General features: G+C 51.3%; 2 pseudogenes; both read left to right on the top strand.

Moving 5' to 3' along the window:
• The first annotated feature begins 30,321 nt into the window (after positions 1 to 30,321).
• Positions 30,322 to 48,739, top strand: LOC125345140 (annotated as a pseudogene).
• Positions 48,740 to 49,035: 296 nt separating this feature from the next.
• LOC125345139 lies at positions 49,036 to 56,078 on the top strand (annotated as a pseudogene).
• Positions 56,079 to 59,510: the final 3,432 nt, after the last annotated feature.

The raw sequence follows: 59,510 nt of genomic DNA, 5'->3' as shown, positions 1-59,510 counted from the left end.
TAGTTAGCATCAAAGAACTGAAACAACTAAATGTAACAGGAGAGTTGAGCCATGTGCCAGGCCTGAAGACAACTAGCTAGGGAGGGCCCTTGGGAGGCAAGTTTAATGTCAACATGTACAGAATATTGGGTGACTTTATCAAGCAAGTACTGGTTTTCTTAGGTTTAGTATTATACATTGTAATTTTGTTAGACTGCATCATTTTTTTTTTTTTGCTAGTCCTGGGGCTTGAACTCAGGGCCTGAACACTGTCCCTAAGCTTCTGTGTGCTCCAAGCTAGCACTCTACCACTTGAACCACAGCACCACTTCTAGCTTTTTCTGCTTATGTGATGCTGAGGAATTGAACCTGAGGCTTCATGCATGCTAGGCAAGCACTCTACCATTAAGCCACATTTGCAGCCCCAGACCACATCGTTTTTGTGAGATACATGTTAAAATATTTTGAGAAGTGCTATGATCTCTGCAACTAACTGCCAGCTGGCTCAGCAAGAAGCCCATACATATGTGGACACGTGAGCTTATATGCTTACATGCAAGGGAGAAAAAACACACACTGTGTGTGCATGTATGTCTACGTGCATGGAGAACAATAAAATGCCAGAGTGACAAATGCCGACAATTCTTCATTCTACATGAAGAACGTACAGCTGTTTGTTATACTTTAGGTCTGTAGAGACCTACATTTGGAGGCAGTTAAAAAACAAAAAGCTTATTGAAAAAAAGAAAATTTTTAAAAAGCTCTTTGAAGAAAAGAAAAAGAAAAAGACCTGTATTCTGAGGAACAAACTTTGAGGAATACGGATGTGAATGTTTTAATTACATGTATATTTTCATTTTATTTATTTATTTTTTACTGTGATGGGGTTCGGCTCAGAACCTCACACCCACTAGGTATATGTTCTACCACTGAGCTATACCCCAGTCCTACATATGTGCTTCACACTAGAAACAGACCAAACCCAGAATTTGAGAGCCCTTCCTTCACCCTGCATTTCTTGTCATGCACATCCTGAGACTTCTAGGAGAGTGTTGGCGGTATGTTACCAGCCAGACTCTCCCGTGTCTGCACGTGCTCTGCACATGCTCACGGGACTTCCCTTTGCTGTGGAGTCAGTTCACACTGGAACAGCGTGTGTTCCTGCGGGCTCCAGTGAACAGTTAGTTTACGCCTTGCTGTCCAAGACTTTAACACATTTGAAGCTGCCCTTTCACAGTTTCTGTTATTCTCTGTCTCATCATGAAACACTTCTGTTTTGGGCTAAGGATGAATAAAGCCTTAGATTAGTGCAGGTAGATAGCAAACAAACTTTGAATACCATGGGTATTTTATGATAACCTCATTTCCTCAGCTACAAGACAGCTAGTTTCCTCCACATTTAAGCAATTTCAGTTTTCATAGGCCACACATCTATCCACATAACATGCTTGTGCTTTCTTTTGATGTTTATTAAAATATATTGATGGCAGTTTGCCTCTCCAAGGCAAACAAAAATAAAATTGCATTCTGAAACCGCTGATCCTAGTGCCTTAGCAAAATTAGTCATTGTTATGGAGCATGAGTAGAAGAAGCCAGCTCTGTGGTGGCTCTCAGGGAAAACTGGTAGTCATTGCTCTATTCAAAATCTGTGTGGGAACCGAGTTGCTGGTGGCTCACACCTGTAATCTTAGCTACTGAGGTTGAGATCTGAGAATTGTTGTTCAAAGCCAGCCCGAGGCCAGAAAGTCTATGAGACTTATCTCTAATTAACCATCAAGAAGCCAGCTGTGGCTCAAGTGGTAGAGCACTAGTCTTGAGCACAAAAGTTCAGGGACAGTGCCTAAGCTCTGAGTTCAAACCCCAGGTCTGGTGCACACCAAAAAAAAGCTACCCAAACCCAATACTTGTGGTGGGGCAAATTTAAGATGGACACATAAATGAACATCTTTATCCTTTTGTGAATAGATAAAAAATGGGATTATTGACACCTCTCTTTTTTATTTAGGACCTTCTAGGAAAGGACATTCTGGAATTCTGCCATCCTGTAGATCAGAGTCATCTGCGTGAGAGCTTCCAGCAGGTACTGACTGATGGTGGCTCATAGGTAGCTGTGCCAGGCATGTGTGTGCATGGCTAGAGAGACCTGATTGCCTCCCTAGATCACACAGCAAGGTGGTAACAGGGTGAGGACTGGAGGGTCTAGGATCCCTGGTATCGCCACCACCACCACATCAAGCAACACTGCCACATGCCCCTTCATCCAGCAGCATGTGAGACTATAAACAGTCAGTGCTGTCAGGACCTAGTTGGTTTAGAAAATAAAAAGAAGGAACCTGATCCCACTTGGTGGCCAGTCAGCAACTCTTGCTCTGTGAGCAGGGGCCTCATTTCTCTGGTCAGAGAGAAGCCCAGGCAGGGATGCCCAAGAGCAAGGTCCCAGCCTGGTTCCAGCTGGCAGCAGCCATGCAGCCTCAGGGACATTGTGGAGCAAGCCTGGCCTGGCCATGGCCAGAGGATATCATGTTGCTTGGGCTCTGGCCATCAGCAGGCAAGGTGGGGGACCAGTGTTGATAAAAAGGATTTGGCTTGGGGGTTGGGGATATGGCCTAGTGGCAAGAGAGCTTGCCTCGTATACATGAGGCCCTGGGTTCGATTCCCCAGCCACCACATATACAGAAAACGGCCAGGAGTGGCACTGTGGCTCAAGTGGCAGAGTGCTAGCCTTGAGCAAAAGGAAGCCAGGGACAGTGCTCAGGCCCTGAGTCCAAGGCTCAGGACTGGCCAAAAAAAAAAAAAAAAGGAAGTGGCTTGTTCTTACAAGAGCATGGAGAGGGCTGTGTCCAGTAAGAGTCAGCTCTTGACCCTGGAGTGGAGCAAAGGCACTTAGTTGCCTGGGCGAGAGACCTTGGAACACAAGTGAGTTGTGAGGAAGTTGAATTTGGTGCAGTGACCTTATGCCAGACCCGAGTCCGGGAAACGTGTGTTTTTGCAATTCCCTCTCTGGATCAGTTTACTGAGAAGTCAAACGGAAGAGCTGAGCCGAGGAAAACTTAGGGCAAGCTCTGTTCCCACCCCTCTCCTTTTGGCTCAGATACCTTCCATGTGACAGTGGTGGTGGTGGTGGTGGTGATGATGCGGATGATCTGGGAGGTGAATCTGCTTTCTTGAACAGTGTTTTCTGTGCAGGATGCCTCAAATGCATGCCCGGTCTCAAAGGGGAGGAAAAAGGAGGCACTGCCCCCAGTTAGGCTCGTTCCCTGGCTCCCCTCTTACAATCTTTGGCTGCAGCGTCCTGCTGGCCTTCACAGCCACACTGCCTGCCCTGGGCCTCCTCTCCCTCCAGGCAGACGCCATCCTCACCTCCTTCCCACCCTGACTTCCAAATGTTTTCCCAGGTGGTGAAGCTGAAAGGGCAAGTGCTGTCGGTCATGTACCAGTTCCGCACCAATAACCGGGAGTGGATGTTGATCCGCACCAGCAGCTTCACCTTCCAGAACCCTTACTCTGACGAGATTGAGTACATCATCTGCACCAACACCACTGTCAAGTATGTGCAGCCTGTTCCCTTTGCCAGCCCCGCCCTCCAGTGGCCCTGCCCTCTGCTGGCCCCTCCTTCCCCTGTCCCCGCCCTCCACTGACCCCACCCTCCATTGGCCCTGCCCTCTGCTGGCCCCACCCTTTCCCCCCCTAATGTCCCTGCCCTCTACTAGGCCTGCCCTCTGCCCAGTCCGCCCTCTGCTGGCTGCTCCCTACACTGCCCCCGCCCTGCAATGTCCCTGCCTTCCACTGGCCCTGCCCTCTGCTGGCTCCTCCCTTTTCTGGCCCCGCCTTCCTCTAGCCCTGCCCTCTGCTGGCTCCTCCTTCTGCTGGCCCTGCCCTCCACTAGCTCCTCCATCTGATGGCCCCGCCCTCCTCTGACCATACACTCCATGGGCCTTGCTCTCTAATGGCCCTTGTCTCTGATGGCTCCTCCTTCTAGTGGCCCAGCCCTCTGCTGGCCACTCCTTCCACTGGCAATTTTGTATCCTTGCTATATCCAAAGCTGTGGGTTTTGTTTGGTGGCCCTCCCAGGCCCCATCTGCGGCCGAATATCCCTATAGGACTAAGGAGCATGAGGAGATGGAGTTCCCCATGGGGAGAAGTGCTACTCTCTGTTTCTCCTTATTTCCCTTCAGAGTTGTAAGAGCCCAAAGTACAGAGTGCCACTCTGACAACTAGGCGCTGGTTCAGCATGTCAGTTGCTTTGAGACTTTATGTTTGCACAGCCTGGCTCCTGTGCTTTTTTCATATTCCACATCTGTTTAGGGGCGTGATCCACCGTCATGTCCTTGCATCTGCTGGAACCAAAATCCTTGTTCTTGTGATGGCATTGTTCCAAAGTGGTCTCAGGTTCTCATAGGACAAGTGCCTAATGTGCTGGAACGTCTATCTTTTTTTTTTTTTTTTTTGCCCAGTCCTGGGCTTTGGACTCAGGGCCTGAGCACTGTCCCTAGCTTCCTTTTGCTCAAGGCTAGCACTCTGCCACTTGAGCCACAGCGCCACTTCTGGCCATTTTCTGTATATGTGGTGCTGGGGAATCGAACCCAGGGCCTCATGTATACGAGGCAAGCTCTCTTGCCACTAGGCCATATCCCCAGCCCTCTTTTTTTTTTCTTTCTTTCTTTCTTTCTTTCTTTCTCTTGTGCTTCATCTCAGGGTTTTGTGTGTTTTCACTCACCTCCTCTTGCAGCTTTTTGCAGGTTAATTAGAGATAGGAGTCTCACAGACTTTTCTGCTTGAGCTGGGCTGGCTTTCTTTCTTTCTTTCTTTTTTTTTTTTTTTTTTGCCCGTCCTGGACCTTGAACTCAGGGCCTGAGCACTGTCCCTGGCTTCTGTTTTTTGCTCAAGGCTAGCACTCTGCCACTTGAGCCACAGTGCCACTATATGTGGTGCTGGAGAATTGAACCCAGGGCTTCATGTATAGGAAGCAAGCCATATCCCCAGTCCTTTCTTCTTTTTTTTTTTTTTAACTGTATTTTTTTTTCTTTTCTTTTTTGGTACTGGGGATGGAACCCAGAATGTTGCACTTGCTAGGCAAGTGCGTTGCTACTGAGCTACATCCCAGCCCCTGGGCTGGCTTTCAACCTCAGATCTTTCAATTCTCAGAACTCAGCCTTCTGAGTATCTAAGATTACAGGCATGAGCCACTAACACCCAGCATGTATGTGTTTTCTTAACGCTCAACAATGCCCTAAGTCACATTTGAGTCTTTTCAAACTGTTCAATCATTACCTGTTCTTAGTAATAATTTCTTGGTAATCTGTTAGTAGTAGGCAGAAGGCAGACTGAAAAGGTTGGGTGCAAAGAAGGTAGAATTGCTTTCCAGGTCCTGGCAGAGCTTAGAGGAAACACCATGTTCCACTACTTAGGGAAGCAACACCAGAGACAGCCCTAAAATGGGGCCTGGAGGCAAAGTGACACGTCTTCCTGGTAAAACTAGTCCCTGCTGTGATTTTCATTTTCTGAAAACTGGAGTTATGAGGGTATTACAGATGAGAATCAGTAAGGGGCTGAGAGACCACTGAGTCACAAGCCCTACACTTGGGAGTCGTTCCAGCCTCTCCTTCACCTACACAAAAAGATAACCTGGCATAAAATCAGAATGGTCAGCACCACTTCGATCACCACACAGAAAGTTACCTGGTACAGAGCCAGAGCTGCCAGTATCACCTCCTTGTGACATCCCCCATCTGCCTTCTCCATCATGCCCTAATGGAGGCCTTGCTATCACACAGGCTCCTAAGTAGTTCCCCTATCTTTCATCAGGCCCCCGTTGAACCAGCCAAAAGTCCCCAGGAGCATTTTCTCTGAAACAGCCCCAGGACCATGCCATGCCTGCCCTTGATCAAATCAGTCCCAGACCTCTCAAGTGAATGAAGTCACCCAGAGTCCTTCACAATAGGCAGATATAGCTCAGCCTGCAGTGGTGTTACTGTCTGCTCTCTGGTCAGCAAGGCTTTCTGAGCCCCAGATGTCTCTGCTGACCAAATCCAGGTTACTCCCTGGGGTACAACTATAACTGCTTCTGAATGCCCCCTAATGGCTTTTGTTACTCAGAGTGAGTAAAAACCTTTATCCAGGGAGCATCAGGGGTGACTGACAGCGTCTGCTTAGCACTCTGTATCTCACCGGCAGGAAGCTGAGCCGGATGCACTGGTTTCTATTCAGAAACCATCATCCCCCACTAATGGAGCACAGCACTCTGCTGCGGTGGGACCATGGCTGCCTTCAGTTCTTTCTCTCTGGAATGTGCATGCATATCAGGGTTTATTTTTCTGCTAGTTACAGGAAATGTGTGAAAATCTCTTCTCAGGATGGGGAAGCCTGGAGTCAGCATTTCATCCACATGCACTCAGCTACAGAATTGGAAACCCAAAGGCTGTGGGAGAGAGATGCCTACCTCCAGACCCAGAGAAGTATGGTTGAGGTGCTGGGGATTGGTCATCCATACCTAAGACCTTAATTTCTATTTCCCATAAGAAGCTGTACCTAGTCTAGAAGCCCAGAGAAGCAGACATGGAAGGGGCCTCCCAGCCTAATGCCAAGGCCATGACGTAGCCATGCAAATGAGAAGCATGCACATTTCCTCCCTGAAGCACCAAGGTGTCCTAGACAAGGGAAAGCGATAGCCTGTGCCCCACTCATCTCAGGGCATGGTCCCACACAGTGGTCCTGTCTACTCTCTTAAGTTCTGGACTTGGTCTGGGCTCTGCTAGCCCAGGAAGGAATGGTGGTGGTTAGTTCCTGGGAAAATTCTCTGAGAAAGGGGCGGGTGGGCGGGTACAAGAGAGCCCATGTCCTCCTGCTAAAAGAGTGAGTTCAGTGCTCCAGTCCTACAAAAGGGGGAAAAAATAGAAGGAGCAGCTTCTTTTCCCACTGTGGTATATCTCAAGATGCTGCCTGGCTGAGCCCAAAGCAGTGAAGTGAGAGATGCTGAGGAACAACGCTCAGGACATCTGAGGTTCTCTAAGAACAGAAGGGAAGGTACAAGGTCTACAGACAGAAGGGATTGGAAGTCAGTGCCTCGTGTGCCATGGCTAGCTGTGTCAGCCTGGTAACTCCTTTAAACTCTTAGAGCCTCAGTGGCTTTATCTGTTAGAATATTACAGAGATATAGAAGCTCTGCACATGAAATAAGATGCCATGCCCGAGATATAAGCAAAAAAATAAAGCAATAAATTAGGATCAAGAAGTGATAGAGATGGGCTGGGGATATGGCCTAGTGGCAAGAGTGCTTGCCTTGTATACATGAGGCCCTGGGTTCAATTCCCCAGCACCACATATACAGAAAACGGCCAGAAGTGGCGCTATGGCTCAAGTGGCAGAGTGCTAGCAAAAAGAAGCCAAGGACAGTGCTCGGGCCCCAAATCCCAAGTCCCAATGCTGGCAAAAAAGAAAAAGAAATGCAGTCATTACCTGATTATATAACTGCAAACCCCATGTATATCACCATTACAATAACAATCAATAAAAAAATATATTAAAAGAGTATGAGGTTTCATAGAATTTACTTGTGACTTCCAGACCATGTGGGAGGAGCGGAAACAGGGTGAAGAGAAGTTAAGATTCAAAGTTCTGAGAAAAACAAGGGAGCACACAACCTTCTGAGTAGTTAAGATGACAGACATCAGCCTCCGGTGTCTGGCTTCAAGCTGTCTGTCTCTGGAGGTCCTGTCAAGTCACAGGCCACAGGCCTTGTCGTGCTGTCATCAATGAGGCCAGCATGACCCAAGAGGGTGTTCCATGTCCTAAACACACTGTGGGTCCTGCCTTTGCCTTGAAAAGTGATTCTCACCACAGAGGTGACCATCAGGCATGGAGCCATCACCACGCCCTGCGCGGGCAGTGCATGTGCAGTTGGCCAAGGTGACTGCTCAGCAATACCCAGGACCCATCAGCCAGAACATTCACTGCCTTGTCAGGGCCTCAGTGCTGGTGGATTGGGGATGGAAAGGAACATGGCGTCCTCCTGGTTTCCCTGAGCCTCACCTGCCACTGGCCTGGCATGACAGTGCCTCTGTGGACCACTGGTGAACAGAGATAGGGGAACTGGACATCTCACTGACCTAGGGGCAAGGACACAGACGCTGCAGCCAGCAGGGATGGCAGCAACCTCAGGCCGGATTCCCAGAGTGTCAGTTTCCTTGGCTAGGTGTGGGCTCCTCTAAGGCCCTGATGGCACATGAGCGTTTGTGGTGCTGAGGTAAAGCAGGGAGGACAGGATGTCAACAAGGCTGTAACTGGCAGGTGTCCTGGCCCATGAGTGAATAAAGGAGAGTAGGGATGGTCCCTGGTGTGAAGTGCAGGCCCTTCTGTCTGACTGCCACCCATGTGCTGGAACAGAAGGATGACCTCTAGTCCTAAAGCCATACCAGTCTTGAGTGTCAGTGTGACTCCAGGAGGGTTGTGTGTGAAGATGTGTGCAGACTGTGCAAAGGCAGCTTGACCACATTTGGGTGCTGTTGGTGTGCAAGCTGTCTTCTGTCTTCCTGCAGGTGAGAGGCCATCTCCACACACCAGGTCCACCCTGTGCATGTGCAAGCAGGAGGCTACCCATCCGTTCCCACACTTGAGCTAGGGAGGACGGCTGTCCCTGTGATCTCTCTTAGGGTCTCTACCGTAAAGGACAAGCAAACATCAGGGAAGGCGAGAAAACCACAGCAGGAGGAGAGCAGAAGGAGTTGAATGTATGGAAGGAGGCCTGGATGGCTGGAGACACGTTGGAGGAGGGTGCACAAGACAAGACTCAGGGCCTGGGAATGGCACTCACTGCCCATGCCGAGCCAGTCTCTCCCCAAAGCGGCACTGACAACCAGCCGCACACGGAGCAAGGGCTAGCTCCTGGGATCCAGGACCACTGCAGGCTCCAGCCAGGCCTCGTGCTTCTGGTCTCCAAGAGGAGGTGGCTATGGGCTCCATTGAGACAGACGCTGGGCAGTGGCAGTACCCTGTTGAACTGAGCCTCTATTTAGTGTTTTTCTGTCTGGTGGATGAGCCCTGGGGGCTCTTGAACCCTGAGGCCTCCAAAACAGCAGCCCACACTATCTCAGATGAGTCCTTGGCAGCATCAGGGATGGGAGGTGGGACAGACAGGAAGGAGAGAGGAAGAAGAGAGACAGCCACCACAAGTCCCAAGTTCTCTGGCCTGGAACTTGGTGGTCATTCCCCCGTCCCATTCCTTAGCAGTCAGGTGTGGAGAGCAGACTATGTGGAGGGGAGGGCCCTAGGGGCTTGGGCACCAAGAAGCTCCTGTGAGTGTGTCCTCTAGCTCAGTGGCCACATGCAGAGCCGAGCCACAGGGCTCAATTCTGGGAGTCGTGGGAGGAAACAGGCAGGTCTGTGGCACAAGGGCCTGGTGTCTGAGTCTCAGCCATTCCCATCTGCCTAGGATCCCCAAGAATGCCTACAAAGGATTTCAAGCAGCATTTTCTAGATGGCACAGCAGAAGCCTAGGGCTTGCTCAAGTTGCATTTAGGTTTTTTTGCTAGTCCTGGGGCTTGAACTCAGGCCTGAGCAGTCCCCGAGCTTTGTGCTCAAGGTTAGCACTCTGCCACTTGATCCACCCGCTACTTCTCGCCTTTTCTAAATATGTGGTGCTGAGAAATCGAACCCAGGGCTTCATGTATACGAGGCAAGCACTCTTGCCACTAGGTTATATTCCCAGCCAACGCCTTTAGTTTTTCTTTTTTTTTTTTAAAGTCTAATTGTTAGATCAGCCAACTTATTTTCTTTTAAGCCGTTTATGTCAAAGCAGCTTGTTTTTTTTTCTGTTTTGTTTTGTTTTTGTTGCCAGCCGTGGGGCTTCATTTTGCTCAAGGCTAGCACTCGACCTCTTGAGCCACAGTGCCACTTCTGGCTTTTTTCTATATATGTGGTGCTGAGGAATCGAAACCAGGGCTTCATGTATAGGGGGCAAACACTTTACCACTAGGCCATATTCCCAGGACCACACATTTAGTTTTGTGTGCCGGCTCAGCATGAAATTGTTCCCTGCCAAGGGAGAGCCTGAGTGACATGGGCCATTTCCTGTTCTTGGTGAGATGGGGACTTAGGAACCCCAACATCTGATGTTCTGGCAAGAAGTAGCTGGAATGGGATCCCCAGGGATCAGGGCCAAGTGGCCTTGGAGCCTCTGAGAAATACAATGTCACCTTCAGGGTCCCATCTGGGTGGGGAGAGACAGTGTGCTTAGGACACCACATGGATCGATCTCCCTGAAGGTGGACACCACTGCCACGGGCTAGGTTGGGACACTGAGCTGGAGGTGGGGTCATCCTGACCAGTGGGGGTCTGGGCTAGACCCATCCAAGGCATGAACAGGGAGGGCACTCTGCAGAGGTGAGGTCAGAAAGGCTCAACTGATGAGCTGTGGAGCGATGACCTCACAATGGCTCAGAGAATCTAGAGCCCTGGTGCTTCCGGGCACCAACAGTCCATACAAGCCACAGACCGTGCACTTGTATGGATAGTGACTATCGCAAAATGTTTGGTTGTTGTTGTCAAATTTGTCAAGGCTCAGGCCTGAATGAAAGGCGGAGAGGCTGCTTGGTGCACATCTGTCCATGCTGGCTGCGCCCTGGCCTCTGCCGTCGCTTCCAGAGATTGTTCCGGAGGACAACACAGGTGACATGGGGCAGTGAAGGGCCGGAAACTGGTGGGCTCCCTCATAGGCTCTCCCTGCCGTGTGTGTGTGTGTGTGTGTGTGTGTGTGTGTGTGTGTGTTCCTTCTTTTGTGTGGGGTCTTTTGTCTGCAGATACCTGAGTCAAGTGAGTGGTGATGAGTCTTCTGGTCGTATTATCCATCACACTTGACCTGTCCCTCCTTGGTTGTCCTCTAGAATGAAGATGGCTTGGCCCCAGGCATGGAGGTGGCCTGCGGGTCCGAGTTCTTCAAGGCAGGCACACCGGAGGAGCATGTAGAGCGCTTGGTGCTTGCCCAGTTGATCCAGGACTCCATCTTTATCTACAACTTTTTAGACACCTACAGGATGTTTCAGGACACCCAGGAGGTCCTGGATCTACTTTTCCAAAGGTGAGTGCCAACTGGAATGGGATGGGGTTCCTTAGCTGCACTGGGAGCCTTGGGAATGCAGTGTGGTGGGTGGAGTGTGCCTAGAAACTCACTCTCTGGCAGTTGTCTTTGCCTGGGCAATGGAGCAGGGAAGTCCTTGGAGAGGCCAGGCCTGGCTGGCAGCTTCCATTGTCCCGTGTGGGGCTGCGGGCTCTTCCCTTTGACTCTGTTTGTTTGAGGCCACCCACAAAGCAGTGTCTCTCATTAGTAAGAAGGAAAGTGATGCTGGCTGGGCGAGGGTGTCAACCTAGATGTAGACAGAGCAGGCAGTCTAGGGCAGAGGCAAGACACCTGGATTCGTCAGTTGATCAGGGCAGGAGCTGCTTGTCCGCATGCAGAGCAGAAATAACAAGTAGCAGGAATGGTAGGGCCATGTTGCAGGCAATGAGCTAAGAGATGGGAAAAGAGCAGGATATGCCAGCTGTCCTGGGCTGGCCAGTGATGCTTAAATTCCTCCACAGGTTCAAGACTTGTGAAGCCCCCATGGGCTCCTCAGGACAGATGGTTGCCCTTCCCCACTGCAGCCAGGAGGTCATTCCTCGGGACCAGCTCTGCTAGTGAGTGGGGCCAGGGAAGGCCCATGCCTCCACAGTGCTGACAAATGTGTGTGTGTGTGTGTGTGTGTGTGTGTGTGTGTGTGTGTGTGTGTGTGTTTTGCAGGGTGAGGCTTGGCTAACCGAGGAGCCCTTGCTCTTGTACTTGTCACCAGAGACTTGGGTTGCGGGCTCCATCTGTGGGAGGAGGAAGACTCTAGGAGCTGGGTACTAGTATAGAATACCAGTGGAGGCTGAGGCTCAGCACAGAGCCCTGTGAGAATCCATCCTCAGCACAGCCCATGTCATCCAGGCTTGCCCAGCTCTCCTTAAGGTCCAGCTTAGGTCAAGGGACATATGTCCTTGGACAGGTCCCCGGACACGCTGTTAGGAGTCTGGATGACAGCTCAGGGCCACCCTGAGGCACATCAGCAAGTAGAAGGTGTGGAGTGTGTAGACAGCCCATGTGGGTTGCTGGGGAAGGAGGCAGGAGTTTCCAAGGAAGTGTGCCAGAACCCTGTGCGTGCCAGGCAAGACAGCAAGCCTTCTTGGAGTGTAGCGTATAGATGCCCAGGGGAGAGAGCAAGAAGGTGGTGCAACTTGCAGACGCGGACAGAGCTGTTTCCAGCTGTGGGTCTTGCAGCGCTCCTTGCAGCTTGTCTGCAGGCCTGGCCTGGGATGGCTTGGCACTGGTGGCACAGCTCAAAGGTGCTGGGGTTGGCAAATACTGGTCTCTGCCAGGCCTTTGAGCAACTTCTGGGGATAAAGAAGACCACGGGAGGTGCTGGCCTTTCTTGAGACTCTGCTTGCCACCCATGTGCCTCCAGTGCCATCTCGGGCCTCATAAACACCTGGCTGGACCGCCGTCCCCAGGACTTCTTAGAAGCTGCCCAGCATCCGTGCCTCCAGCGCCTCTTGGTTCATCTTCGGCTCCATATGTGTGGCTCCGAGGTGGAGCGCGGTGTCTCCCATCTCCTGGCGCAGTTGGGGATCCAGGAATCCATCCAGGGCGAGTCCATGGGTGCGGAGCCTGCTTCAGAGCTGTGGGTGGATGATTCAGGGCAACCCAGGGAGCAGGCTCCCAATGGAGCCCTGGGACCGGAGCAAGACAAGCATGGGCCCAGCTTGAGCTCTAGGATATGGGGAAGATGCCATGCTGGGAAACCCAAGGGTGGCGGGTGTTGTGGGACTCCTCAAAGACTGGGCTGCAAAGCAGTCGTGGAGGAGATCTTGTGTCCTCCTGCAGCTCCAGCAGCAGCCCCACTGGTGACTGTGACACCGACTCCCGAGCTGGATTGCGCTCCATGTCTAAAGGTGGCCCCCTGCACGCTGGGTGGAGCACCGACCCCTGCCCAAGCGGAGGCCCCTTCAGCCTTGAATCCGGCTTGCAGGCCTCTGGGAGCCCAACCAGCATGTGTGGATGAAGAGCCTCAGGCCACGCCAGCTTTGCTGCCACGGCCTGAAGGGGCAGGAGCAGCCCGTGGGGAAGCGTCATCATCCCCCACTGGGGCTTCGGAGCTTAGTGGCCAGGGACCAGCGGCGGCCAGTGCTGAGCTGGAGCCCTCCTGCTCTGGGGCTCCTGGGTTGAGTGTAGGAGAAGCAACAGTGGGCGCTGGGGAGATGCAGCCCTGCTCCAGCTTGTCGCCTGTGCTTGGGGCCCAGCCTGCAGCAGAAGCCATCGCTGAGGCAGAGCCAGCATCCACCTTGGCTCCCCTTCTAGGCGATAGTTCTTCAACCTTCAGTCCTGAGTTGGAGCTGCTTCTGTCCTTCTCTCTCTTGCTCTTTGTCCTGGGAGCTACAGTTGGGCTGCTCTCTGGATTAGTAGTACTAACTCTGCTGCTCTGTGCCATGAGAGCTGTAGGCTCTTGTGTCCCATCGGAGCCAGCTTCCCCCATGGCTCGGGGCCCCGGTGCTGATGGAGCTCCAGCATGGAGTGCTGCCAACAGGGAGCCGTGTGCCAGCTGGGCTCGCGTGCTCTCTTGCAGCCAGCCGACCTTTAGTGCTGAGCTGCTTGTGTTCCTGATCCTGGCCCTGGCTCTACTTCTCTCCGGAGGACCCGATCGGCTGCTCTCAGCTGTGGGAGTACTCATGCTGCTGCTCCATGCTTTCAGAGCACTCAATTCTTGTGCCAAATCAGAGTCACCTGCCAGCTTGACTCTGGTGCACAGTGCTCAAGGAGCAATGGGAAGTAGCGATGACAAGGAGCCCAGTTTTCCCTTGTCTCCTCGTCTCAGTCTCAAAGAACCAGACTCCAGTGCAGAACTGGAGGTGCTTCTCACCCTAGTTCTGTTGTTCTACCTTCTTGGAGCACCAGCTGTGGTGCTCTTTCTGGTTGGAATACCGGCCATGGTTCTTGCCGTGGTCAGAGGTATAGCATGTCATGCAGACTTGGAGCCATCGGCCACCTGGGCTCAGGTGAACAGTGTAGATGGAGCTCCACCCTCCAGGCCTGCCGCGGAGCCACGATCTAGCTCAGCTCCAGGATTCAGTGTCAGAGACGCAGCCCCCAGTGCAGAGCTGGACGTGTGTCTGCCCCTGGCTGCGATGGTGTCTCTGGTGCAAACACCAGTTCTGGCATTGTGTGTTGGAGCAGCACTATATATTGTGCTCCTCCTCGTAGGAGCCCCAATTTCCCACACACCGTCATGGAGTGCTCGGATGGGGCCAGATTCCACCATGGTTTCAGATCTCAGGCGTGAGGACACAGCAGCCTCCGGGGATGAGAGGGAATGCCCGAGAAGCTCGACTCCGGTGTTGGGCCTGCTTTCAACAGCAGCAGGCGATGCCTGTGCTCCAGGGCTTGCTCAGGACAGTGCAGCTGCCTGGAAACCTCAGCAGGAGTCCCATAACTGCCTGGCCATGGTGAAGGAGCAGGCTCCCTCCGCTTCTGGCCATTCGGAGCTGGATTTGGCAGCAGCTCCTGCCCAAGAACCTTGCCACCCTCCTGTGGTGAGCAGAGAGACTGGGCGCGGCCAGAAGCCGACTCCTGCCCTGATTGCAGTTCCCCACGTGATTTCGAAACAGCTCACCAGGATGGATGTGGTGAGGGGCTGTGCAGGGCTGCATGTGGGGGGTTGGGTTCCCTGTGCCCTCTGCTGCCCAGGCCCACGCTTCCTTTCCCTGGAGCCCACGGATTCTTGCCCCAGCCCCAGCCCCAGCACACCTGGCACCTGTCTTTGTAGGACCATTTGGTTAAGTGCAATCCCAAAGAGGTGAGCCCTGCTCCCCTGTCAGGAACTGTGTGGAATCAAGTGGCAGAGCAGAAAGAGAGGCAGGCAGGATAGAGCTCAGCCTAAATTACCAGGAGCCGGTGGTCTCCTCACTCCCTCAGAAGGCACCTGAAGTTAACCTGATGGAAACTAAGACGAGGGATGGGAAAGCATGCTAGTTTTTGTGGTAGGACTTAGAGAAGTGGTTTTGGACACATGTGCTGGCTGGGCCTGGGCGAATGAAGTTTTTCAGGGGTCAGAAAGGCATTTGGGAGAACTGAGCGCACTTGGTCAAGCACGCTGTCTCCTTCCCACCTTAGTTCCCTTGGAGTCCCTGTGGGGCTTGGTGTGCTGGGCAGTCAGCCCAGCAGATCCAGAGAATCCCAGAGGCTGGGGTGTCCTACTTCCTGCTCTGAGTTCCAGAGCCATGTCTCTCTCTCTCTCTCTCTCTCTCTCTCTCTCTCTCTCTCTCTCTCTCTCTCTCTCTCTCTCTCTGTCTGTTCTCTGTGTGTGTGTGTGTGTGTGTGTCTTTATGTGGGGACAGGGATCCCTGGCCTTGGCCTAGGCACTGTGCTGTGTGACAGGGTCTTGTAACCTTTGCCTTTCTCCCCAGGAGCTCTTTGTGAAGGCAGAGCCCAATCAGTGCCTGGGGTCCATGTGGTCCCAGAGATACAACAAGGGCAAGCCACATGTGTCCCCTAGCATCCGGATCATCGTGATACACTTTAACAAGGTCGTGTCCATGGTTACAACCCTCTGTCTTGGGGACCTCAGCATGAGCGCCTCAGTCAGGGCACATCTGCTGGAATTTTGGATCCAGGTGGCTGAGGTAAGGGATGAGATGTACAGCCTCTGGCCTCTCGCTGTCCCTTCCAGTCTCTCTTTCCTGTGCATCTTAGAATTGTGCTCAGGTGCTCTGTGGAGCACAGTCCCATCTTGCCAGGCCCATGCTTTGCAGGGCCAGCCAGTCCAAGGCGACCCGTGGTGGGCTCTTCCCTCTAACCGGCTCCTCATCCTGTGGGGACCCCAAAAGCGGCCTGGGCTGCCCTAGCTCCCTGCCAAACCCTGCCACTCCAAGCAGCCCTCTCGTCCTGGGTAAGTGGTGGCGGCAGTGCCATGAGAAGCTCACACAATCTTCCTCCTCAGGGTTGCCGCGTCCTGAGGAATTTCTCCTCACTGCATGCCATCATGTCTGCCCTGCAGAGCAGAGCCATCTTTCGTCTGCAAAAGTCATGGCAACAGGTCTCCAGGTGGGTACCTATTCAACCAGGAAATGCCCTGAGGGTAGACAGGGTAGACAGCACCCTCACTGAGCTGGAGCACCAAAGTCCAGGCCAGGGAATGTGAATGGCACACTTGCTCTGTAGGCACAGCTTAGGCAGTCCTTGGCAGGCTCGGCCAGTGAATACAGGAACACACACACCCTCGAGTATATCCACTGACACACACAACACACACACACACCGTTATCAAGTTTTCTGAGGTGGCCACACATCTGTGTCTTGTTGAAATGAAAGCAGCACTGACTAGTGGAAGTGGGATAGCACAGCTTTCTGCCAGGAACAAGAAACTGCTCATGGCCACGGGTCCGGACACTCAGGGAAAGGCTTTTGGACACTCTTGTGCTGCCCCATGGGAGACCTACTGCCAATACAAAATGGAGTCCAACTGCCTCCCACACCATTCCAACTGTCACCTTCACTCTGTCACTCCTGCAGGAAGAACTTGCTTACATTCCAAAAACTGGCCAAGATCACCTCTCCTGAAAACAACTACTCTAAGAGTAGAGAGCTGCTACTGAAGGTATGCTATGAGGAGGGGAAGGCAGAGGGCAGAGCTGGAGAGGGCACTCATGTTGAAGGGGTGTGGCCACATGGTTGCCCTTCTCTTGGGGGGAAAGGCAAGGGAAGAGCTGACTGAAAGATACTCATGCATGTCAGGAGCCCTGGAGTCTTAGGAGGCCTTTCTGGTTGGGAGATAGAAGGTGAACACAGGGTGGTCCAGGGAAGCAAGGATCTCCAGGACTGGGGACTGCTTCTGCCCACCCACATGTTGCCAAATGCGCTATAGGCCCCAGAATCATGGCTGCCTTTCCCCACATTAGGCTGGCTTGCGTGCAGGATGCTGCCACTGACTCCTGCCCCTCATTGTTTAAACACACTGTTCAGAAGAGGCCTGCTCTGCTAGGGGCATTTCAGGGGTGCCCCTTGGCAAAATGCATAAGGACCCCCTGGGTTGGGGTGCAAACACCCAGAGCAGCCTTGCGCCGCCAGAGGCGCTGTGGGGCTCTGAATGTATCCACAGAGCTGATGCTGCTCATGCTCAGATCCCAGCTGAGAGGTTCCCAGCCCACAGCAGAGGCTGTGCACAGCCCAAAGCCTTGACAAACAGGGCTGACCAAGCACCGCTAACTCTTGTCTCTCAACCTAACTCCAACTCTGACAAGAGGATATGGGAGGATTGGTGTTCCAAGCTAGCCTGGCATGGAAAACTGGGAGATGATCCCCCAAAAGGGGAAATGGAGTTGTGGCTCAGGTGGTAGCCCAACCACTAGGAGCTTCAACCTTCAAAGGACACCCAGACCCTGCGGTTTGCTAGTGGAAAGGAAAAAAAATTAGGAAAACAAACCCCCAACGAAGAAGGTCAGAAAGGAACCAAGCTCTGGTTCCTCTTTCCTGACTTCCCGAAGCTCTTCTCATTGAAGAGCAGCAGAAGGCACATCCTCTCACACGCTGGACACGCTCATGTGCACAAGTAGGCCCTGGGATGCTCCTGTGCCAGCTGCACACAGGTAGAGAGAGCTTTCTACCCCAGCCCATTGGCCTGGGCTGGAGAGACAGGAGAAGCTATTGTAGGAGTCAGTAACCCCACCGTCCTCAGCTGAGGAGGGCCAGGACTTTGGGGTTAGGAAGGATTCTGGAACGCCATGGCACTCTCTCTTTTTCTGCCCACCTCCTGGGAGGACCCTGACCCACAGAGAAATGCTAGCTCAGTGGACTCTTCCCAGAGGCTCATGGACCCCTTCCCTACAGGCCGTCAGGCAACAAGACAGCCCAAGAGCCTCTGTATCCTTCAGTTTTCTCCAGGAAAATAGGAAGGGCTACACAGCTCCCAATGGTGAACACCCTGGTTGGCTTTTGTGCTGCCCAAAATTGGAAAGCAATGAACCCTGTAGAGTTCTGAGGAGGCATAACCCTCCCTCCCCCCATGCCAGGCAGGTCAGCACCATTGGAGGCAGGCAGCAGATGACCCTGTCTAGTCCTCAATGCCAGGAGGTGGACTGTGCAGTTGAGGAAGCAGGCAGAGGAGGCCCGGTGGTCCAGGGGAGATGCCCAGCAGCGAGTGCTCGGGCAAAGCCTGAGCTAGAATTGGTCGGCCTGGCCGTTAAAGGTTTGGCCCTGCACAGTGGCCAAATGCATAGCAGAAGGAACACACTGGCAGTAGGAAGGTGCACAGACAGAGCCCTCACTCACAACATGCTCGATCCCGGCAGGAGACCCACAAGCTGGCTGCCAAGGAGAAGAAGCAGCTCAAAGGAGGTCCTAGGCAGTCTAAAAAGATGGTGAGTGACTGAGACCTCGGCCAGGATGCCTCTCAGAGAGGACGCTTGCCTTACCTGGCTCTGTTAGCCTTGGAGCTCACCCCCAAGGGTGGCAAGCAGGAGGGAGGATTACTCTATGGGAGATGGGAGCCCAGATCAGTGAGCTGTCAGATGGGAAGGAGGAAGTAGAGCCAGCAAAGCCAGGGCTTGGCAGATTCTAGAGGGAGGCTGGTTGGCAGAAGTGGGCTACTACCCTTTGGGCTCTGCATACAACAGCCTAGAGCTAGTCCTGTAGTGTTTGGAGTTGCAAGCAGCAGGAAGGGGCTGTGGACTGAGGGCTCACAGGTTCTCCAGGACCCCGTGCTGTGGGAGGCCCTGTGTGGATGCAAGCTGGCTGAGAAATCCACTGGGATTGGGGAGGGGTGGGCCCTGGGCTCTGACCATCACCCTGCCAATCTTACAGGCGATTAGCAAGGGCATCGTGCCCTATCTGAGAATCTTCCTGAAAGATTTCCTCGTGGTTCACCTGGCCTACGTGGATGCCCAGGATGTGAGTAGCCAGGCCTGGCTGGGCGCAGGAAGCTGGCGTCCTGAGTTCAGGCACTGCTGGTGGTCTCAAGGCCATCCTCTGAGCTGAGTGCAATGCCCCTAGGAGCAGGTGCTTCACACAGCCGCCTGACCTCTGTGCTGTGGGCACAGAGCCCAGCTGGGGCTTCAAGTACTGTAAGGGAGGATCTTGGGCCCCACCTGGAAGCAGATTGCCTAAGACAACCAACCTGTGGCCCAAGCCAGGCCTTTTCCCCTGAAGCCACAATGTTCCTCCTAGCTCAGAAGGGTCAGTCCTCACACTACCTGCACCTGACTGCACGCTGGTTCCCCAGCCCTGCCCTCTGCAAGTTGGTCCTCTTTCTATGCATGCACATGGGATCCTGTGGCTAGAGGAGGCCCTGCTCATAGGTCCTAAGGGCAGAAAGGCCCCATTCTAACTGCAATGCCCTCTGCCTTCTAGGAGAGACGCAAAGAGAAGATTTTGACAAAGGTGAGTGGTAGCTGTCCAGAGAGGGCAGGCCTGTTGGGTCCAGCAGGGTGGTGCAGTCAGGCCTGCCCCTCTGCGCTTTTCTTTTGGGGGCAATGGCAGTAGAAAGAAGTGCTACCCCAGGGAGGGTGGGTTGTGAGCTGGCACCCAGGAGATTTCCACACTGGCAGGATGGAGTGTGAGGATATGACTGTGAGGTCCCCAGCAGCCTTTGGAGGCTAAGTGGAGATTGGGTTGCCAGAGCAGGCAGAAGTGCTGGGTCCCTCCCAAGACAGCCTAGCCCAGCCCTGTCACTGCCCTTGTGCTGTCCATGGCCAGGAAAACGAGATCCTCGAGCAGATGAAAGAGCTGCAACGCAGTTGCCGCTTTTACAATATTCCAGACGACTACCATTTTACTGAGTGGTTCAGGCGCCTGGAGCGGCTCAGCAAGGATGCCAGGTAGGTTGCCACTCTCTGGGGCAGCGAAAGGGCCCGTCCCTAGGAGGGGCCAGAGGGACTGAGGTGTGTATCTGGGTGAGGGGGATAAAGGGAGGTGGGCCACCAATCTCCGACGCCCAGGTCAATTTGGGCTGGGAGCTGTACACAGCACTTGGTCTCCTCACGGGCACATTTGTCATAGCTACGAGCTGTCCTGTGCCCTGGAGCCCTGCAGTCCCACTGGTTGTCCAAGCAAGATGCGCTCAGTCGTTGGCAAGGCTGGCAAGAAGTAAGTCGATGGGCCCTGTCAGGCAGGGGCCAGGGCAGATGGGGGGCTGGGTAACCCGCTGGCCCCACAGCCTGGGGCTAAGTTTTCCCAGCTGACAGCAGCCCTGTTGCTGGGCTCAGAGGCTCAGCTCTCTGGGCCTCACTTTCTTCCCCTTCCAAATCACGGGGATCCATCCCTGAGAAGGGGTCAGATTTAGGAAAGCAGACTGATTGCTAGCAGGGAACTGGGGAGTGGGAGCTTGGACTGTGCTTGGGGCTTGCACTCCAAGAACCTCTCTAGTGCCACCATTCCCACAACACTGCCTTCCCTTGCAGTGGCAGCTCCCAGTTATTCAAAACGACCTTTCCCCAGAGGACAAAGAAGAAGCATAGACTGCACTTCAGCCTTCTTCCCAGGTAGAGAAAGGGCCAAAACCTGTAATATCATCTCCCCTTGGTCTGGCTGGACTGGGGCTAATCACCACAAACCTACAGTGGCCCAGGCCTCACCTCCCCTCCATTCACCTCCAATCCTGAAACCCTATGAATCCTTCTTTCCCAATCCTATTTTAAGTGAAATATGGCAGCCTTGCCTATTAGAATGTTACAAAAAAAAAAAAAACCCAACAAACCAAAAAATCTCAAAAAATCCCAACAAACCAAAAATATTCATTATTTGAACACTAGTTGTAAGATCATTGGTGACACTGAAAATATTATAAAAATTAAAGCCTTGGAGCCAGGAATATTGCCTAGTGGTGGAGTACTTGCCTTGCATACGCAAAGCCCTATGTTCGATTCCTCAGTACCATATGTCTAGAAAACAGTAGAAGTGGCGCTGTGGCTGAAGTGGCAGAGTGCTAGTCTTGAGCAAAAAGAAGTCAGGGACAGCGCTCAGGCCCTGAGTTCAAGCCCCAGGACTGGCAAAAAGAAGGAAAAAAAATTAAAGCCCTGATATTTTCCTGCTCTGTAAAATCATTCTAATGAGTATCCTAGGTACTTGGGCCTTTTAAGAGGCTGAGCCTTAGCTCATGGATACAGTTGATACTTTGACAATCGCATGTCCTTACTTTTTACTTGAGTACATTTGTTTAAAAGAGCCTGAAAGAGGGACTGGGAATATGGCCTAGTGGTAGTGTGCTTGCCTCGCATACATGAATCCCTGGGTTTGATTCCTCAACACCACATATACAGAAAAAGCCACAAGTGGTTCTGTGGCTCAAGTGGTAGAGTACTAGCCTTGAACAAAAAGAAGCCAGGTACAGTGCTCAGGTCCAGAGTTCAAGCCCCAGGACTTGCATAGAAATAAAAAGGAGAAGAAAAGACAGTGACAAAGAGGGAAACAGAGAGAGAGAGGGAGGGAGGGAGGGAGGGAGGGAGGGAGGGAGGGAGGGAGGGAGGAGACAGTGAATGAAAATCAGATGTGTTTTGGTATTTTTTTGCCAGTAGGGGGCTTGTTAACTCAGGGCTTTGGCACTGTCCCTGGCTTTTGGCTCAAGGATTACCTTCCACCATCTGACCCCCAGCACCACTTCTGGCTTATTCTTTTTCTGTGCTCCAGTAGAATCCAACCCAGGCTTGCATGCATGCATGCTAGGAAAGCACTCTAATGCTAAGTCATATTGCCAGCCCTTGGATGGGTTTGGGCCTGTTTTTTTTTTTCCTACCCGCTCACAAAAGCCACATTCAGGGACAGCTGGCCATGCCTCAGAAATTTGCCTGTGACAAGTTCCCTATTTGATAGATTTCATTCGACTTGACTTTGTGCTCACCTATAACATAGCAGCCATTCCTTCTTCCTAGTACACAAGGAAAAGAATAGACACATAGTAGCAGGTGCAGGGATAAAGAAAACCAGAAGTCCAAATGTCCTTTAGCACAGAGAGTACACTCAGTCTCAGTCGTAATAGCGCAAAAAGGCCAAGTTCAAGGTTCGTCGCTCATTCTGGTGAGGACAGTCTGGCCACCATGTGTCTAGGAAGCCCCTGTCATGATTTCATCCATATTTACTGTATCTACCGATATTACGGTTGTGTATCGATATTACGCTGTGTGATTGAGAAGCCTCCTGGCCTTTCCTTATTAGATAGCTGCATTGTGTTAGAGCCCCTCCTGCCCTATGCACTGAGCTGTTTTTCTCACAAGGTCCTCACCTCCCCATTCTTGATAATGAGCCAGCAGGATCCACACAAGTGTCAGGAGGCCATGCAGGATTTTTGAAGTGGGATTTATGTGTGCAAAACATAGGATTTGCTCTCAAGAGGTGTTCTGACATTGTGAGAAGTTAAGTCAGTGATGGGCTTCTTTGGAGGGCAGAACTTTCCTAGCATGGTGGACTTGTGTCTTCCAAAATGGGTACCTGGGGCATGCTAGAGTGAAGGCGTCATGGGTAGTTTCAGTAGCAGTGCTCATGGGCACAGTGGACTATAAGGAGGGTTTGGCTCCACCATTGCCATTGTGACTCATCTGGGGAGAAGAGGTCCTCCATTTTCTCCTGCCACAGGTCCCCTGGGAGCTCAGGACATGGAGGGCCCTCAGGCCCAGTCCTGCTGTGAGGAGAGGTCTGCTTTAGTGCTGTGCCATAGCCCACAGTGCTCACTATATAGGCAGGGCTCAGTGAGGGGCTTGAGTGATACACCAGACGGGCTCATGGACGGAGTTGCTTGTATCCTGTGCCCGGCTCACCTGGGCCTCTTTAGGTAGGAGGAAGGCTGCAGCCTCTTGGGTAGTAGGAAGCAGCTCAGACTCCAGGAGCTCTACAGGGAAAGAATACCATCAGGTAGCCCAAGGGAGGTCCCACCTTGCTGGCCTTCCCAAGGGTTTGCCAAATGTCAGATCTAGGCTGGGAAGACCTGGACATGGGCTTGGGGGAGAGTAGCTTAGGGCTCACTGTGGGTGGCAGACTCAGGTACTCTGTCTGGGAGTTAAGTATGAAGGGCAAGCTTTCTTCAGCACTATGTGGGCTTTTCTTAGCAACACCCACTAGTGAATAAGCCTGCTTCCCAACTATCAGAGTATTACCTTCAGCGGAGAACATCACCGCAAGTTCTACATGGTCCACTCAGGGAAAAGCCCCCACCATGCTTGTGCAGGGCTATGGCATTGTGGTTGTGTTAGCCAGGCTTTCCTCATAAAGGACAGCGATTGAGACTGATAGGAATGCTTTCCTCTAACAAGGCCGGCTCAGTGGAATTTGGACTGCTCAGAGTGAGCTCTTCTGTTCCACCTAGTGAGGCTAGGTCTTGTCCACTCTGCCTGGCCTCACCTGAATCCTCTGTAACTTCTGTCTGTTCTTTCATGTGAAGGTGGAGGGGCAAGTGCCCAAGTTAAGTCTCAGCCCCAAGTTCTGGATTTTGAGGCTTAGTTTGAGCGCCCTGCTTTCCCCTGAAAGCTGGAGGGCTCTGTCTTCTCGGATAGGACCTCCCGACCCTCAACCTGGATTGTGACCTGAGGAGATGCCCCAAGCAAGTTGAGAGTGACACTGGGTACAGTCAAGGTTGATGAGGACCCACTCAGGACACCCAAAGTCTGCGTGGCCAATACCTTCTGACTAGACCCTCTAAAGTGTTCCTTCCCAAAGGCCCCACGCAATGAGAAAAAGGCCCACTTGTCGGTGCACGTGTAGTTGTTACCCTTCCTCTCTGCTAGCCTGTGGCCATGTGTCAACATAATTCCAGGTGGTGTAGGGATGAACTTGCAAGAACCCTTCCTGGCCGGAAGAACCTCACAGAGGATCCCTATTATAGGTGCTCCGGGGCTGAAAGGGAATGCTTGAGAAGCTCGACTGCGGTGTTGGGCCTGCTTTCCACAGCAGCAGGCAATGCCTGTGCTCCGGGGCTTGCTCAGGACAGTGCAGCTGCCTGGAGACCTCAGCAGGAGTCCCATTACGACCTGGCCAAGGAGAAGGAGCAGGTTCCCTCCACTTCTGACCATTTGGAGCTGGATTGGGCAGCAGTTCCTGCCCAAGAACCTCGTTACCCTCCTTTTGTGAGCAGAGAGACTGGACACAACCAAAAGGTGCCTCCTGCCCCGACTGGACTTCCCCAGCTGATGTCGGAGCAGCTCACCAGGATGGATGTGGTGAGGGCCTGGGCAGGGCTGCATGTGGGGGCTTGGGTTTCCTGTGCCCTCTTCTGCCCCGGCCTGCGCTTTCTTTCCCTGGAGCCCAAGGATTCTTGCCCCAGCCCCAGCACAACTGGCACCTGTCTGTCTAGGATCATTTGTTTAAGTGCAATCCCTAAAGAGGCGAGCCCTGCTCCCCTGCCAGGAACTGTGTGGAATCAAGCGGTGGAGCAGAAAGAGAGGCAGGCAGCATAGAGCTCAGCCTAAATTACCAAGAGTCGGTGGTCTCCTCACTTTCTTAGCAGGCACCTGAAGCGGACATGATGGGAGCCAAGGCCAGGGATGGGAAAGGGTGCTAGTTTTTGTGGTAGGACTTAGGCCAGTGGTTTTGGAACAGACATGTGCTGGCTGGGCTTGGGCGAACGAAGTTTTTGCTAGTGACGGTCAGGAAGGCATTTGGGAGAACTGAGCGCACTTGTACAAGCATCACTGTCTCCTTCCCACCTTGGTTCCCTTGGAGTCCCTGTGGGGCTTGGTGTACTGGGCAGTCAGCACAGCAGATCCAGAGAATCCCAGAGGTTGGGGTGTCCTACTTCCTGCTCTGAGTTCCAGAGCCATGTGTCTTTCTGTGTGTGTGTGTGTGTGTGTGTGTGTGTGTGTGTGTGTGTGTCTTTCTGTAGGGACAGGGATCCCTGGCCTGGGCCTAGGCACTGTGCTGTGTGACAGGGTCTTGTGACCTTTTCCTTTCTCCCCAGGAGCTCTTTGTGAAGGCAGAGCCCAACCAGTGCCTGGGGTCCATGTGGTCCCGGAGATACAACAAGGGCAAGCCACGCCTGGCCCCTAGCGTCCAGGTCATCTTGATACACTTTAACAAGGTCGTGTCCTTGGTTACAACCCACTGTCTTGGGGACCTCAGCATGAACACCTCAGTCAGGGCGCATCTGCTGGAATTTTGGATCCAGGTGGCTGAGGTAAGGGATGAGATGTACGGCCTCTGGCCTCTCGCTGTCCCTTCCAATCTCCCTCGTGTGCATCTGGGAATTGTGCTCAAGTGCCCTGTGGAGCACAGTCCCATCTTGCCAGGCCCATGCTTTGCAGGGCCAGCCAGTCCTAGGTCCTCCCTGACTAGCTCTTCCCTCTATCCTGCTCCTCAGCCTTTGGGGGAGCCCCAAATCTGCCTGGGCGGCCCTAGCTCCCTGCCAAGCCCTGCCACTCCAAGCATCCCCCTCTTGTCTTGGGTAAGTGGTGTAAACAGTGCCAGGGAAAGCTCACACAATCTTCCTTCCCAGGGTTGCCGCGTCCTGAGGAATTTCTCCTCACTGCACGCCATCATGTCTGCCCTGCAGAGCAGAGCCATCTCTCGTCTGCACAGGTCATGGCAACAGGTCTCCAGGTGGGTACCTATTCAACCAGGAAATGCCCTGAGGGTCCACATGGTAGACAGCACCCTCCCTGACCTGGGGCCCCAAAGTCCAGGCCAGGGAATGTGAATGGCACACTTGTTGCCTAGGAATAGCCAAGGGAATCCTGGGCAGGCTTGGCTACTCAATACAGGCACACACCCATACACACGATTATCCGGTTTTCTGAGGTGGCCACACATCTGTGTCTTGTTGAAATGAAACAGCACTGACTAGTGGAAGTGGGATAGCACAGCTTTCTGCCAGGAACAAGAAACTGCTCATGGCCACGGGTCCGGGCACTCAGGGAAAGGCTTTTGGACACTGTTGTGCTGCCCTGTGGGAGGCCTGCTGCCCATACAAAATGGAGTCCAACTGCCTCCTCCCACACCTTCCCAACTGTCACCTTCACTCTGTCGCTCATGCAGGAAGAACTTGCTCACATTCCAAAAGCTGGCCGAGATCACCTCTCCTGAAAACAACTACTCTAAGAGTAGAGAGCTGCTACTGAAGGTATGCTATGAGGAGGGGAAGGCAGAGGGCAGAGCTGGAGAGGGCACTCATGCTGAAGGGGTGTGGCCACATGGTTGCCCTTTTCTTTGAGGGAAAGGCAAGGGAGGAGTTGACTGATAGGCACTCATGCAGGTCAAGAGCCCTGGAGTCTTGGAGGCCTTACTTGCTGGGAGATAGAAGGTGAACACAGGGTGGTCCAGGGAAGCAAGGCTCTCCAGGACTGGGGACTGCTTCTACCCACCCACATGTTGCCAAATGTGCTATAGGCCCCAGAATCATGGCTTCCTTTCTCCACATTAGGCTGGCTTGCGTGCAGGATGCCTCCACTGACTCCTGCCCCTCATTGTTTAAACACACTGTTCAGAAGAGGCCTTCTCTGCTAGGGGCATTTCAGGGGTGCCCTTGGCAAAATGCATAAGGACCCCCTGGGTTGGGGTGCAAACACCCAGAGCAGCCTTGCGCCGCCAGAGGCGCTGTGGGGCTCTGAATGTATCCACAGAGCTGATGCTGCTCATGCTCAGATCCCAGCTGAGAGGTTCCCAGCCCACAGCAGAGGCTGTGCACAGCCCAAGGCCTTGACAAACAGGGCTGGCCAAGCACCACTAACTCTTGCCTCTCAACCTAATTCTAACTCTGACAAGAGGATATGGGAGGATTGCTGTTCCAAGCTAGCCTGGCATGGAAAACTGGGAGATGACCCCCCAAAAGGGGAAATGGAGTTGTGGCTCAGGTGGTAGCCCAGCCAGTAGGAGCTTCAACCTTCAAAGGACACCCAGACCCTGTGGTCTGCTAGTGGCAACGAAAACATATTTGGAAAAGAAACCCCCAAAGGGTTAAGGTGAGAATGGAACCAAGCCCTGGGTCGTCTTTCCTGACTCTTTGGAGCTCTTCCCATTCAAGAGCAGCAGAAGGCACATCCCCTCCCGTGCTGGACATGCTTGTGTGCACAAGTAGGCCCTGGGATGCTCCTGTCCCAGCTGCACACAGGTAGAGAGAGCTTCATACCATAACCCATTGGCCTGGGCTGGGGAGACAGGGGAAGATATTGTAGGAGTCAGGTACTCCAGCGTATTCACCTGAGGTGGGTCAGGATGTTGGAGTCAGGAAGGTTCTGGAACGCCATGGCACTCCCTTTTTCTGCCCACCTCCCGGGAGGACCCTGATCCACAGAGAAATGCTAGCTCAGTGTACTGTGCTCAGAGGCTCATGGACCCCTTCCCTACGGGCCGTCAGGCAACAGGACAGCCCAACAGCCTTCTGTATCCTTCAGTTTTCTCCAGGAAAATAGGAAGGGCTACACAGCTCCCATTGGTGACCACCCTGGTTGGCTTTTGTGCTGCCCACAAATGAGAAAGCAATGAACCCTGTAGAGTTCTGAGGAGGCATAACCCTCCCCCCTCCCCCGCATGCCAGGCAGGTCAGCACCATTGGAGGCAGGCAGCAGATGACCCTGTCTAGTCCTCAATGCCAGGAGGTGGACTGTGCAGTTGAGGAAGTAGGCAGAGGAGGCACGGTGGTCCAGGGGAGATGCCCAGCAGTGAGAGTTCAGGCAAAGCCTGAGCTAGAATTGGTCAGCTTGGCCATTAAAGGTTTGGCCCTGCACAGTGGCCAAATGCATAGCAGAAGGAACACACTGGCAGTAGGAAGGTGCACAGACAGAGCCCTCACTCACAACATGCTCGATCCCGGCAGGAGACCCACAAGCTGGCGAAGGCTGCTCAAAGGAGGTCCTAGGGCAGTCTCAAAAGATGGTGAGTGACTGAGACCTCGGCCAGGATGCCTCTCAGAGAGGACGCTTGCCTTACCTGGCTCTGTTAGCCTTGGAGCTCACCCCCAAGGGTGGCAAGCAGGAGGGAGGATTACTCTATGGGAGATGGGAGCCCAGATCAGTGAGCTGTCAGATGGGAAGGAGAAAGTAGAGCTAGGGCTTGGCAGATTCTAGAGGGAGGCTGGTTGGCAGAAGTGGGCTACTACCCTTTGGGCTCTGCATACAACAGCCTAGAACTAGTCCTGTAGTGTTAGGGGTTGCAAGCAGCAGGAAAGGGCTGAGGGCTCACAGGTTCTCCAGGACCCCGTGCTGTGGGAGGCCCTGTGTGGATGCAAGCTGGCTGAGAAATCCACTGGGATTGGGGAGGGGTGGGCCCTGGGCTCTGACCATCACCCTGCCAATCTTACAGGCGATTAGCAAGGGCATCGTGCCCTATCTGAGAATCTTCCTGAAAGATTTCCTCGTGGTTCACCTGGCCTACGTGGATGCCCAGGATGTGAGTAGCCAGGCCTGGCTGGGCGCAGGAAGCTGGCGTCCTGAGTTCAGGCACTGCTGGTGGTCTCAAGGCCATCCTCTGAGCTGAGTGCAATGCCCCTGGGAGCAGGTGCTACCCACAGCCGCCTGACCCCTGTGCTGTGGGCACAGAGCCCAGCTGGGACGTCAAGTCCCATAAGGGAGGATCTGGGGCCCCACCTGGAAGCAGATTGCCTAAGACAACCTGTGGCCCAAGCCAGGCCTTTTCCCCTGAAGCCACAATGTCACTCCTAGCTCAGAAGGGTCAGTCCTCACACTACCTGCACCTGACTGCACGCTGGTTCCCCAGCCCTGCCCTCTGCAAGTTGGTCCTCTTTCTATGCATGCACATGGGATCCTGTGGCTAGAGGAGGCCCTGCTCATAGGTCCTAAGGGCAGAAAGGCCCCATTCTAACTGCAATGCCCTCTGCCTTCTAGGAGAGAAGCAAAGAGAAGAATTTGATAAAGGTGAGTGGTAACTGTCCAGACAGGACAGGGCTGGTGGGGGCCAACAGGGTGGTGCAGTCAGGCCTGCCCCTCTGCGCTTTTCTTTGGGGGCAATGGCAGGAGAAAGAAGTGCTACCCCAGGCAGGGTGGGGTGAAGTGGCACCCAGGAGATTTCCACACTGCAGGATGGAGTGTGAGGATATGGCTGTGAGGTTCCCAGCAGCCTTTGGAGGCTCAGTGGAGGTTGGGTTGCCAGAGCAGTCAGAGGATCTGGGTCCCTCCCAAGACAGCCTATCCCAGCCCTGTCACTGCCCTTGTGCTGTCCATGGCCAGGAAAACGAGATCCTCGAGCAGATGAAAGAGCTGCAACGCAGTTGCCGCTTTTACGATATTCCAGTCGACCACCATTTTACTGAGTGGTTCAAGGGCCTGGAGCGGCTCAGCAAGGATGCCAGGTAGGTTGCCACTCTCTGGGTCAGGGAGAGGGGCCGTCCCTCGGAAGGGGTCCAGAGGGACGGGGGTGTGTACCTGAGTGAGGGGGATGGGACAGACACTCTGGAAGGCCCAATAGCAGGTGGGCCACCAAGCTCCAATGCCCAGGTCAGTTTGGGCTGGGAGCTATACACAGCACTTGGTCTCCTCACGGGCACATTTGTCATAGCTACGAGCTGTCCTGTGCCCTGGAGCCCTGCAGTCCCACTGGCTGTCCAAGCAAGGAGCGCTCATTCATTGGCAAGGCTGGCAAGAAGTAAGTGGATGGGCCCTGTCAGGCAGGGGCCAGAGCAGATGGGGGGCTGGGCAACCTGCTGGCCCCAAAGCCTGGGGCTGAGTTCGCCCAGCTGACAGCAGCCCTCTTGCTGGGCTCAGAGGCTCAGCTCTCTGGGCCTCACTTTCTTCCCCTTCCAAATCGCGGGGATCCATCCCTGAGAAGGGGTCAGATTTAAGAAAGCAGTGATTGCCAAGAGACTGGACTGGAGCCCTGTGCTAGCAGGGTACTGGGGAGTGGGAGCTTGGACTGTGCTTGGGGCTTGCACTTCAAGAACCTCTCTAGTGCCACCATTCCCACAACACTGCCTTCCCTTGCAGTGGCAGCTCCCAGTTATTCAAAACGACCTTTCCCCAGAGGACAAAGAAGAAGCATAGACTGCACTTCAGCCTTCTTCCCAGGTAGAGAAAGGGCCAAAACCTGTAATATCATCTCCCCTTGGTCTGGCTGGACTGGGGCTAATCACCACAAACCTACAGTGGCCCAGGCCTCACCTCCCCTACATTCACCTCCAGTCCTGAAATCCTCTGAATCCTTCTTTCCCAATCCTATTTTAAGTGAAATATGGCAGCCTAGCCTATTAGAATGTTACAAAACAAATACAAAAAACAAACAAACAAAAAACCCCAAACATACCACAAACCAAACAAAGTAACTCTCTACAGTGACCCTTGTGGGCCTTGCGGGTGCCAACTCCTTGGGGGAAAGTCACTGGCGAGCTTCCTGGAGGGAGATAGGATCAGCTTCTTGGAAGAGTCATGAAGTCACACTGTGTTGGGCTTCCTGTAGCCCTGCTGACATCCCTGGTGGGTCTCCCTGTATCACAGAGCTGTAACAAAGCACTCTGTGCTAGTGGTGTGAGCAAATGTCTCATTCAGGAGCTTGCCAATGTGGGCTGGGAGAAGGAAATTGTTCCTGCTCTAAAGAGTGTATGCTGTGTCTTGGGGCACTTTGGGACAAGTGCTGTGATTGTGGCGGTATGTGTCATCCTCGGAAGTACAGTGACACTCCTCCCACTTCAAAGAGCACAGTAGAAGAACTGCATGAGCCTATCTCCTCTCTCTTCAGGGCTGTCACAGAAGGAGACACCCAGTTGAATTGAAACTTTGTTTCCTTCCCTCTTGCAGAAGAACTTTCAGAACATGAGAACCTGGTTTCATTTTTAGAAACTGTGAACCAGCCTCATTACCCAAATGTGTCTGTTCCTAGCAATAATGTTCATGCCCCTTATCCCAGTGACAAATTGCACCCGTTTACTGTGGTCTATTTTGATGACCGCATGTCCATACATCAGTGTAAAATATCCTGTGAGTCTATGAGAGCATCCAACTACTGCTAGTTTCATAACACCCGCTGTGAGTACAACGGTCCCAAATGGGTGGACTATGATAGTATGACCATCAAGTCTATGAAATGTATGTTGTTTTTTTCAATATATTAATTAAATTTTGTTGACAAGTTGTTGTACGAAAGGGGTACAATTACATACTAGGGCAGTGAGTACATTTCTTGTGATATCTTACACCCTCGTTTTTCTTTCCCTTCCCTAGATCAGGTAGGCATACATACAATACCCAGTGTACCAAAAACATATGCAGTAGCCTCGTGGCATACGCCAAAGGAAATTCAGCTAGAACTTTAAATATAATGACAACACAAGAGTTTGCTTATCCTTGTCTTATATGATCATACATATATAGCTTTTGAGCTATTGTGATCCACTGAGAGGTCTATTTTAGACCTTTCTATGTTTAGCAGTTGTTTGGTTTTAGTTACATAATGTAATGTCGCTGACCCAAACCTGTGGGAAATACCATTTGACCAGAAGTTTTTTGTTTCACAGACTTGGTCTTTAGTACCCCCACACACACCTTAATAGTCATATATCAAGGAGATCATGCCCTTTTGTTTTCTGTGTTCTAGGCTCGTCTCACTCAACATTAATTGTTCAAGTTCTGACCATTTCCTTGCAAATACCAATATTTTATCATTTCTAATTGCTGTGTAATATTCCATTGTGTATAGGTACCACATTTTTTGGATCCATTCATCTGTAGAGGGGCATCTGGGTTGTTTCCATATTTTGGCTATTGCGAATTGTGCAGCGATAAACATGGATGTGCAGATGTCTTTTTGATGTCCTGAGAGCTGTTGTTCAGGACAGATGCCTAGGAGTGGTATGGCTGGGTCATAGGGTAGGTCTATGTTGAGCTTTTTGAGGAATCTGCATACTGTTCTCCAAAGTGGTTGTACTAGTTTGCACTCCCACCAACAGTGGAGAAGGGTTTCTCTTTCCTGCATCCCCTCCAGCATTTCTTGTTGCCTGAGTTCAGAGTATAGGCCATTCTACCTGGAGTGAGGTGGTCTCTCATGTTGTTTTTATTTGCATTTCCTTTCCTGCCAGGAATATTGAACATTTCCTCATATGTTTCTTTGCCATTTTTATCCCTTTCCTGTGAAGTCTCTCTTTAGCTCCTTTGCCCATTTAATAATTGGTTTACTGGGCTTGGAGGGGTTTAGTTTTTTGAGTTCTCTGTAGATGACGGATATTAGGCCTTTGTCTGTTGCTGTGCTGGTGAAGATCCTTTCCCATATGATTGGCTGTCTTTGTAGTTTGGTGGCCTTGTCTTTAGTTGTGCAGAAACGTTTTATTTTGTAGTGGTCCCATTTGTTGACTCTCTCCCCTAACTGTTGTGCCCCTGGAACTCTATTCAGGAAGTTCCTTCCTGTGCCTATAAGTTCTAGCGTCTTTCCTACTCTGTCCTTCAGTAGTTTCAAAGATTCAAGTCTGATGTTGAGGTCCTGGATCCATTTTGAGTTGATCTTGGTGGATGGTGATAGGCTAGGGTCTACTTTGGGTTTTCTACATATGGCTGCAATTTTCCCAGCAGCAGTAGTTGAAGAGGCTGTTTTTTTCCATTGTATGTCTTTAGCTCCTTTGTCAAATATCAGCTGACTGTAAGAATGTGGCTTTATTTCTGGGTCTTCTATTCTATTCCATTGGTCTTCAGGTCTGTTTCCATACCAATACCAGGCTGTTTTTGATATGATGGCTCTACAATAGAGCTTGAAATCTGGTATTGTGATACCTCCTGCACTGCTTTTTTGCCTGAATTGCTTTGGCTCTTCTGGGTGTTTTGCTGTTCCATATGAATTGATGGGTTGCTTTCTCTATTTCAGTGAAGAGTGTAGCTGGGATCTTGATGGGATTGCATTGAATTTGTATAACAATTTGGGCATATGGCCATTTTCACTATGTTGATTCTGCCTACCCATGAGCATAGGAGTTCTTTCCATCTCCTTGTGTCCTCTTTGATTTCCCTTTTTAGATTTTTATAGTTCTCATTAAATAGGTCATTCACGTCTTTAGTTAGGTTGATCCCTAGGTAATTTATTCTTTTTTAACTATTTTAAATGGTATTATTTCCATAATTTCCTTTTCTGCTTGTACATTGCTGGTGTACAGAAAAGCTGCAGACTTTTGTGGGTTGATTTTGTATCCTGCTACTTTGCCAAAATGGTTTATGAGTTGTAGGAGATTGGGGACTGAGTTTTTTGGGTCCTTTAGAGATAAGATCGTGTCATCTGCGAATAGGGATAGTTTGATTTCTTCTTGGCCAATGTGGATCCCTTTGGTGCCCTCCTCTTGCCTTATTGCTATGGCTAGGGATTCCAGCACTATGTGGAAAAGAAGTGGGGAGAGTGGGCATCCTTTTCTTGTTCCTGAGTTTAGGGGGCTGGTTTTAGTTTCTCCCCACTTAATATATTAGCAGTTGGTCTGTTGTATATGGCTTTTATCGTTTTAAAGAATGTTCTAGGGCTGGGGATATGGCCTAGTGGCAAGAGTGCTTGCCTCGTATACATGAGGCCCTGGGTTCAATTCCCCAGCACCACATATACAGAAAATGGCCAGAAGTGGCGCTGTGGCTCACGTGGCAGAGTGCTAGCCTTGAGCAAAAAGAAGCTAGGGACAGTGCTCAGGCCCTGAGTCCAAGGCCCAGGACTGGCCAAAAAAAAAAAAAAAAAAAAAAAAAAAGAATGTTCTATCCCTGTTCTCTGCAGGGCTTTTAACATGTATGGATGTTGTATTTTGTCAAAGGCTTTTTGGGCATTGACTGAGATGACGATATGATTCTTGGTCTTAGCTCTGTTTATGTGATATGAGCCCTGATCTTATGGATATGAGCTTCTTCTTCTCTTTTTTTTTTTTTTTTTTTGTAAGTCTTGCGAGGGGTCTGTCAATTTTATTTATTTTCTCAAAGAACCAGCTTTTAGTTTTATTTGTTGAATGATCTTTCTATTTTCAATCAGATTTATCTCTTCTTTAGTCTTTGTGATCTCTCTCCTCCTAGTCATTTTAGATTCAATTATTTCTTGTTTCTCCAAATGTTTTAGTTTCATCGTGAAGTTATTCACCTACTCTGCTTCCATTCTTTAATGTGTGTGCTGAGGGCAATGATCTTGCCCCTCAGCACTGCCTTATCTGTATCCCATAGGTTTCTTTGTGATGTATTTTCATTGTCGTTGTAGCTTATGAATTTGTTAATTTCATCCTTAATTTACTCTGTGACCCAAGTGTTAGATAACAGTGAGGGTTTAGCCTCCAAGTATTTGTGTAGCCTCTGTGGTATCCTTTGTTATTGAAGGTTATCTTGATTCCACTGTGATCAGATATAATACATGGGATGACGTCAATACTCTTGTATTTGCTGAGGTTCTTTGTGTGGACTATGACATGATCTATTTTGGAGAGTGTTCCATGGGCTGCTGAGAAGAATGTGTATTGGGTCTCTGTAGGGTGAAAAACTGTGTACAGATCTGTCAGATCCATTTGGGATATGGTGTTACTTAGGTCTTCGGCTCCCTTGCTAATCCTCTGTGTGTTGGATCTGTCTCTTGGAGAGAGTGCAGTATTAAAGTCTCCCACTATGATTGTGTTTGGGTCTATCTTGTTCTGTAGTTCTGTGAGAATTTGTTTGACATACCTAGGGCCTCTTGTGTTCGGTGAGTATAAATTTATCACCCTGATGTCCTGATTTTGGATTTTTCCTTGTATTACAATGTACTGCACTTCTTTATCTTTTTGAGATGAACTTAATGAGAAGTCCAGCTTGTCTGAAATCAGGATGGCTACCCCAGCCGTTTTGGTAGGTGCGTTTTCTTGGAAGAGCTTGCTCCATCCTTTCATTCAGAGCCTGTTTTTGTCCCTTGCTGTAAGATGGGTCTCTTGAAGACAACAGATAGCAACTTTTTGTTTACGGATCCACTCTGTCAGTCTGCTTCTCTTTATCGGAGAGTTTATACCATTTATATTCAAAGAGATCCTGGATAAACGTGTTTTTTTCCCTTCCATTTTCCTGTTTGGCTGTTTCTCCTCTCTTTCTTTCTTGTATTTATTGAGCTGCTCTTCCTGTTGGGCTCTGGCTATTGTAGTTTTTTTTCTGTTTCTATCTGGGGGTCCTGTACATTTTCTGTTGGGTGGGGTTCCCCTCTTATAATTTGCTGTAAGGCTGTTGTTTTTATTCACATCATCCTTTAGTTCCTCTTTGCTATGGAAAGATCTGGTTTTTCCCTCGACAATGAATTCTAATTTTGCTGGGTATCTAATTCTGGGTTGGCAGTTGTTGGCCTGGAGGACTTGGATTTTGTTCTTCCAGGCTCTTTGTGTGTTGTAAATTTGTGTGGAGAGGTCTGCCGTGGTTCTGATCTTTATTCCATTGTAATATAGCTCTTTCTTTATTTTGGCTGTGTTCAAAATTTGCTCTTTATTCTTGAGATCTGAGGTCTTGTTAATTATGTGCCTAGGGGAGGATTTTCTAGAGTCTGGTCTGCCAGGTGTCCTATAAGCTTCCATTATTTGGGTGAGATTATCCCTTGTGAGATTGGGGAAGTTTTCTGCAATAACTCTATTGAATATGTGTTGCATCCTCTGCTCTGGTACTCCTCTCCTTCATCGATTCTGATTATATGCAGATTATATATCTTCTCCCTGTCCACTATCTCCTGGATTAGTCTTCCCTGGAGTTTGACAGTTTCTTGGAGTGCAGTAATCTTCTGGTCCTTATCAGCTGCTCGTCGTCCAAAAGAGAGACTCGAGATTCAAGATGATCAATTCTTTGTGATGTGGCATCAAGTGTGGTTTGCATTGAGGCGAGTGAGATGTGTATGGTTGCCAGATCAGCTCTCATTGTGGTCATTTCTTTTAATGAGTTGTATTTTGAGTCTATTTTTTCATGCATTTTGTTTCTCAGGATGTTAAGGTCTTCTTTAACGGAGGAGCAGACTGTATCCATTTTTGCTTCCATTTCTTTCTTGCTGAAGGTCCTTGGAGACTTCCATTCTAAACTCCTGGAACTGCTTTCTGAATTCAGTCCTGAGGCTTTCAATCATTTCTTTTATCTTCGTCTCGGTTGTTTTTTTCTTCTCCATCTTCTCCTCGGTTGTACTACTTTTTGGAGCTGGCGAGTTGGCTTGACCTTTCATGAAATTTGTAATATTTCTTTGTGATTTACGCATCTGGAGATCTGCAGCTGTAGGTGGTGGCCTTGGCTTGGCTTTGTGCTGGTTCCCTCTGGTCCGTCAGTGGGGACTTGTTTGTGTCCTGGCTCTGGGTTTGAGTTTGGCTGTTGAACCTTACCGCCCTATGGGTGAGCGTGACCGTCTCGCTTGTTGCCGAGGTGGTCACCCGCCCCACAATTAGGGGTGGGCAGGTTCTGTGTCTTTCTCTGCAGGACTAAGCTCTGCCGCTGTGTAGTGCTGACCCTTGTGGGCCCCTGTTGGGGGTTCCCGGGTCGCTGATTCAGTGTGGCGTGGAGACTTTTGTCTTCTTTGATTTTTCCCCTCTAGTCCTTGTGGGTCAAGAGAGCTCACCTCTCAGATTGAGAATTGCCACTGAGGGGCGGCTCACCCACCTGTGCGGATTGCACCTGTCAGAGTGGGCATTGCCGCTGGGGGACGCTGCCCACCTGTGCGGAATGCACCTATCAGGGCGGCCGTTGCTGCTGAGGGGGCAGTTTGTCCACCTGTGCGCTCCCGTGGGGGTTGGGCACAAGATCCTCCTGCAGGAGGGCTAGCCCACTGACCCACGTTGGCCCTCTCTGGGGCGCGTGCTTTTGTGCTCTTGTGCTTCTTTTGGGGCGCACTGCCCTGGATTGTTGGAGGGTGCTTGTGCCCTCTCGTGAATCTAATGTGGGGGCGGTATGAGTGATCCCCAGCAGGTTCCAGTGTCTGGAAGTGGGTTGGTGCCCACAGGCTCTCTGCACCTCTGCTGTGGGTGAGGGGGGGGGCGTGTGCTCAGGCCCAGGTGACCCTGCTAGGCTGGTATTGCACACCAGCAAGCCTGTGACTGTTGTTCAAAAAGCCTGCATGGACCAGGGCGCCTCAGGTGGCGCTCAAATGCCTACCAGTCCCTGGGTCCCTGCTGGGGGTGGGGGGTTGGTGTGGACAGATTCAGGCTCCCCAGCTCGGGCTTTGGGGTTGCTGGCCTAAGTTGTCTCCCGGTTACTTTGTTGGGCGCTGCTCCACCCGCTGCTAGCTCCTGTGTCCTCCCAGGAGCTGTAGGGTCATAGAACCACCAGATATGGGGCTCTTTTGTTCATTCGTGGTAGGAAGGGGGAGGGAGGGAGCTCTAGCTTCTTTGTTCCCTCGTGATGAGCTCCACTTGAGGTTTTGGGTCTCTTCTACAGCTGATCTCCTGGGCGAGGGGTGGGGGGGAACAATGGAGAACTTACTGGTCCTGGATTCTGTGTATGTCCTGCGCTGCTGTGGGCTTTTCCGGGCTGGGGTGTGGAGATGGATCCTTTGGCGGTGGCGGTCTCGGTTCTCCCATCCTGCTCTCCCTGTCTGCACCACCTGGTTCCCCTGCTGTTGTTGTCTGGTCCTGGCCATTCGGTCCCGAGCAGCATTCTGTCTCAGACCAGTCTGCGCGCAGTGTGGAGCTCGTGGAGCTCCTGCTGTCTGGACTTTGCACTCGCGGCGGCTGAACTGTATGTTTTTTTTTGTTTTTTGTTTTGGCCAGTCCTGGGCCTTGGACTCAGGGCCTGAGCACTGTCCCTGGCTTCTTTTTGCTCAAGGCTAGCACTCTGCCACTTGAGCCACAGCGCCACTTCTGGCCGTTTTCTGTATATGTGGTGCTGGGGAATCGTACCTAGGACCTCGTGTATCCGAGGCAGGCACTCTTGCCACTAGGCTATATCTCCAGCCCCTGAACTGTATGTTTTAAAGAAGAAAAAATGTAAATAGAAAACATCTTAGTCAGAAAGAAATGTGTACATATGAGAGTTCCTCAGAGAATCAACTCGTGGCATCAGAGTGCCAACAGGTTATGAAGATGTCAAGAATCTGGATTGCATTTCCTTTAAGGTATGGTATATCCAGGGATGTCATCCATTACAGGGTTATAGCTGGTCTTGTTCTTTATTCCCCACTGGTAACATAGCTTTACCTTTGGACACTTGTATAACTTTGGTCATAAAGGCAAAAGGTACACAGAGAATTCCTAAAAGATCTGATTTTTTTTAACATAAAGCCTGATGATGTTTTCTTTGGTATTCAAAAGCTTTCTGTCTTCAAAACTATAGCATTAAACTGTTAACATGAGCAATGGTTTCCCGACCTGCTACTGAATATGTCATTCTTCATTGGTGCCTGATAGTGTTGATGTACTCTGTAAGTATAGTAGATATTCAAATATATTACTGTTACAGCTCACATGAAAAATCACCATAGGAAATTGAAGTTAAAATTCTTTACTTCGGCTTTAGAAAGTGAAAGCTTACTATATTTGTATTTTTAAATATATAGTAGAATGTATCCTGTAATACATATGCTTTACTGAAAATTTGTCATTCTCTTCCATTCCCTTCCTGAAGTGCTGATATAGATAATAGAGTTATCCCTATGAATTTCAGGGTACATTCAGGGTATGTACACCTTTCAAACGACACTAAGTACATGTGAGATTAGGTGAATAGCCAAGTGAGGTATTTGTATGAGCTAAGATGTCAGCTTTGAGAGCACTGGGGCTTTGGAATGATTGTCCACTTGGATTCCACATGGGTCCCAAGGGAAGAACCTGTATTCCTATAGGGAGCAGCATAACTAAAGGTGAAGCTTTACTGGGAGAAGAAACTAGCTTACCACTAACAAGTTGGTGCCTAGTTCAGTAGACACTGTGTCATCAAAGGAAAACTGAAGATGTGTGTCTACATGAGAGGGTAAAAGTGCAGGGAACTGTAATGGGAACCACTTATAGCTGATTATGTTAATTGGTTTGGTTATTTTGTAATTTTTCATTTATTAAAAATGAACTATATCTGATGGTCTCTTCCTTCCTTCCTTCCTTCCTTCCTTCCTTCCTTTCTTTTTTTTTCTGCCAGTCCTGGGCTTGGATTCAGGGCCTGAGCACTGCCCTTGGCTTCCTTTTTCTCAAGGCTTGCACTCTACTTCTGGAGCCACAGCGCCACTTCTGGCCATTTTCTATATATGTGGTGCTGGGGAATCAACCCCAGGGTTTCATGTATGTGAGGCAAACTGTCTTGCCACTCAGCCATATTCCCAGTCTGCTGTTTTTTATAAACGCATATCATACTGGGAGGCTAGAATGCTCTTCACTGAAAATATCCTACACAGCTATGCGAACAGCTTTTTTTTCAAACAATGTTTCAGTAGAGATAAGCTGAAGTACTGTATGTCCTTCATAGGAATAAAACTCCACCTTCGAGTCAATCTAAGACATTAATATTTCTATTACACGAAGAAGTCTATGGATCGCAAATACTTTTTTATAACACATATTTTTGTATATAAAAATAGATCATGGGTCTGTGGGTATGGCCTAGTGGGAAGAGTGTTTGCCTCATATACACGAAGCCCTGGGTTCAGTTCCCCAGCACCACATATACAGAAAATGGCCAGAAGTGGCGCTGTGGCTCAAGTGGCAGAGTGCTAGCCTTGAGCAAAAAATGAAGCCAGGAAGAGTGTTCAGACCCTGAGTCCAAGCCTCAGGACTGCCCCCCCCAACCCCAAAAAAGATCATGTTTTTGGATACACTTTTATATTCATTATTTGAACACTAGTGGTAAGATCATTGGTAACACTGTAAATATTATAAAAATTAAAGCCCTGGGGCCAGGGCTAGTGATGGAGTGCTTGCCTAGCATACGTGAAGGCCTGGGTTCGATGCCTCAGTACCATATATATAGAAAAGGCTAGAAGTGGCACTGTGGCTCAAGTGGCAGAGTGCTAGCCTTGAGCAAAAGACGAAGCCAGGAACAGTGCTCGGGCCCTGAGTCCAAGCCCCAAGACTGGTAAAAAGTGCCTGAACCAGGGGCTGGGAATATGGCCTAGTGGTAGTGTGCTCGCTTCGCATACATGAAGCCCTGGCTTTGATTCCTCAGCACCACATATACAAAAAAGCCACAAGTGGTACTGTGGCTCAAGTGGTAGAGTACTAGCCTTGAGCAAGAAGAATCCAGGTACAGTCTTCAGGCCCTGATTTCAAGCCCCAGGACTGGCAAAAAAAAAAATAAAATAAAAAGACGAACAGACTGAAGAAGAGGGAGAGAGAGAGACAGAGACAGAGACAGAATGAAAATCAGATGTGTTTTTGTATTTTTACCAAATTGGGGGCTTGTGAACTCAGGGCCTAGGCACTGTCCCTGGCTTTGGGCTCAAGGATTACACTCCACCTTCTGACCCCCTGCACCACTTCCAGCTTTTTCTATTGCTGTGCCTCCAGAGGGATCCAACCCAGGGTTTCATGCGTGCATGCTTGGCAAGCACTCTACCACTAAGCACATTCCCAGTTCTTGGGTGGGTTGGCACTGGGGTTTTTTACCCACCTGCTCACAAAAGCCACATTCAGTAATGGCTGGCCTGTGACAAGTTCCCTATGTGATAGAAAGATTTCATTCCCCGAGGTGACTTTGTGCTCACCTATAACATGGCAGCCATTGCTTCTTCCTAGTACACAAGGAATAGGATAGCCACACAGTAGCAGGTGAGGGGTAAAAAAGAATCAGAAGTCTAAATGTCCTGTAGCACAGAGTCCACTCAAGTCTCAGTCATAGTAGGACATATAGGCCAAGTTCAATGTTGAAGGTTCCTCGCTCATTCTGGTGAGGACAGTCTGGCCACCATTTGTCCAGGAAGGACCTGACATGATTCCATCCATATCTAGCATATCTACCGAAATGACAGTTGTGTCCCAATATTACGCTATCCTGGCCTTTCCTTACTGGATAATTGCATTATGGTAGAGGCCCTCCTGCTCTATGCACTGAGCTGTTTTTCTCACAAGGTCCTCAACTCCCCATTCTTGATACTTAACCAGCAGGATCCACACAAGTGTCAGGCCATGTAGAATGTTTGCAAGAGGGATTTAAGTGTGCAAAACATGGTTTGCTCTCAAAACTTGTTCTGACATTGTGAGACGTTAAAAGGAGCCAGGAGGTCAGTGATGGGCTTCTTTGGAGGGCAGAACTTTCCTAGCATGTTGGACATGTGTCTTCCAAAATGGGTACCTGGAGCATGCTAGAGTGAAGGCGTCATGGGTAGTTCCAGTACCAGTGCTCATGGGCACAGTGGACTATAAGGAGGGCTTGGCTCCACCATTGCCACTGTGACTCATCTGAGGAGAATAGGTCCTCCATTTTCTCCTGCCACAGGTCCCCTGGGAGCTCAGGACATGGAGGGCCCTCAGACCTAGTCCTGCTGTGAGGAGAGGTCTGTTTCAGTGCTGTGCTATAGCCCACAGTGCTCCCTATATTGGCAGGGCTCAGTGAGGGGCTTGAGTGACACACCAAACTGGCTCCCGGGACAGAGTTGCTCTTTCGGTAGGAGGAGGGCTGCCACCTCTTGGGTAGTGGGAAGCGGCCCAGACTCCAGGAGCTCTACAGGGAAAGAATACCATCAGGTAGCCCAAGGGAGGTCCCACCTTGCTGACCTTCCCTATGGTGTGCAACGTGTGAAGATCTTGACATGAGCTTGGGGGAGAGTAGCTTAGTGCCCACTGTGGGTGGCAGGCTCAGGTACTCTGTCTGGGAGTTAAGTATGAAGGGCAAGCTTTCTTCAGCACTATGTGGGCATACCTTAGCAACACACTTGTGAATAAGCCTGCTTCCCAACTACCAGGGTATTACCGTCAGCAGACATCACTGCAAGTTGTACATGGTCCACTCAGGGAAAAGCCCCCTCCATGCTTGTGCAGAGCTATGGCAATGTGGTTGTGTTAGCCAGGCTTTCCTCATAAGGGACAGCGATTGAGACTGATAGGAATGCTTTCCTCTAACAAGGCCGGCTCAGTGGAATTCAGACTGCTCAGAGTGAGCTCTTCTGTTCCACCTAGTGAGGCTAGGTCTTGTCCACTCTGCCTGGCCTCACCTGAATCCTCTATAACCTCTGGCTCTTCTTTCATGTGAAGGTGGAGGGACAAGCGCCCAAGTTGTGTCTCAGCCCCAGGTTCTGGATTTTGAGGCTTAGTTTGAGCGCCCTGCTGAAAGCTGGAGGGCTCTGTCTTCTCGGATAGGACCTCCCGACCCTCAACCTGGATTGTGACCTGGGGAGATGCCCCACCAAGTTGAGAGTGACACTGGGTACAGTCAAGGTTGATGAGCACCCACTCGGGAAGCCCAAAGTCTGCCTGGCCAACACCTTCGAGTCCCTCTAAAGTCTTCCCTCCCCAAGGCCCCAAGCAGCGAGAAGAAGGCGCCTTGTCGGTGCACGTGTAGTTGTTACCCTTCCTCTCTGCTAGCCTGTGGCCATGTGTCAACATAATTCCAGGTGGTGTAGGGATGAACTTGCAAGAACCCTTCCTGGCCTGAAGAGCCTCACAGAGGATCCCTATTATAGGTGCTCTAGGGCCGACAAGGAATTCGCGAGAAGCTCAACTCCGGTGTTAGGTCTCCTTTCCACAGCAGCATGCAATGCCTGTGCACCAGGGCTTGCTCAGGACAGTGCAGCTGCCTGGAGACCTCAGCAGGAGTCCCATTACGACCTGGCCAACGTGAAGGAGCAGGCTCCCTCCACTTCTGGTCATTCAGAGCTGGATTGGGCAGCAGTTCCTGCCCAAGAACCTTACTACCCTCCTCTTGTGAGCAGAGAGATTGGACACAGCCGGAAGGTGCCTCCTGCCCTGAATGGACTTCCCCAGCTGATGTCGGAGCAGCTCACCAGGATGGATGTGGTGAGGGCCTGGGCAGGGCTGCATGTGGGGGCTTGGGTTTCCTGTGCCCTCTTCTGCCCAGGCCCAAGCTTCCTTTCCCTGGAGCCCAAGGATTCTTGCCCCAGCCCCAGCACATCTGGCACCTGTCTGTCTAGGACCATTTGGTTATGTGCAATCCCTAAAGAGGAGAGCCCTGCTGCCCTGCCTGGAAATGTGTGGATTCAAGCCTTGGAGCAGAAAGAGAGGCAGGCAGGATACAGCTCAGCCTAAAGTACCAGGAGCCAGTGGTCTCCTCACTCCCTTGGCAGGCACCTGATATGGACCCGATGGGAGCCAAGCCTGGGATGGGAAAGGGTGCTAGTTTTTGTGGTAGGACTTATGCTACTGGTTTTGGACCTCAACATGTGCTGGCTGGGCTTGGGCGAAAGAAGTTTTTGCCGGGGTCTGGAAGGCATTTGGGAGGACTGAGCGCACTTGGGCAAGCACCACTGTCTCCTTCCCAACTTAGCTCCCTTGGAGTCCCTGTGGGGCTTGGTGTGCTGGGCAGTCAGCACAGCAGATCCAGAGAATCCAAGAAGTTGGAGTGTACTACCACCTGCTCTGAGCTCCAGAGCCATTTGTCTTTCTCTGTGTGTGTGTGTGTGTGTGTGTGTGTGTGTGTGTGTCTGTCTGTCTGTCTGTCTGTCTGTCTTTGTGTGGGGTCAGGGATCCCAGGCCTGGGCCTGGGCACTGTGCTGTGTGACAGGACCTGGTGACCCTGGCCTTTCTCCCCAGGAGCTCTTTGTGAAGGCAGAGCCCAACCAGTGCCTGGGGTCCATGTGGTCCCGGAGATACAACAAGGGCAAGCCACGCCTGGCCCCTAGCATCCAGGTCATCTTGATACACTTTAACAAGGTCGTGTCCTTGGTTACAACCCACTGTCTTGGGGACCTCAGCATGAACACCTCAGTCAGGGCGCATCTGCTGGAATTTTGGATCCAGGTGGCTGAGGTAGGGGATGAGATGTACGGCCTCTGGCCTCTCGCTGTCCCTTCCAATCTCTCTCTCCTGTGCATCTTGGAATTGTGCTCAGGTCCTCTGTGGAGCACAGTCCCATCTTGCCAGGCCCATGCTTAACAGGGCCAGCCAGTCCAAGGCCACCAGTGGTGGGCTCTTCCCTCTATCCTGCTCCTCAGCCTTTGGGGGAGCCCAAACGCTCCCTGGGATGCCTTAGCTCCCTGCCAAGCCCTGCCATTCCAAGGCTCCCCCTCTAGTTCTGGGTAAGTGGTGTAAACAGTGCCAGCGAAGGCTCACACAATCTTCCTCCTCAGGGTTGCCGCGTCCTGAGGAATTTCTCCTCACTGCACGCCATCATGTCTGCCCTGCAGAGCAGAGCCATCTCTCGTCTGCACAGGTCATGGCAACAGGTCTCCAGGTGGGTACCTATTCAACCAGGAAAGGCCCTGAGGGTCCACATGGTAGACACCACCCTCCCTGACCTGGGGCCCCAAAGTCCAGGCCAGGGAATGTGAATGGCACACTTGTTGCCTAGGAATAGCCAAGGGAATCCTGGGCAGGCTCGGCCACTCAATACAGGCACACACCCATACACACGATTATCCGGTTATCTGAGGTGGCCACACATCCGTGTCTTGTTGAAATGAAAGCAGCACTGACTAGTGGAAGTGGGATAGCACAGCTTTCTGCCAGGAACAAGAAACTGCTCATAGGCCACGGGTCCGGACACTCAGGGAAAGGCTTTTGGACACTGTTGTGCTGCCCTGTGGGAGGCCTGCTGCCCATACAAAATGGAGTCCAACTGCCTCCTCCCACACCTTCACTCTGTCGCTCCTGCAGGAAGGACTTGCTCACATTCCAAAAGCTGGCCGAGATCACCTCTCCTGAAAACAACTACTCTAAGAGTAGAGAGCTGCTACTGAAGGTATGCTATGAGGAGGGGAAGGCAGAGGGCAGAGCTGGAGAGGGCACTCATACTGAAGGGGTGTGGCCACATGGTTGCCCTTCTCTTGGGGGGAAAGGCAAGGGAGGAGCTGACTGATAGGCACTCTTGCAGGTCAAGAGCCCTGGAGTCGTTGGAGGTCTTTCTGGTTGGGACATAGAATGGGAAAACATGGTGGCCCAGGGAAGCAGAGGATCTCCAGAACTGGGGACTGATTCTACCCACCCACATGTTGCAAAATGTGCTATAGGCCCCAGAATCATGGCTGCCTTTCCCCACATCTGGCTGGCTTGCGTGCAGGATGCCTCCACTGACTCCTCCCCCTCATTGTTTAGATACACTGTTCAGAATTGGCCTTCTCTGCTAGGGGCATTTCAGGGGTGCCGCTTGGCAAAATGCATAAGGCCCCCCTGGGTTGGGGTGCAATCACCGAGAGCAGCCTTGCGCCGCCAGAGGCACTGTGGGGCTCTGAATGTATCCACAGAGCTGATGCTGCTCATGCTCAGATCCCAGCTGAGAGGTTCCCAGCCCACAGCAGAGGCTGTGCATGGCCCAAGGCCTTGACAAACAGGGCTGGCCAAGTACCCCTAACTCTTGTCTCTCAACCTAACTCCAACTCTGACAAGAGGATATGGGAGGATTGCTGTTCCAAGCTAGCCTGGCATGGAAAGCTGGAAGATGACCCCCCAAATGGGGAAATGGAGCTGTGGCTCAGGTGGTAGCCTAGCCACTAGGAGCTTCAACCTTCAAAGGTCACCCCGACCGTGCGGTCTGCTAGTGGCAATGAAAACAAATTAGGAAAAGAAACCCCCAAAGAGGAAGGTGAGAAAAAACCAAGGCCTGGTTCTTCTTTTCTGAGCTCTTCCCATTTAACAGCAACAGAAGGCACATCCCCTCACATTCTGGACACATTGGTGTGCACAAGTGGGTCCTGGGATGCTCCTGTGCCAGCTGCGCACAGGTAGAGAGAGCTTCCTGCCCCAGCCCATGGGCCTGGGCCGCAGAGAGAGGGGAAGATATTGCAGGAGTCACAAACCCATCCTACTCAGCTGAGGAGAGGCAGGATGTTGTGGTCAGGAAGGATTGTGGAACGCCATGGCACCTTCCCTTTGTGCCGGGATGATCCTGACCCTCAGAGAAAAGCTAGCTGAGTGAAGTCTGCTGAGAAGCTCATGGACCCCTTCCCTACGGGCCTGAGGCCACAGAACAGCCCAACAGCCTTCTGTATCCTTCAGTTTTCTCCAGGAATATAGGAAGGGCTACACAGCTCCCAAGGCTGACCACCCTGGTTGGCTTTTGTCCTTCCTCCCAAAGGAGAAAGCAATGAACCCTGTAGAGTTCTGAGGAGGTATGACCCTCCCCCCCATGCCAGGCAGGTCATCACCATTGGAGGCAGGCAGCAGAGGACCCTATCCAGTCCTCAGTGCCAGGAGGCGGGCTGTGCAGTTGAGGAAGCAAGCAGAGGAGGCCCGGTGTCCAGGGGAGATGCCCAGCAGTGAGTGCTGGGACCAAGCCTGAGCTAGAATTGGTCAGCTTGGCCATTAAAGGTTTGGCCCTGCACAGCAGCCAAATGCATAGCACGAGTAACACACTGGCACTAGGAAGATGCACAAGACAGAGCCCTCACTCACAACATGTTTGATTCTGGCAGGAGACCCGCAAGCTGGCGAAGCTGCTCAAAGGAGGTCCTAGGCAGTCTAAAAAGATGGTGAGTGACTGAGACCTCGGCCAGGATGCCTCACTGAGAAAACGCTAGCCTTAACTAGCTCTGTTAGCCTTGGAGCTCATCCCCAAGGGTGGCAAGCAGAAGGGACGATCACGCTATGGGAGATGGGAGCCCTGATCAGTGAGCTGTCAGATGGGAAGGAGGAAGTACAGCCAGCAGAGCCAGGGCTTGGCAGAGTCTTGAGGAGGCTGCTGGGCAGTGGTGGGCTATTTCCCTTTGGACTCTGCATACAAAAGCCTAGTGCTGGACCTGTAGAGTTTGGAGTTGCAAGCAGCTGGTAAGGGCTGTGGACAGAGGGCTCACAGGTTCTCCAGGATCCCATTATGTGGGAGGCCCTGTGTGGGTGCAGGCTGTCTGAGAAGTCCATTGGGGTTGGGGCAGGGTGGGCCCTGGGCTCTGACCATCACCCTGCCAATCCTACAGGGGATGATCAAGGGCATCGTGCCCTATCTGAGAATCTTCCTGAAAGATTTCCTCGTGGTTCACCTGGCCTACGTGGATGCCCAGGATGTGAGTAGCACAGGGAGCTGGCGTCCTGAGCTCTGGCACTGCTGGTGGCCTCAAGGCCGTGCTCTAAGCTGAGTGCAATGCCCCTGAGAGCAGGTGCCGCCCACAGCTGCCTGAGCCCCATGCTGTGGGCACAGAGCCCACCTGAGACTTCAAGTCCCATAAGGGAGGATCTGGGGCCCCACCTGGCAGCAGATTTACTAAGACAAACAACCTGTGGCCCAAGCCAGGCCTATTCCTCTGAAGCCACAATGTTCCTCCTAGCACAGAAGGGTCAGTCCTCACACTGCCTGCACCTGACTGCATGCTTGGTGCCCAGCCCTCCACTCTGCTAGTTGGTCCTCTTTCTATGCATGCACATGGGATCCTGTGGCTAGAGGAGGCCCTGCTCAGAGGTCCTAAGGGCAGAAGGGCCCCATTCTAATTGCAATGCCCTCTGCCTTCTAGGAGAAAAGCAAAGAGAAGAATTTGATACAGGTGAGTGGTAGCTGCCTAGACAGGACAGGGCTGGTGGGGGCCAGCAGGGGGGTGCAGTCAGGCCTGCCCCTCTGCGATTTTCTCCTGGGGGCAATGGCAGTAGAAAGAAGTGCTACCCCAGGCAGGGTGGGTTATGAGGTGGCACCCAGAAGATTCCCTGCTGGCAGGATGGATTGTAAGGACATGGCTGTGAGCTCCCAGGCAGCCTTGGGAGGCTCAGTGGATGTTGGGTGGCTAGAGCAGCAGAGGAGCTGGGTCCCTCCCAAGACAGCCTAGCCCAGCCCTGGCCAGCCCAGCCCTGTCACTGCCCTTGTGCTGTCCATGGCCAGGAAATCGAGATCCTCGATCAGATGAGAGAGCTGCAACGCAGTTGCCGCTTTTATAATATTCGAGTGGACCACCATTTTACTGAGTGGTTCAGGGGCCTGGAGCGGCTCAGCAAGGATGCCAGGTAGGTTGCCACTCTCTGGGGCAGCAAAAGGGGCCATCCCTAGGAGGGGCCAGAGGGACTGAGGTGTGTATCTGGGTGAGGGGGACGGGATAGACACTTTAGAGGGCCTAATGAGGGGTGGGTCACTAAGCTCCGACGCCCAAGTCAATTTGGGCTGGGAGCTGTACACAGCACTTGGTCTCCTCACGGGCATATTTGTCATAGCTACGAGCTGTCCTGTACGCTGGAGCCCTGCAGTCCCACTGACTGTCCAAGCAAGAAGCGCTCAGCCATTGGCAATCCTGACAAGAAGTAAGTGGATGGGCCCTGTCAGGCAGGGGCCAGGGCAGATGGGGGGCTGGGCAACCCGCTGGCCCCACAGGCTTGGGCAGACTTGGCCCAGGTGACAGCAGCCCTATTGTTGAGCTCAGAGGCTCAGTTCTCTGGGCCTCACCTTCTTCCCCTATGAAGTCTCTGGGATCCATCCCTGAGAAGGGGTCAGATTAAGGAAAGCAGTGATTGCCAAGAAATTGGACTGGAGCTGCATGCTAGCAGGGTACTGCGGAGTGGGAACTTGAACTGTGCTTGGGGCTTGCACTTCTAGAACCTCTCTGATGCCACCATTCACACAACACTGCCTTCCCTTGCAGTGGCGGCTCCCAGCCACTCCAAATGACCTTTCTCCAGAGGACAAAGAAGAAGCTTAGAGCCTGTTTCAGCTTTCTTCCCAGGAAAAGAAAGGGCCAAAACATTAATATCATCTCACCTTAGTCTGGCTGGACTGGGGCTAATCACCACAAACCTAAGGTGGCCCAGGCCACACCTCCCCTGCGTTCACCTCCAATCCTGAAACCCTCTCAATCCTTCTTTGGCAATCCTATATTAAGTGAATATGGCAGCCTAGCCTATTAGAATGTTACAAAAACAAAAAACACACCAAAAAAAAAAAAAAAAAGAAAAAAAAAGAAAAAACCAAAAAAAAAAAAAAAACCAAAAAAGAAAAAAAAATTTTTAAAAGAAACAAAACCTCAACTCCGATTCACCACAAAAAAAAACAAAAATAAAAAAAACACAAAAGAAGAAAAGAACCACAATAGAAACAAAACAAAACCCCAACCCCGCTTTGCCACAAAAAAAAAAAAAAAAGAAAAAAGAGAAAAAAAACAGAAAAGAAAAAAAAAATCAAAAACAAAACCCCAACTCTGCATCGCCCCCTGTGGGGCCAGCAGGAGGCAACTCTTTGCAGGAAGGTCACTGGAGCACTTCCTGGAGGGAGATAGGATCAGCTTGGAAGAGTCATGGAGTCACAGTGTGTTGGGCTTCCTCTAGCCCTGCTGACATATCTGATGTGGTTCCCTGTATCACAGAGCTGTTACAACGCACTCTGTGCTAGTGGTGTGAGCAAATGTCTCATTCAGGAGCTATGCCAGGGCGGGCCTGGACAAGGAAATTGTTCCTGCTCTAAAGAGTGTACGCTGTGTCTTGGGGCACTTTGGGACAAGTGCTGGGGTTGTGTTGGTATGTGTCATCCTCAGAAGTAAAGTGACACTCCTCCCACTTCAAGAGCACAGTAGAAGAACTGTATGAGCCTATCCCCTCTCTCTTCTGGGCGCTCACAGAAGGACACACCCAGTTGATTTGGAGCATTGTTTCCTTCCCTAGTGCAGAAGAGCTTTCAGAACATGAGAACCTGGTTTCTATTTTAGAAACTGTGAACCAGCCTCATCACCCAAATGTGTCTGTTCCTAAAAATAATGTTCATGCACAGAAAACAAAGGGGCATGATCTCCCTGATTTATGACTGTTAACAAAGGGAGACAGCGAGACAGTAGAGACCAAGTCTGTGAATACTCTATATGTTCTTGATACATTGTATATTGCATATATGTCTACCTGACCTAGACAAGGGATAGAAAAACAGGTCGTCAGATATCACAAGAAATGTACACACTGCCCTACTATGTAACTGCACCCTTTTTGCACAACACCTTGTAAAAAAATTTATGTTCAATTAATAAAAATAAAATAAAATAAATAATGTTCATGGCCACTTATTCTGGTGACAAAGAGCACCTGTTTACTGTGGTCTAGTTTCATGACCGCATGTCCATACATAGTGTAAAATATCCTGTGAGTCCATGGGAGCATCCAAGTACCGCTGGTTTCATAATGCCTGCTGTTAGTGCATCGGTCCCGAATGCTTGGACTACAGAAGTTAGACCGTCAAGTGTATGAACTTTATATTTCAAAGAAGACAAACGTAAATAGAAAGCATCTTAGAAAGAAATTTGTGCGCATGAGAGTTCCTCAGAGAATCGACCCGTGGCCTCAGCGTGCCAACAGGTTATGAAGATGTCAAGAATCTGGATTGCATTACCTTTAAGGTATGGTATATCCAGGGATGTCTTCAGTTACAGAGTTATAGCTGCTCTTGTTCTTTATTCCCCACTGGTAACATAGCTTTACCTTTGGACACTTGTATAACTTTGGTCATAAGGGCAACAGGTACACAGAGAATTCCTAAAAGATCTAAGTTTGTAACAAAGCCTGATGATCTTTTCTTTGGTATTGAAGAGCTTTCTGTCTTCAAAATTGTAGCATTAAACTGTTAACATGAACAATGATTTCCTGACCTGCTACTGAATATGTCATTCTTTATTGTTCCCTGGTAGTGTTTATGTACTCTGTAAGTATAGTAGATATTCAAATATATTAGTGTAACAGCTCACATGAAAATTACCATAGGAAATTTAAGTTGAACATCTTTCCTTCATTTTAGACAGCGAAAGCTTATTGTATTTATAATTTAAAAATCTGTAGTAGAATCTATCCCGTGATACATTTGTTGACAGTACTTTACTGAAAATTTGTCATTCTCTTCCATTCTCTTCCCGAAGTGCTGCTATAGGTAATGGTCATCCCTATGAATTTCAAGGTACCTACACCTTTTCAACAACACTAGATACATGTGAGATTAGGTGAATAGCCAAGTGAGGCATTTGTTTGAGCTAAGATGTCAGCTTTGAGAGCAGTGGGGCTTTGGAATGACTGTCCACTTGGATTTCACATGGGTCCCAAGGGAAGAACATGTATTCCTATAGGGAGCAGCATAAGTAAAGTCAAAGCTATACTGGGAAAAGAAACTAAACCCAGCACTAACAAGTTGGTGCCTAGTTCAGTAGACACAATGTGATCAGATGGAAACTGAAGATGTGTGTCTACAGGAGAGGGTAAAAATGCAGGGAGCTATAATGGGAACCACTTATAGCAGTTTATGTTAATTGCCTTGGTTATTTTTGAAATTTTCCATTAATTAAATTTCTAGCTACATCTGATTCCCCCCCTCTCCCGCCCCCCCAGGGCCTGAGCACTGTCCCTGAGTTCGTTTTGCTCAAGGCTAGCACTCTACTCCTTGAGCCACAGCGCCACTTCTGGCTGTTTTCTATATATGTGGGGCTGGGGAATCGACCCCAGGGTTTCATGTATGTGAGGCAAGCTCTCTTGCCACTGGGCTATATTCCCAGTCTCCTGAAGTTCTTTTTAAACACATATCATACTGGGAGGCTAGAATGCTCTTTACTAAAAATATCCTACACAGCTATACAAACGGCTTTTTTAAAAAACAATGTTTCAATAGAGTTAAGCTGAAGTACGATATGTCCTTCATAGGAATAAAACTCTACCTTCAAGAGCCAATCTAAGACATTAATATTTCTATTATACAGATAATTCCTTGGATTACCAATTTTTTCTAGGTAATATGGGAATTACAAGTACTTTAAAAAATACTTCTTTAAAACACATATTTTAGTATATAAAAATAGATCATATTTGGATACATTTGTATATTGATTATTTGAACACTAGTTGTTAGATCATTTATTACACTGTAAATATTATAAATATTAAAGCCCTGGGGCCGGGAATATGGCCTAGTGGTGGAGTGCTTGCCTGCCATATGGAAAGCCCTGGGTTTGATTCCTCAGTACCACATATATAGAAAACACCAGAAGTATCACTGTGGCTCAAGTGGCAGAGTGCTAGCCGGGAGCAAAAAGAAGCCAGAGAGCACTCAGGCCCTGAGTTCAAGCCCGAGGACTGGCAAAAAGAAAGAAAAACAATAAAAGCCTTGATATTTTCCTGTTCTTTCCAATAAATCTAATGAACATTCAAGGTACTTTGGCCTTTTGAGAGGCTGAGGGTTAGCTCATTTATACAATTGATACTTAGATATTAGTATGTCCTTTTTTTTTTTTACTTGAAGTACGTTTGTCTAAAAGTGCCTGAAATCGGGGCTGGGAATATGGCCTAGTGGTAGTGTGCTCGCCTCGCATACATGAAGCCCTGGCTTTTGATTCCTCAGCACCACATATACAGACAAAGCCACAAGTGGTGCTGTGGCTCAAGTGGTAGAGTGCTAGCCTTGAAGAAAAGAAGCCAGTGCTCAGACACTGAGTGCAAGCCCCAGGACTGGCAAAAAAATAAAAAGAACAAGACAGTGAAGAAGAGGGAGACAGAAAGAGAGGGAGGGAGGGAGGGAGGGAGGGAGGGAGGGAGGGAGGGGGACAGAGATAATGAATGAGAATCAGATGTTTTGGTATTTTTTGCCTAATTGGGGGCTTGTGAACTCAGGGCCTAGGCAATGTCCCTGGCTTTGGGCTCAAGGATTACACTCCACCATCTGAGCCCCTGCACCACTTCCGGCTTTTTCTATGTCTGTGCTGCTGAGGAATCCAAACCAGGGTTTCATGTATGCATGTTAGGCAAGCACTGTACCGCTAAGCCACATTCTCAGCCCTTGGATGGTTTGGGCCCTGTTTTTCTTACCACCTGCTCACAAAAGCCACCTTCAGGTATGGCTGAACATGCCTCAGAAATTTGCCTCTGACAAGTTCCCTATTTGATAGATTTCATTCAAGTTGACTTTGTGCTCACCTATAACATGGCAGCCATTCCTTCCTCCTAGTACACAAGGAAAAGAATAGCCACACAGTAGCAGGTGCAGGGATGAAGAAAACCAAAAGTCTAATGTCCTTTGGCACATAGAATACACTCTCAAGTCTCAGTCATAATAGGACAAAAAGGCCAAGTACAATGTTCAAGGTTCCTCGCTCGTTCTGGTGAGGACAGTCTGGCCACCGTCTGTCTAGGAAGAACCTGTATTGATTCCATGCATATCTACCATATCTACCGATATTACGGTTGTGTCCCAATATTATGCCCTCCTGACGTTTCCTTACTGGATAACTGCATTATGTTAGAGGCCCTCCTGCTCTATGCACTGAGCTGTTTTTCTCACAAGGTCCTCACCTCCCCACTCCTGATACTGAGCCAGCAGGATCCACACAAGTGTCAGGAGGCCATGCAGGATGTTTGCAAGAGGGATTTAAGAGTGCAAAACATAGACTTTGCTCTCAAGAGGTGTTCTGACATTATGAGAAGAGGAGCCAGGAGGGCAGAACTTTCCTAGCATGCTGGACATGTGTCTTCCAAAATGGGTACGTGGGGCAGACTAGAGTGAAGGCGTCCTTGGTAGTTCCAGTTCCAGTGCTCATGGGCACAGTGGACTATAAGGAGGGCTTGGCTCCACCATTGCCATTGTGACTCATCTGGGAGAAGAGGTCCTCCATTTTCTCCTGCCAAAGGTCCCCTGGGAGCTCAGGACATGGAGGGCCCTCAGGCCCAGTCCTGCTGTGAGGAGAGGTCTGTTTCAGCACTGTCCCATAGCCCATAGTGCTCACTATACTGGCAGGACTCAGTGACGGGCTTGAGTGACACACCAAACTGGCCCCCGGACAGAGTTGCTCCTTAGGTAGGAGGAGGGCTGCCACCTCTTGGGTAATAGGAAGCAGCTCAGACTCCAGGAGCTCTACAGGGAAAGAATACCATCAGGTAGCCCAAGGGAGGTCCCACCTTGCTGGCCTTCCCAATGGTTTGCCAAATGTCAGATCTAGGCTGGGACGACCTGGACATGGGCATGGGGCAGAGTAGATTATGACCCACTGTGGGTGGCAGGCTCAGGTACTCTGGCTGGGAGTTAAGTATGAAGAGCAAGCTTTCAGCACTATGTGGTCTTTCCTTAGCCTGCTTCCCAGCTACCAGGGGATTACCTTTAGCGGACATCACCACAAGTTGTACATGGTCCACTCAGGGAAAAGCCCCCTCCATGCTTGTGCAGAGCTATGGCAATGTGGTTGTGTTAGCCAGGCTTTCCTCATAAGGGACAGCGATTGAGACTGATAGGAATTCTTTTTTCTAACAAGGCCTGGCCCAGTGGAATTCGGACTGCTCAGAGCAACGTCTTCTGGTCCACCTAGTGAGGTTAGGTCTTGTCCATTCTGACTGGCCTCACCTGAATCCTCCTAACCTCTGGTTCCTCCTTCATGTGAAGATGGAGACGCAAGTGCCCAAGTTGTGTCTCCGCCCCAGGTTCTGGATTTTGAGGCTTAGTTTGAGCGCCCTGCTGAAAGCTGGAGGGCTCTGTCTTCTCTGATAGATAGGACCTCCCGGCCCTTAACCTGGATTGTGACCTGGGGAGATGCTCCAACCAAGTTGAGAGTGATGCTGGGTACAGTAAAGGTTGATGAGCACGCACTCCAGAACCCCAAAGTCGGCCTGGCCAACACCTTCTGACTACACCCTCTAAACTCTTCCTTCCCCCAGCCCCCAAGCAGGGAGAAAAAGGCCCACTTGTTGGTGCACGTCTACTTGTTACCCTTCCTTTCTGCTAGCCTATGGCCATGTGTCAACATAATTCCAGGTAGTGTAGGGATGAACTTGCAAGAACCCTTCCTGTCCTGAGGAGCCTCACAGAGGATCCCTGTTATAGGTGCGCACCACATATGCATCATGCAGGCAGAAGAGGGTGTTTCTGGCCAGGTACAGCACTCCCCAGGGCAGAAGACAGCTGGATGGTGCTCCAGTCCTGAGATCCATTCAGGTCCATTAACTCACCCATTTCTGAGGCTAGCCCAGCTCTCTGTGTAGCCTGGCAAGGAAGGCAGCAGCCTCTTCAGGGCTGTCTGGATGTTGTCCTTGTATTGAATCTCAGGGAAGCAGTGCACCCAGGAACTAAGAGTTCCAATCTGGTCCTTGGCAGACACGTCTGGCTGTAGCCATTGGTGACACAGCTCATGAAGCCAGGCTAGTGCCTCTTGGGGTTCTGTTGCCTCTTCCTAGAGGAAGCACCAGAATTGGAGGTGTGCATCTCCAGGTCCCACAGGATGGCTTCTTACTCCTCCTCATAGTTTTCCAGCTTCACCACCACACACATCTTCTGCAGGTTCGTGGCCAGGGAAGCCCAGCACAGTAGTTCCCATCAGGAGTACCAGGTCAGAGCTTGGAGGCCAGTGCCTGTCTCTAGGCAGGAATAGTATGAGGCGACTCAAGTAATAATGAAGGATCGGTGAATGCTTATGGATATCTATTATGTATTTGTTTTTCCAGTCCTGGGGCTTGGACTCAGGGCCCGAGCACTGTCCCTGGCTGCTTTCTGCTCAAGGCTAGCACTCTACCACTTGAGACTTCTGGCCTTTTGTGTCAATGTGGTGCCGAGGAGTCGAACCTAGGGCTTTATGTGTACTAGGCAAGCACTCTGGCAACTTGTCCACATTCCCACCCTCGATATCTATTATATGCTCTGCTGCTCCATCCTGTTTCCAGTCGAAGGCAGATGAGCAAACAGGTGTAGACAGGCAGGCACTATCCCGGGCCTGCAGGTCTGTAAGTCCTGGTTGAGTCTCCTCTTACTGGCCCTATTCTCCTTCCTTTTCCTCCTGAGTGCTGTGATAACAGATGTATGCCACCATGCCTGGCTCCCTGACCTCTGTGGCTGGGCCTGCACAGTGTCTCTAGACAGGCTGCCTCAGAGGCCTAGAAACATCTGTACCCCACATCTTGCTTTCCACCTTCCCGCTCCAGCTAGTGGAAGCCGCCTCCTGCCTAAACATCAGCAGCATGGGTACCCGCTCCCTCACCGCACAGACATTCTCTCAGATTTCTCCTCTCCTTCCCCAACAGCACTCGCTCCTGATCTGCTTGGTCCTCAGGGGCCGCCTCAGCCCGCCTAGTTCTCCCTCAGCCACCCTGTGCAATAGTCACCCGTGGACCAGCTCCCAGGCAGCCTCCTTCCCTGTCTCAGCCCCATCACTGAAGCCATCAGCCCCGAGATTTGGGGACCGCGGGGTGGGAGGCGATGTGGGACCTTCGGTGGACCAGGAGTCCCACAGGAAGGTCCTTGTGGATCCCGCCCCGTCCAGGTGGCGGAAGCTCTGAATCTCAGTTTCCCCACGTGCAGACCGGTGCGGAGCTCCCCCTGGTCAGCGAAGCTCCTGCCCCACCTCCGAGTTCGGGGCGCACCGCCCCAGCCTGCACGAAGCCCCGTGGTTGGCTTCCCCTGCCAGCGCGGCCTGACCTCCGCGCCTCCAGGTGGTGTCAGCCCCACGGAACGCTCGTGTCACTGCCCGCCAGGCGGCCAGGCTCGAACCTGCGAGGGATCCGGAAACCCACTTGCCAGAAGCCGAGGCGGCTGCTTCTGCGCTGGGCTGCCCAGGGAAGCCCCGGCAGCACCGTGGCAGCCGGCAGCTGGACCCCAAACCCCACGCCAGCCCAGAGCCCGCCGGGATGTTGAGGCGCCCGGGAAGACTGCGTCCACGCCAGCCTGCTGCCCAGGCCCTCGCTCGGGAATGCGAAGCCCCGCCCTCACCGCGGAGCTCCGGGCGCCGCCCCTGCTCTCGAGCATGCGCACTCCGCCTTCGTCCTCCCGAACGGACTCCATCACCCAGAACCCTTTGAACCCGCCAAGGCTCCGCCCCCCATTCCCAGTCCCTCCCTCACCGGCCTGGATTCCGGTGCCCTTGATGCTCCCCCTCGGCCCCTGGGCGGAGCTCTGGCCGTGACGGGAACCCGTACTCGGTTCGTTTCGCCTCACTCGCGCCTGGGATCTCGTGTCCTGGACGAGCGGCAGGCCCTCAGCGCTGGCCCGAGGAGGGCGGGGGCGCCCGCAGCGGTGCCTTCCGGACTGCGCTTCCGCGCCCCCCAGTGGCCGGGTCTGTGGCGAGCGTTTCTCCACGGGGTGCGCAGGGATCTGCACCAGCCGCCGCCCTCCTGCGACGTGGGCCTCCGCCCGGTGCCTCACCCCGCTCCCGGTCGAAGGCGCCCCCTCCTCTGCGATGCTCGCTGAGTCCCAGCCCGAGGCTCCGGCGCAGTCAGCCGGCCTCGTTCCCCTGTGGGGCGCCTTGTGTGGAGCGGGACTGGCCTGGAACTCACGCCCCGCGTGGTGCGCGGCCTCGTGTAGAGGCCCTCGGGGCTCAGGGGTGCGGGCGCGGGTCTCCTGGACACGTTATGTCGATGTGCTCACCTGTTGGAGGATGGGTCTGGCTGTTGTGGATGGAGCGGTGTAACTGCATGTTTTAGGTCGACAGCCTTCCTCCTGGGTCATCCACAGGCCAGGCCACGGTCGCCCCTTCCCACCCAACCTGCACGCACCCGTAGCCCCAAGTGAGTCAGGAACATGTTGCTGCAGCAGTCAAGATGCCCAGTCCCTTCCCACGCCTCCTCCTGGTGCTCAGCTAGACAATGCCTTGTCCCTGGCTACGAGCCAGCTATAGGATGTTTTCCCTGGCTAAGAGCCAGCTATAGAATGTCCTGCCCTGGCTGCCTGATACACAGTGTCCAGCTGTGGCCACAAGAGATTTCCTCCTCCCAGCTCCTTCTCCTGCCCTCAGCCTCCCTGGTAATCCTAATGACCTCGCTGCCTGAGAGCAGGCTGCCACTCCTCTATCCTGCGAGAGCTAGTCTGTCAGCTTAGGCTTACACTAAAGTGTTTTCTTCCTAGGTGACTGTGTGTCTGTGTGGTTTTGGGGTTAGTGCTTACAGGGCCAGGACTTGCGGGAAGCATACCGCTACCTACACTCACGGCCGTGCCAGTGAGGAGTACGAGTGCTATGTCATCCCGGAGGAGGAGGACGAGGAGGAAGCTGCCGATATCTTCTGTGTCACCTGCAAGAATCCGCTTAGAGCTGCGGAGAATTCACATGAGCACAAGGACCACCACGTGACCCCACTGGAGAAAGCACTGGAAAGCATCAGGGTAAGAGGGTCATGTGTGTGTATGTGGGGGGGGGGGGGCTCAGGAAAGAGACAGGACAAAGGCGGTATTCACACCTCCTCTGTGATGCCCTTGCAACAGGATGAAATCCACAAGTACATGTGCCGACTGGAAAAGCAGATTATCCACATGGAAAACTTTGCGAGTCACCTGGAAGAGGTTTTCATCATGGTGGAGGTGAGAGCGTGTCTGACAGCCATGGGGGTGTCCAGCGCCTTATAGGACGGCGGCCCCTCCATGCCACCCTCCCTCCTCTTCATCCCCACCCCTTCCTCTGCACCTGGGCAGATACAGACACGCAGGTTGCCAGCATTCTGCGCTCGCTCTTGGCTCTAAATGGGGACCTCAGTGTCCATACATCCCAGGTGCTTCTCATGAATTGTCCCCTCGATTAAAGACAGCACCCCACCCCTCCTTTCTGCATGTCACATTTGTTGGGCAGTGCTCACTGGCCACAATTCTGCTCCACATCTCCTCTTTCCCCTTGTGGGTGGGATCTAGTTGGTGCTGAGGTTTATGGGAAGTGAAGATCGGGAAGTTCAGGATGTGACCAGAAAGCTTTGACAGCTCAGAAGGAAATGTAGGAAGGCCTCTGTTCCACATTAAGGTAGGGGTCCCCAGCTGATTGTCATGGCAGTAGGAGGCAGCTAAAACTGAAAAGGACTGTGGAATACTGCCAGGTTGGCGACTCCTCCATCCTGGCAGAACAATGACCTCCACTATATCCCGGGCACTGAGGCTGAGACTGAGATCAGCTGTCTTGCAGGAGAACTTCAGAAGACAGGAACAAAATGTTGAGTCACATTACAACAAGATCTTGGAAACACTTGCTCAAAAATATGAGGAAAAAATACAGGCTCTCGGGGAGAAAAAGAAAGAGAAGCTGGAGGCCCTGTATGGATAGCTGGTCAGCTGTGGAGATAGCCTGGAGACCTGCAAAGAGCTGATGGAGACCATAGAGGAGGTGTGCCATGAGGACAAGGCTGACTTTTTTTTTTTTTTAAAGATATAATTCAACAGTAGAGTATCTCAGAGGCCTAAGATCTATTGTCACAGTTGCACACACACACACACACACACATACACACACAAAAGATAGGCTACCCCAAGCCATTGACTCTTTTTTTTTTTATTAATTGGACATAAATTTTTTTACAAGGTGTTGTGCAAAGAGGGTGCAGTTACATAGTAGGGCAGTGTGTACATTTCTTATGATATCTTACGACCTGTTTTTCTATCCCTTGTCTAGGTCAGGTTGACATAAATGCAATATACAATGTATCAAGAACCTATACAGTATTCACAGACTTGGTCTCTACTGTCTCTCCATCTCCCTTTGTTAACAGTCATATATCAGGGAGATCATGCCCCTTTGTTTTCTGTGTTCTAGGCTTGTCTCACTCAACATTATTTGTTCGAGTTCTGACCATTTCCCTGCGAATAACAGTATTTCACCATTCCTAATCGCTATGTAGTATTCCATTGTGTATAAGTACCATATTTTTTGGATCTATTCATCTGTGGAGGGGCATCTGGGTTGTTTCCATATTTTAGCTATTGTGAATTGTGCCGCGATAAACATGGAAGTACAAATGCCA

This window comes from Perognathus longimembris, unplaced genomic scaffold (genome assembly GCF_023159225.1).
Source record: "Perognathus longimembris pacificus isolate PPM17 unplaced genomic scaffold, ASM2315922v1 HiC_scaffold_5344, whole genome shotgun sequence".
Taxonomy (NCBI): Eukaryota; Metazoa; Chordata; class Mammalia; order Rodentia; family Heteromyidae; genus Perognathus; species Perognathus longimembris.
The sequence above is the reverse complement of the archived record's forward strand: the minus strand, read 5'-3'. Positions and strand labels throughout refer to the sequence as shown.